At 34.9% G+C, this 67490-nt stretch overlaps 2 protein-coding genes across 11 annotated transcripts; one reads left to right on the forward strand and one right to left on the reverse strand.

Moving 5' to 3' along the window:
* Nucleotides 1–1894: 1894 nt before the first annotated feature.
* On the forward strand, nucleotides 1895–42821 carry DNM1L (dynamin 1 like). 9 transcript variants are annotated; one of them, XM_023532400.1, is made up of 21 exons: nucleotides 1961–2152; nucleotides 16183–16330; nucleotides 19362–19400; nucleotides 20812–20858; nucleotides 21554–21625; nucleotides 24185–24271; nucleotides 25947–26109; nucleotides 28105–28225; nucleotides 29672–29803; nucleotides 30732–30938; nucleotides 33922–34042; nucleotides 34238–34393; nucleotides 34629–34718; nucleotides 35782–35874; nucleotides 38277–38333; nucleotides 38999–39076; nucleotides 39385–39417; nucleotides 41122–41298; nucleotides 41461–41570; nucleotides 41696–41855; nucleotides 42124–42821. In XM_023532400.1, exons 1-21 carry the CDS (start codon nucleotides 2051–2053, stop codon nucleotides 42178–42180), a joined length of 2250 nt encoding a protein of 749 aa, XP_023388168.1. In that variant the 5' UTR covers nucleotides 1961–2050; the 3' UTR covers nucleotides 42181–42821. The 9 variants fall into 9 exon arrangements, with proteins under 9 accessions (XP_011361449.1, XP_011361447.1, XP_011361448.1 ...); XM_011363145.2 differs by lacking the exon at nucleotides 19362–19400 and having other exon boundaries at nucleotides 1902–2152; nucleotides 42124–42408; XM_023532401.1 differs by lacking the exon at nucleotides 39385–39417.
* Nucleotides 41915–56223, reverse strand: YARS2 (tyrosyl-tRNA synthetase 2). Of its 2 annotated transcripts, XR_896041.2 has the most exons (6): nucleotides 55401–56200; nucleotides 54529–54696; nucleotides 48938–49093; nucleotides 48458–48628; nucleotides 45372–45664; nucleotides 41915–42785 (listed from the first exon to the last, which is right to left on the reverse strand). XR_896041.2 is itself a non-coding variant. In XM_011363149.2 (5 exons), the coding sequence occupies exons 1-5, from the start codon at nucleotides 56180–56182 to the stop codon at nucleotides 45505–45507; spliced, it is 1437 nt and encodes a 478-aa protein (XP_011361451.1). In that variant the 5' UTR covers nucleotides 56183–56223; the 3' UTR covers nucleotides 43210–45504. The 2 variants fall into 2 exon arrangements, 1 of the variants encoding a protein (XP_011361451.1); XM_011363149.2 differs by lacking the exon at nucleotides 41915–42785 and having other exon boundaries at nucleotides 43210–45664; nucleotides 55401–56223.
* Nucleotides 56224–67490: the final 11267 nt, after the last annotated feature.

The raw sequence follows: 67490 nt of genomic DNA on the forward strand, positions 1-67490 counted from the left end.
TCCCTTTGCTCACCTCTTGTTGTGTGGCCCGCTTCCTAACAGGCCACGGTCCAGTACTGGTCCATGGCCTGGGGTTTAGGGACCTCTGCTCTAGTGTCTAAACAGGTACTGGACAAACCTGCTTAAATCTAATTGGCAGTGGTTGTGATAGGAAACTTTTGAGCACTGGCCATGTGATCATTCTTCCTTCTAGAAAAGCAGTCATTATTGTTCCTAAAGCATGTTAAAACTGTGATGTTCCATCACAAGAAATATTTTATAATTTAAATGGAAGTATATAATGCCACGTAAAATTCATGACAGTTGTCTTTCTGGAATGTATGCTTGCTCTTTTGATGTTGGCATTAGCAAAGAGGAAAAAACTATGTCTGCGCCACAAATAAGGGTAAAACGGTTGTAGTTGCATTATTTTTGCCCCAGGGCACATCTCCCATGAAACAGTTACTGGTTATACCCATGGAGCTTCACTATGAGCCAACTTCCTCTCTTTTGTCTGCTCTGTTTTTTGGAGTTTTGAAATTTTCTCTGAATGGCTCTGAAATTTTTGTTTTTAAAAAGAATCAAAGAGAAGGGAATGTTTATAAAACTTGATAAGATGCCTAACACCACTAGTAGACCTTCAGGTCTCAGCTTGTTCAAAAATATCTATTGAGTACCTATCATGTGTCCTGCTGAACAAATCAAGCATATCCCCCAGGGTTAGCGTGTATGGCTGTACTCTTGAATGGTACCTACTCAAGTGGTGCAGTGCATAACTTCCACTATGACTGGTGGGCCTTGCCCTTATGGAGATTAAATCTAGTGACTTCTGGGAAGTCTTGCTTGAACTTTCTCTCTTCCCCATTAGACTAGAAAAAGTGCTCTTATTATGTGGTCCATAATACACCCAATCGTAAGACTTTACCCATTTATTTATAATGGTTCTCAGTTGGATTGTAAACTCAGAGAGTATTATTATTCATCATTTTCTATGCGCTATGGATGCATCACTGAATTAAATAGTCAAAACTCCCTGGCCTCTAGGATCTGATAATCTAGGTTATTCTAGCAAAAGAAGAGAGAGCAAATAAGTTAAATGTGTAGCATGTTAGATGGAGATAAATTCTATGGAGAAAAAATAAAGTATGGAGGAGGGTTTTCTCCTTACCTACTTTAGATCTTTGCTCAAATGTCCCCGCCCCCCCCTTTTTTTTTAACTTTAAGATAGGAAACTATGGAAGTTCGGTGTAGAAGGAAGATACTGTCTAAAAAGAAAAACATTTAAGAATAGAACAGTAGGCACACTTAGCAAAAAGCTACCAAGGCGGTTATCAGATCTCCACTTTGCAAGGAATCAGGTCACAACGAATAACATTTTACACGGAATATAGAGAACAAGGGCCAAGCCCTTTCCCTCTAAAACTGACACTCTGAGTCTTGATGAACACGTTTTTACAAAAATCCTGGAGAATCCGCCTGTTCTAACATGGCTGATTTTGTATTATTGCAAAATAGCACCCCACACCTTCTAGTATCAGCCTACAGACCTTCTGCACCTAGCTGAAGTATCTGAGGTTGTCATTTAAGCCTTTCCAACCTGCTCTTATAAAGCGTCCTCATGAGGAAATGGCATCTTGGATTAATCAAGAGACTCTATAGTACTTAACACATATTTGGCATAACACGTCTTGAGGACAAGATAAGCATATCGCTTCCCTCCTGCTTTCCGGGCCTCGCTCCCCAGTGTTTTGACAACAACCCGGGTAGGATTCCAGCCCAAAGCACCCCTCCCACTCCCGCCTGGGGCTCCGCTCGCCCGGCGTAGCCTTCTGGAAGCAGTAGGCCGTGGCTTTCTTCCGCTCCAGAACTACAACTCCCGGCAGGCTTTGTTCCTCGCCACCTCCCTCTTAGCGCACGGCCTGCCGGGAGGGGGCAGGTAGCGGCCGGCAGGGTCCAATGGGTGCTGGCTCCCGAGGAGAGGGCGGAGGAGAGGGGGCAGGAGGCGGACTCTGGGCCGCGGCTCCATTCATTGCCGCGGCCGGCCGGGAGGGGGTCCCGTGTTTTTGGGGTCATGGAGGCGCTAATTCCTGTTATCAACAAGCTCCAGGACGTCTTCAACACGGTGGGCGCCGACATCATCCAGCTGCCTCAGATTGTCGTCGTGGGAACGCAGGTGAGACAAGGGCAACGTCTGCCCAGGCCAGAGCCCGGGGCGCAGGCCTGGTCGGGGCTGCGGCGGCGCAAGCTCCCGGGCCAGCCTTGCGGCCTATGGGAGGAGGTCGCTGCTTGGGGCCCCGGGGCTACCCCGGCTCTGCCGTGCCTGCTCGCCCTGGGCTGAGTTGCACTGGGGCTGGGAATCCGGGCCTGGCCGGGAGGCGAGGGGCGGAGCCGGCGCGGCGGGCCTAGCGGGTCCCATGGGCGGGGTGGGGGAGGGATGGGTCGGCCGGCGGAACTGGAGTCCGCCGGGACCGGGCGCGGCTTTCCCCACAGGCCGCTGCTTCCAAGGGCACCTGGGGGACGCGCGAGGCACGCGGGACTCACTGGCTTGTGGTGGGCCGTCTAGCCCCTTCTCGGTTGGTTTCAGGTTGGCAGGGTGTTTTATTTCCCTTCTTGTCTTGCTTAGGGGCTGCGGAGTCAGTTTTGGGACTGCACGCTCTGGGCTGAGATGGATGCGACTGTGTAGCACCTGAGTATTTTTCTGCAGTATTTGTAATCCGTCCAGTGTTTGGAGAACGCTAAAGCAGTAGAAAACCAAAATACCCCCAAATCCCTTAGACCCGGGTGTTAGGAAGGAATATTCCCATTTTTTCTGCGTAGGCTGTGTTTATTGTCTTCCATCTAAATTGGGCATCAGGGTTCTCTGGTCTTTTCATGTTGGGTCTCATAGATAACGCATAATTTTTTATATGCAGAAATGTGGAAGAAATGTTATTTCTAGAGTGACAGAAGTATGTTTCATTTTTCTCTGCCTGCTGTTTTTCTTGGTTGAAGAGGAATCATAGGACTTTATCAGAGTTTAGAGATGCGCATGTTGGAGGTTACTTAGTATATTGATTTTAAGTGCTTTCATTTCTTAATGATCTTTTCTGTTGAGAAGGGGACGATCTCCCATTCTTTTTTTTCACGAGGCGCATCACTACATCTTGCTACAAATTAAAATGTAGAGTATAAATATTATGACAAGAAACTTAATGTTTAAAATGCTACATGTCTATATATCCAAACTGGAAACTTTGGAGACTATAGAGTATATCCAAACTGGAAACTTTGGAGACTATAGACATCTCGTACTGTGTGTGTGTGTGCGCGTGCTTTTAAAGAAATAGAAATTATTTCAGAAACAAATTTCCTTGGTCTCTTAAAAGATACTGTTTAGTCCCGCCTGCACATATTGAAGTGTTTGTAACTCAATATTTGTAATGATTGGCGACGCTGAATCATCACCATATAACAAATTATGAGCAGTATGTTTATTGAGCATGTTTTGTTCACTGCTGTGTTCCTATTGCTAGCTCCAGGAACAGTCTGGGGTATGTAGTAGGTGCTCCATAAATATTTTGAAATATTGTTCACTGTAACTAGAGAATACTTTAAAACACTGGAACTTTTATCATCAAAATTTGTTTTTGTAAATAGAATTAGAGGTGATGATATAAATTAAATCTTCTTTGGTAGTATTTTCAAGGTGTTTCCTATGGTAGACTGGAAACTTTCCATAACATTCTCAGTGCTTTTTAGGCTTGAAGAAATAAAAGAATCTATACTGTGTGTATGGACTAGAGTATGTCAGTATAAATAGTTTAAAAACTAGAAGCATTTTTCTTACACAAAATAGTTTATTTCAGTGAGTAAACTTGGCAAAATTGGGAGGGGTAGGGAAGAATAGATCTCACCATTATGAAAGCCATTAACATGTGCTGGCAAAAACCATAGTGACAATTAATGTTTGAAATTACTCAGAAGGAAAATTACTCATATTTTAGATTTGCTTTAATGAAGGTTATCTTCATTTAGATCTTTATTAACTGAATTCAATTCTTTATAATTCAGATGTGGAAGAAATAAATAAGAACAAACTTTTTTCCATATTTTCCTCAATATGTTGATAAAACTTCTTCACTTGATTTGAATACAAGTACACCACTATTTTGTCATCTATACCATTTAATGTTGTGTAACATACATAGAGTACACACCTTCACATTCATATTTAATGGAGTAGTGTACAGTGAGTTCTAGACACGAAAAGTGTTTTTGTATTCTGTACTTAGTTCTGACATGTAAACTCAGTGGCATGTCATCTTAATCCAGATGTAGTCTCTTATACATTACCTATACCTTAAATGGCTGAAGGTCCCATTTTGTTGAACTTTTTTAGAACAATGATTCTCAAACATAGTATATATAAGAATCACTTTGAAAATAAGTTTCCTGGACTCCATCCCCAGAGATTTTGAGTTTCTAAATCTGGGGTGTACCAGGCACAAACAGGTGATGTAGATGGTTCATAGATCCTAATTTGAAAAGTATATTAGTGAGTCTTTGATTTTAAAATGCATGAAACTGGAAAAATCAAGGAAAAGAAGCTGAGTCTAAGGGCATACCACCAGTGGCATGTTGATCTTGATGGCTTTCTTGCTCCAAATTATCAACTCCCAGGCAATCTTTATTGACACCTAAATGTTTTAAACTTTGATTTCTTAAATTGCTGAATACTTATTTGGAGCCTAGAGAGCTAGAGGAGTTGAGAGAGAATAATGTTTACAGCTACCGATCATTCACAGATTTTATGATTTAGTTAGATAAATTGCTTTCCTTTTTTTCTAGCTGAGATCCTCCGTGGAAAGAACAGAAGATGGGGAGAAAGAAAGTTGATACTTTTGAGCGTGGTGTACTTTGCAGATGTAAGAGGAGATAAGACTTGAATAACTTTTGTGAGTCAACTTGAGAAACTGAATCACTGTTTCTTAGATTGAGAAAGGGAAGGATGAGCCCTCTAGGTTTGTAATCCAAAGCACCACCCAGGATAGGAATCCCTATGCAGATAACATGAATTTGAGACTCTAGCTAAGTGTTGCTAGTAATGTACTTTTCACTTTCCCTTTATTTCAGTGATTTCAGCACTGTACCTTTAGTAATTCAGACAAATGCAAAAAAGAAAAAGAATCTTGGGTTTTAAATGACCAATTTGTAAACCAATTTTTAAAAAATTCAACATTAAAAATATTGAAATATTCATATAAAATTCACCATTATAAAGTCTACAATTTAGTAGTTGTAGTATATTCACAAGGTTGTGCAACCATCATCACTAATTCCAGAACATTTTCATATTCCCAGAAACAAACTCAGTACCCATTATCAGTCACTTCCCATTTTGTCCTACCCTAGCCCCAGCAACCACTAATCTACTTTCTGTCTCTATGGATTTGCCTATTCTGGACATTTCGTATAAATGGAATGATACAATACATTGTCTTTTATGTTTGGCTTCTTTTGCTCACTGTGATGTTTTATAGGTTCATCTATGTTGTCACATATATTAGAATTTCATTACTTTTTATGGCTGAATAATACTTCATTGTATAGATATGCCAAAATTTATTCAGTGAGTCTGTTCTATTCATTAGTTGGTGAACATTTGGGTTATTTCCACTTTTTGGTTACGATGGTTTTATTATGCTGCTGTGAACATTTGTTTTCAGGATTTTGTGTAAACATGTTTTCAGTTCTCTGTTATATACTTAGAAGTAGAATTGCTGGGTCGTATGGTAATTCTATGTTTAACTTTTTGAGGAACCACAAAACTGTTTTCCACAGTAGCTGTACCATTTTACATTACCGCCAGCAATGTATAAGAGTTCTAATTTCTCTTTGTCAATACTTGTTAGTGTCTGTCGTTTTGTTGTAGCTATCCTAATGAAGATGTGAAGTGGCATCTGATTGTGGTTTTGATTGCATTTACCTAATAACTAATGCTGTTGAACATCTTTTATGTGCTTGTTGGAGTCATTTTTATAATCTGGATATTAGACCATTATCAAATATGATTTCCACATATTTTCTCCCATTCTGTAGGTTCTCTTTTCACTTTCTTGATAGTATCCTTTGATGCACATACCTAATTGCGATGAAGTTCACTTTACCTGTTTTTCTTTTGTTTGTGCTTTTGGTGTCATCTGAGACATTGCCAAATCCAAGGTTGTGAAGATTTATTATTATTATATGTTTCCTTCTAAGAGTTTTATAATTTCAGCTCTTACTTTTAGGATTTTGATTCATTTTGAATAATTTTTTGTTTTTGGTATGAGGTAGTGGTCCAACTTCATTCTTTACATGTGCCTTTGCAGTTGATCCAGCACCATTTGTTGAAGAGACTATTCTTTGCCCACTGAATGGTCTTGACACTATGGATGAAAATTAGTTGATCATAGATGTACAGGTTTATTTGTGGATTCATTTTTTTCCCACTGGTCCGTATATATGTTCTTAAGCTAATACCACATTGTTTTGATTGTTGTAGCTTTATAGTAGGTTTAGAATCAGGAAATGTGTCTTCCAACTTTGTTCTTTTTTTTTTTTTTTTTTTCCCAAGATTAGTTTTGCTATCCGGAATCCCTTGCCATTCTTTATGAATTTTAGAATTGGCATTTCCATTTCTGCAAACAAATCCATTGGGATTTTGATAGAGATTGTGTTGAGTCTGTAGATTGCTTTGGGGAGTATTGCCAACTTAATATTAAATCAGATTTAGAATTCTTGGTGGATAGGCTCCCTCCCCCCTCTCCATTCAGCACTTTAAATAAAGTCATGCTACTGCCTCTGGCTTCCATGTTGATGAGAAATCTGTTGTATTTGTACATGAGTTACTTCTCTAATCCCTTCTTGTTGCTTTTAGTATTTATCTTTATCTTTCAACAGTTTGATTATAATTAGTGTGGATCTCTTTGTCTTTATTCTACATGGAGTTAATTGAGCTTCTTCATTGTGTAGATTCATGTTACTTATCCTATGCTTTTCTGCTTTTATGGAAAAAGTGGGGGTTTTTATGGATATTAGTTTTGCTATTGAAGTTCATGGCCTTGTAGATATTTAGACAGCACTAGGTCGATACTTTTATTAATCAAGAAAAACATTCTTCCCTAAGGATTGTTAGGTCTGCAGCATTTTAGCCAATTTGGACTCTGGACAGTTGAAGCATTAATATTATTGAGTTATATGTGCAGTAATTATTCAGTACAAGAACCACAGTTTAACACCATAAATTACGAAGTGGTTTAAATTTTAGATTTAAATTTTGCCGATAGGTAGAGGAATTTTGACAGAGATTGTCTTGTATCTCTCTGTAGATCACTTCGGGTTGCATGGATATTTTAACAATATTAATTCTTCTAATCCATGAGTGCAGAATGCCTTTCCAATTATGTGTATCTTCTTCACTTACTTTCATTAATGTCTTACAGTTTTTAGTAAACAGGTCTTTCACCTGCTTAGTTAAACTTATTCCTAGGTTAGTCCTTTCTTTTTGATGTAATCGTAAATGCTATCTTTTCCTTAAGTTTTCTTCCTAGTAGTTTGTTATTAATGTATAGAAACACAACTAATTTTTGTTCATTGATTTTATATCCTCGAACTTTACTGAATTTGTTAATTAGTTCTAACAGTTGTTTGGTGGAGTGTTTAGGGTTATCTATAACTAGAATCCTATCATTTGCCAATAGTGACGGTTTTACTTTTTTCCTTTACAGTTATCTGGTTGCCTTTTATTTCTTGCTGAATTGCTCTAGTGAGAACATTCAGTGCTATGCTGAATAAGACTGGTGAGCGTGGGTATCCTTGTCTTGCTCTCGGTCTTAGAAGAAAAGCTTTCAGTTTTTCACTATTGCGTATGATGTTAGCTCTGAGCTTGTCATATGTGTCCTTCATTATGTTGATGTACGTTCTTCTTACTCTGTTGAGAGTTTCTATCATGAGTGGATGTTGAATTTTGTCAAGTGCTTTTTCTGCATCTGTTGAGATGGTCTTATGGTTTTTATCCTTCATTTTGTTAAAGTAGTGTATCACATTGATTAATTTGTGAATGTTGAAACATCTGTGCATGACTGAAATGTCTTGCTTGATCATGGTGTATGATCTTTTTAATGTATTGTTGAATTTAGTTTGTTAATATGTTGTTGAGGATTTTTATATCTCTGTTATCAGGAATATTGGCTTCTAGTTTTCTTCTCTGGTAGTATCCTTGTCTGCATTTGGTGTCATGGTAATTCCGGCTTTGTAAAATGAGTTTAGAAGTATCCACTCCTCTTGTATTTTTTGGAAGAGATTGAGAAGGATTAGCATTAATTCTTTAATATTTGGTAGAATTCATCAGTGAAAGTATCTGTGCCTGGGCTTTTGTTCATTTGGTGTTTTTTCATTACTGATTCAATCTTGTTAGTAGTTGGTCTGTTCAAATTTTGTTTCATCATAATTCAGTCTTGGCAGGTTGTATATTTCTGGGAATTTAAAAGTTTCCTCTGGGTTGTCCAATTTATGTGTAATTGTTTATAGTAGTCTCATGATTTCTTGTATTCCTGTCGTTATTAGTTGTAATGTTTCTTCTTTCATTTCTGATTTTATTCTTGAGTCCTCTTGTCTTCTTGGTGACTCTAGCCAAATGTTTGTCTATTTTATTAATCTTAAAAAAAAACTAGGTTTTAGTTTTAATGATTTTTTTTTTCTATTGGCATTTTAGCCTCTATTTCATTTATATCTGCTTTGATCTTTGATATTTTGTTCCTTTATCACTAACTTTGGGCTTAATTTGTTCCTTTTTTTTCTAGTTACTTGAGGTATAAAGTTTATTTGAGATCTTATTAACATAGGCATGTATTGTTATGAACTTCCTTGTTAGGATTCTTTTGCGGCACCCCAAAGGTGTTGGTATGTTGTATTTCTCTTTTCATTTATCTAAACATGTTTTTTGATTTCTTCATTCACCCATTGACTGTTCAGTAGCATGTAGTTTAATCTGCACATATTCGAGAATTTTCCAGTTTTATTGTAATTGATATCTACTTTTGTACCATTATGGTGTATGATCTTTACCATTATTAAAACTTGTTTTATGGCCTTTAATGATCTATGCTGAGGGATGGTACATGTGAGTTTGAAAGGAATGTATATTCTATTGCTTTTGAACAGAATGTTCTGTGTTTATCTGATAAGTCTATCTGGTCTAACTTGTTTAAGGCAAATGTTTATTAGTTTTCTGTTTGGATGATATATTCATAAAAATAGGGTATTAAAGTGTAATAGTATTGCTGTCTATTTTTCCCTTTAAGTCTCCTATGTTGGATACATAAATATTTACAAATGTATATCTTGTTGTTGGATTGACCCTTTATCATTACATAATGGTCTTCTTTGTCCCTATTACAGTCTTTGTTTTAAAGTCTATTTTGTCTGTTATTTGTATAGCTACTCCAGCTTTATTTTGGTTTCCATTTGCATGGGATATCTTTTTCCATCTCTTCACTTTCAGTCTGTGTGTGTTCTCACACCTGAAGCCTCTTGTAGGCAGCATATACATGGGTCTTATTTTTTAAATCCATTCAGCCACTCTGTGTCTTTCAATTGGAGATTTTTTTTTTTTATAATAGGCTTCTTTATAAATGTTTAAGAAGTCTTTTTTTTTTTATAATGATGACATTGGTTAATGAAATCCAGTAAGTTTCAAGTGCTACTTTATTTCCTATCCAAGATATTGTGAAATAATGTTGAAATATTACCTGAATTGCTTCTAGCTCTGTTGTAGTGAGTATAGTACTTTGGACTTTTCAGCAGAGTTGGACACGTAAGCTCTTGTGCAAAAGGGCAGGATGGACACAGGAATTGGTCTATAACCTATATCTAAGCTGTGCGGCTGTACCAAGTTTCCACTTAGGGTATGGGAGAGAAGGGGAAATGTTTTAACTTCTTACCTTTTCATTATGAGATCCTGTACCACATTTGAGGCATTATAAAATTATTTTGAAATATTTAAAATGTCAGCAGCATATAAGGAATGATGCTATGAACACCATTGTATCTACCTCCCATTTTTAAGAAATAAAACATTAACTGCCAAGTAAAATTTCCCTCCTTTCCATAGAGCGAGAACCCTTTTCCTGAATTTGGTGTTTATTGTACCTGTACACTTCTTTATATGTATTTTACACATGTAGGTAACTAAATAATATATATTGTTTTACATGGTTTAAACCTGAAGTAGTGTCAAACAGTATATATTCCTCTGCGATGTTTTTTTACAGTCATAGATGTGATTTTTACTCATACATACACATACATATTCTTAGTTTGCTCACTTACACTGCTATATAATATAATTGATTACATAACTATATCAAAATTTATCATCTTGTTGAGGAACATTTGAGTATTTCCCATTGTTTTCTATAGTAGTTTAGTAAACAAGGGTATTAGGAACATTCCTATAAATGCATCATTATGCACATTTGAGAATTTCTCTAGAGTATCAAATAGTATCAAATAGGAATTTACTAGACTGTGAGGGGTGTATTTATTTTCATTTTTACATGATATTGCTACTTTCTTCGCAGAATGATTGTAACTCATTATATTCCCGCCAACACAGGAAAGTCTGTTTGTTTATATCTGTACTTGGTATTACATTTTTTATTTATGCTATCTCATTGTGGCTTTTTTATTGCATCTTTCTGATTACTAAGGAGTTTGAGCATTTTATGTCTTGGCCCTTAGTGATTCTGTTTTGTGAGTTTCTCTTTGTATCTTTGCACACAATTTTTGTTATATTATGCATGTTTTTTATTGATTTGTAGGGGTTATTTATACATTTGTTTACTAATTCCTTGTCAGTTATGTGGATCACAAATATTTTTCCTCAATTTTTTAATATGAGTAAAAGAAAAAATTTTTTGTTCTCACTGATACAGCTGGCAGACATTTTACATTTCTGCCTTTTCAAAGATCACATTCATTTTCTTGAAATATGTGACAAGCACTCTTTCATTCCACAATAAGCCTAAACCAAATCCAGACCACGTGCCCATTTCTGTCACCTCTTGTAGCCCGTACCCTCAGAGACATTAATTGGGGGGCCTAAAGTGAGACAGGGCAGCCACACCATGATTTTCAAGTTGCAGAGGGATGACACACTAACCTGAGCTCTCTGCAGGATACAGAAAACCCCCTTTAGAGACCATTCAGTTTGATCCCTGATAAAGCCTAAACTACTTTTAAGAGCACAGAGCCAAAGAAACCTTTAAGCCTTAGAACAGATTGTTCTCCCTCAGTCGAGATTTTCAGACAGGGATAGCAAACCACAGGCTTGGAAATTTAAATTTTACTTTAGTTAAATTATCAGTCTTTTCTTCACTAGTTTGTACATTTGTGTATTAAGGAATCCTCTCCTATCTCAAAGTCATGAAAGCATTCTTATATTCTTCTAACTTACAAAGTTATGCTTTTTCACATTTGTTTGTAATTCATTTGGAATTTGTTTTTCTCCTTTGTTTTTTAACAGCTTTATTGACATGTTATTTATAGACCATAAGTTCACCCATTTGAAATATAATAATAATTCAGTGTCTTTTTAGCATGTCTATAGAGTTGTGCATCCATCACCATAATCTATTTTAGAGTATCTCATTATCCCCAAAAGAAACCTTGTATGCATTAGCAGTCATTCGCTACACCCGTATATCCCCACAGTGTTAGGCATCCACTTAATCTACTTTCTTGCTTACTCTGGACATTTCATACAAACAATCAAATAATATGTGGTCTTTTATGACTGACTTCTTTCACTGAGCATAATGGTTTTTAGGTTCATCTATGTTGTAGCATGTATCAGTACTTTATTTCTTATCATGACTTAATATAAAAATCTTATGTAAGACTAAACTTTTAGTTTCAGAACTTCTGAGTGGAGTTAAATTTCGATATTAGGGATTCTGGGAAGATGACAGCAGTGATAGAATAGTCTACTAATCTCCGTATGACTTTCCCATAAAAAACAAATAGGATAGGAAAAGCAAAAACTCATGAACAATATTTACAAGAAAATCAGTTGACCATGTTTCCCTACAAACCCTCACCAACAGCTCTAAGCCATGTGTTATTATCTATGTAGAAAGAAGAAGGAAGCAATGGAACATCAGATTAATCTGAGAATTGGAAAATAGCCAAAAGGTACTGGAAAGCTTGGTCCAGTTTAAGAATATCAGCTGAAAAAAAAAAAAAATTAAAATACTAGCTGAAACTTTTTTAGTTTTGGGGTTTTGCAAACACTGATAGTGAATGAAAGAGGTCTGTCATAAAATCTTAAGAGACCGAAGTGCCTTTGTGAAACTTTTACCAATCCTCACAGTGAGAAGGAACTAAGAATACAATTGAGTATTCCCTGAAAGATACAAAGGAAAGAGATGGTCCAGATAAAAGTGATGGAGAAGAACAGAGCCAAGATATTTCAGAAAACAAATATATTTTCAAAAACTTATGAAAACAAAAGGAGGGAGTTTTAGAATGTGAAGTTAGAATAGCTATTCTAGGCCAAGCCTCCTTTAAAAGTTCAGGAAAATGAATTTCATTTAAATATCAGCAATATGAAATTATTGTTTTCAAATCTCATACAAAGTTTCTAAGAAAAATGAGACTCAGGATAGCATCCCTATGGACAATGAAAGCACACCAGACAGACATGTCCACAAAAAAGATGAAAACCACTGGATATTAAAATAGAAGGCAAGACATCAGATATTTTAAACAGAACAAGACATTTCCAAGAGACCAAGTTTGCATAAGAGAAAAATTTTATATTAAGTGATAGAGCTTAATAAAGTATTAGAAGTAAAACACTATTTTGGAAAAGACATATTGGGAAGAACACAAGAGCAAGTAAGTGTAACAGTCATACTTTAGAGAAGGACACTGAAAAGAGAGAAGACGTTAAAAAGGATAAGAGGTATAAAAAATTTGATAGAAATTGACATACTGAAAACAGGCAAAGATCCAGCATATATATAATAGGAGTCCCCAGAGAAGAAAAAGCGATAGCAAGAAAACAGAACAGATACTAAATTTAATTAAAAACAGATTTAGAACCCCATTTTGAAGGAGCACAGCACATACCTGAGAACATTTGACACAGAAAGACCAACAGTGAGACATAGACTAGTAAAATTATTGGACTTTTAAAGGAAAAAAAATAACCTTTCAGACATGCAGGCAAAAGTTACAAAGTCTCTCATGAGGAAAGTAAAATCAGATTATTATACTTTTCTACAATAACAATTTATGAAAGAATACATGAGTGAATTTATGAGAACACTATTATGGCATTTCATCTTTAAGATAAGAAACATGAACCCAAGGTTTTATATATAACCAAACTGAATTTCAAGTATAAAAGTCTCAAACTGTTACTCGTATGCTAGAACTTCAAGGATATTGTTCTTATTAGCCATTCCTGAGGAATTTACTAGAGAACAAGTTTCAGAGAATCAAAATGACTAGAGAGACATTAACATAAAGACTGATGGTTAGCATCACATCTGTATTACAGAACCAAGACTAAACGAGTCTTAAAAAAAAGAAGAGAACATATGGTTTGTAAAGAGGTAGGTACGAGAATGGAGAGGTCATATACAAAACATTTTAAAAACTATTTTCAATAATCATATTGGTTATGTAGTATTGGTATTATTTGGAAACTAATTTGAGGAAAAAAGCAAGTGAATAAATGTGTGTTATTCTAGTTCTGTCATAGTATGTGTCCTTGAAAACCATGATTCTCAGCATAGAAGACAGAAGATAGAAATGACTCAGATTAGGGGATGTACGTGTGTACAAGGTTGACAGGGCAAGAGTTGGTATCCGAGATAGAGAAAATAAGCTAAACATTTAATTCTAGGAGTTTTAAAAAGGAGAATAAATAACTCCTCTTACTCAGGTATGGGGAGGACCAGGAAGAAGAAATTAACAGTATTTAAAAAAGTTATAAAGTGAAAACAAAATACAGATTTGATCAATAAAATCGGTTTTTAATGGTCAATTAGAAAATGTAGTCAGAAAAAGAAATACAAAATATTAGAAATAAGAAAAATGAATAATTTTTAAGAATATTATAAGCAGTTCCGCCTATAAATTTGAAAATCTAGGAGAATTAGATGATATTTTTATGGACAGGTTTTATCAAACACCTTAAGAACAGGAAATTTCTGTTTAAATTATTTCAGAGTACAGAAAAATGATGGAAAGCACCCCATTTTACTTAGTGAGAGGGATAAATGTTGATACCAAAGCCTAGCAACACCAGATAGCCACATAATCTTCAATATGACCTTCCATATCCTGTTCATATCGGCCCTTTTCTCTTCTGGCTTCTGATTTAATTTGGAAATTGGGAGACCTGGCAGGAATTGGAGAAAGGAAGGAGGCCAGAGTTTGGGTATTTATTCCCCTGGCTTACTCCCTATATATAGATGCCTTGGTCTGGCTCTCCCTCTTCTGAAAGTCCCAATACTTCCTTCCAGGACTATGGATGGATGATAAGAGCTCTGTTGTCACAAGGCTGGGTTATTGCATTATCGTTTGTGATTCTCCTAAGCCTCATCCACAGCTTTGTAAATAGTCCGCTTGTAAATAAACCCTTCTTAAATTAACCTCACTTGAGTGGGCTATCTGCTTCCTGTAGACCCTTTTTGATGCAGTAGATGAGTTTAGGATTTTGCATTTATAGAAAATATGAAATTAAAGATGTACTAGGTTTGACTGTTAAGAAAATATGTAGTATTGAAAAATTCTCTATGGATAAATATATTACAAAGTTAAGAAAAACAGCAAATTTATAAACATTAAAAGTGTTGAGACTAGGGGTTTATGTTATTTGATTAATAACTTTATTAGTACAGTAAGCCCTCACTTAACATTATTGATAGGTTCTGCCACTTTAAATGAAATGACATATAGTGAAACCAGTTTTACCATAGGCTAATTGATATAAACAAGAGTTCCAACGTCATCTCATCTAATGTTATAACATTGAACAAAATGATGTTGAAGGAAATGACATTATTCGAGAACCTGCTGTATTGTATCTATGTTAAATTTCCTGAATGTGATCATTGAATTGTGGTTATATAGAAGAATGCCCTCGTTAGAGATATGCTTCATTATTTAGGGATGAAGTGTCATGGTAACTAACTCTCAAATGGGCCAGCGAAAGAGAGAGAGAGAGAGAGAGAGAGAGAGAGAGAGAGAGAGAGAGAGAGAGAGTGAGTGTGTGTGTGTGTGTGTGTGTGTGTGTGTGTGTGTGTAAGAAGAGACACAAAGTAAATGTGTCAAAATAATAAAATATTAATAATTAGTGCATCTTCGTTAAGGTATATGGGTATTCATTTTCATATTCTTGCAACTTTTTGTGGCTTTGAAAATTTCAAAATAAAAAGTTCGGGGAATTCGAAAACAAAAAATGAAATTTATATGGATAAAGCATTTTATTGAACTAATAAAATACCAGCATTTGAACAAGCAAATCATTGAAGGAGAAATACAGAAAATCCTGGCAGCCTGGCAGTATCTGTGATTCCTTAATATCTGTATGATTTTTAATCACAGTATTTTTATTTAATGAACTAAATATAATGAGATAATAGAAATGAGTAAGGTTATATGTACAAAGCATGCACATTGCAACATTGTTAATACTAGCAAAAACTATTTAAATGTCATCAGTTGAGGTTTGCTTTTATACACAGTAGACTACTATTTAAACTGTTTAATACAGCAGTTAATATGTTGATGTAGAATGATATCCCTGATTGTTAAAATAAAAGCAGGTTAGAGAAAAATAATATAATACTGCCCCATTTAAAGTAAAATACTTATTGTAGGTGTAATTTTATAGATACCAGCATTATATAAGTTTTGAAAACCTAGTTGGGAGAGTGTCAGAAAGGTATGAAAATTATGGTGGAGTAGGACTTCTTTATTTTCTCTTTGGATTTTTTATTTTAAAGAAATAAAGAATATATAATAGAAAACAGAACTTTCATTTTAAAAGTCTCTGCAATCATTTTTTCTTTAAAATACTTTCACATATGCTGCTTTATTAGTTTAGTCTTAGCGAGTTGTAAAATAAAATCCGTTAACTCATTTTGCTCTTGTATATTCTGTTTTCAGAGCAGTGGAAAGAGCTCAGTGCTAGAAAGCCTAGTGGGAAGGGACCTGCTTCCCAGAGGCACTGGTATTGTCACCCGGAGACCTCTCATTCTACAGCTAGTCCATGTTTCACCTGAAGATAAACGAAAAACAACAGGAGAAGAAAATGGTAAATTCTAGAATTGGAATAAAAATGATTATTTTTGGTCTAATCTTAAAAAGGCATGAATTGATTAGTCAGAAATTAATGGCTGTAGCAAAATCAGAAGTCCTATGAAGAGAATTGGGATGCATCTTTTCTTATGTAAAAGAGTAAATTTTTTTTGTTTTGAGGACCATGGGTAAACTTGTTTGGAATAGCATCTTTTTGGCAATTCAGCTTATGAAACTGTTGTTAATGCTATTTTATGGAGGATTTAGTGAGATACTCTGCATACAGGAATCAGTTAATTTTAAAGAAAAAAATTTTGTTTTTGGAGTGTTTTAAACTTTTTCCCCTAGTGTTTAAAACAGTGTTTTTGCTTTACCACCTTGATTTAGAAATTAAATAATTTAGATTCTAGTGTAAAAACTTTAAGATTAAAATGACTTTGATTTTCAGCATAGCAATTTAATCTCACCTTCCCTTTTCTGGTCTTACCAATGTGTTTGCTAAGTTAGAATCGTTTTTCCCTGTACTCTAAGATGAATATTATTATTAGAATGAATTTTGATATATTTACTTTTTTTTAATTTAACTGTCCTTCTTTTGCTAAGGCTTACTTACATAGCACATATTATTTTGATTTTTAAGATCTCCCTCCCCCGAATAGTAAACATGAATTATTAAGGTAAAATATGCACCTTTATCTTATTTCTTTGATTAAACTGAACATATTTTAAGAAATGCTGTCTGTGTTCATCAGCTGATTTTAAATTGCTTAATGAATATGCATCCTATATTAATCTTTTATATTGGTGAAGTTTGAAATGTTGGATAGGCATAATATATTTAATCTTCCTTTTTTTAAGTTCAGTGTTTGGTTCAGACTTTCTTATTTATAAAAGTCTATGAAATAGCTCTAATTGTTAAATGACATTTACAGCAGAGTGCCCTGTTTACTTTTCATCTGCAGAGATCTGATTTCAGTGCAGTTTCATTCTGCTTATATTCTGATTTAAGGTGATAGTGTTGATGAAATTGAAATACTTTAATTTCTGTATCTGATTTTTTTTCTTCACTGATTATAAGAACATTGGTGGTGGTAGGTTTTTGTTAGGTTTTTTTTTTTTTTTTGGTGGCGAGGAGCAGGATGGAAGACTTGTCATGAGCATCTACAATGACTGTAGAAAGTTAATTGCTGAAGCAAGCTAATGAAGCTGTAGATGTTAACAAGTTAATTTTTGGGATAGACTTCCAGAAGATATGTAAGAACCTTTTAATCATATTGGGTAGCCTCTTGGTATATTATTGATTACTTTGCATTTCTATAATGTTTATGATTAAAATTCTAGACCTTGAATTTAATCATTTTGCACTAATTTATGACCCAGTTTCAAATATATAGAATAACACTTTAAAAATTTTATTCCCATGAAATAATTTCATCAAATTTGCCAAATACCTTAAAATTAGACTTTAAGAAACTGTATGACATTCATTAGCTATCTTTCTTTTAACTTCTTATTTTCTTCAGCCACCTTGAAATGGGCAGATGATACCCTGTCTCTCAGAAACTATTTGCAGATGTGGGTTGTTTTTAGAAAAGGATGTACATTTCAGCTATAGAAGTATCAGTTTCTCGCTCTTTGCTTATATGTCCACTATGTTCTGTTGATGTCTCCTCTTGGTGGTTGGTCATGAAATCTGCATACCTTTGCCTGTATATATACATATATATATATTTCAAGCTTAGTGCTTATTTTTTATATATTAAAAAAACCCGTCAGTTAAAATGACATCTTAGCTACCTAGAACATGAGATTTCATAAATTTTGAGTACTAAATTTCATGTGTCTTATTAATAACTAGGATAGTTCCTTAGTTTCTCTTCAGAGCCTCTTTATCCTCTAGATTAACAATTCTACTTAGTAATAAATCATTCAAACCCAGAGGAAATTAGAAACAATGAAGTGGAAAACATTTAATTAGCCAGAAGAGTATCAACTAACTACCTGACAGCCTGACAACCACTGTGGAGAATGGGAGGAAAACAATCAGAAGAACTTCAAAAAAAGAAAAGATTAGTCTCTAACCATTTTGTACAGGGATTATAGCCGAAGGCTTTGTTATGTAACAAAGGCCTAAGATACCAATAATAGGTTAATTTAAGAGGAATGTATTTTAAGATGTCATGGAGTAATTCAATCTATTTTAGATATAGGTCCGTCAAAACTGGCTTAAAAGATTTTAATTATATGTATAATTTAATTATCAGGAAAATTTACTTAACATGAGATCATCCTGTCAAATATATAGGATTATTGAAGTGTCAGTATATAGATTTATAGTATTTTTCATCTTGTCCTCCACTTATGCCAATGTAAAAGAATTTTCTGATAAAATCTTAATAAATTTAAACTATTTTAGAGTGGGATGGTGTTTTAGTGTGAATTTTGAACTCTATGATTATCTTTCATATATTTCTAAGATTTCTTTTTAGATAAAATCCAAAAGTACCATACTGATTAAAGACCAAATTGTTTCCGTGGTGTTCCATTAAATTCAATATATATTTCGAAGAACATAATCTCTTATAAAGCTCAATCTTAGCAAATAGGGTAAATACTTGTATATAGTTATTTACTTTTAAGGTTTTGAAAGATGTGTTTGGTATGTTTCTGTACATTCTTTCTGGCCAGGCAATTTATCTTTTTCCATAGTCAGTTATCAAATATCTCAGGCAAATTTTTGAATAGGAAATTAATTTTAATCCATTTTGTGTTAAAATTAGAAACCAGAGGTGACAAAATTAGTTGTAATGGAAAATAAAAATAAATGATGGCACACAACATGCTTCATTTATATCATTTACAATATTATATACATCCCTCTAATTAGAACTAATTAATTATAATGGAAATTATAATAGTTGTAAATTTTGAATAATTGAATGCTACATGCATTTGAAATGTATTTAGGTTTCTGCACATTTTTAAAAGGTTAATGCTAGGGATAAGCACTAAACTTATCATTTTGTGCTGTTTCTCTTTAACTACAGACCCTGCTACATGGAAAAACTCAAGACACCTTTCTAAAGGTTTCTTTTATCCATTTGTTTTTGGCCCTTTTTCTATTGTGCCTGCATGTGTGCTTATGTACTCTTACAGGCTGTGTGCATTTTTTTATTTGCGTAGCCACATTGATTGTTGCAGGTTTTAGTGGTTCTTGTTGGCATTTCATCAGAATGCAGGCTTCTTTTGGTGGTGAATGTAATTTATTTTTATTTTAAAAAACATGCTTGTGAAGCTAGACATTTTTTATATAAGGTGAATTCTAAACATCCCTTTGGTATGTAGTATATGCCTCTGTGAGTTCTGTTCACCTATATTACTCCAGTCCTCCAATGAAAATTCTTGGAAGAAGGTACTAAGCTTCAAATAGGTGAGCATTTTACTTGTAAAAAGAATCCAGTTTTATTTACCTTTATTCCTCCAAAGAAATGATCTACTTTTCCTTCAATAAATATTTGAATATCTTATGGTCATTTTTATTTTGATTTCAGTTGGCTGATATGCATTACTCATAAACTCAGTCATTAAGATATTTAAAACCCTGAATTTGGCAAAAGCAGAATAGCTGTGTCTTGGGGGAGGTAAAATTAGTGTACTTTTCTGCAATTAAACATTTTTAGCTTGCTTTCTAAGTTTTGTACCACTTGAAACAGTGCCTACAGTGAATATATTTTCCTTTTTCAGCAAATGCAGGAGGAACAGACCAATTATTGGAAACTAATGGAGAGTAGTGACTACATACAGTTCATATGCTAGGGTTCCCCCACTGCCGCCTATTTCATTCCTTTCCAACTATCATTCCTGAGGGAATACTTAGTCTTGCTCCTGGGGGAAAAAATCACCTTGAAAGTGCATATAAATGACAATAGCTTTACACTACTACAGAGCTCTTTAAAGGAAAAACAAATTGTGACTTTATAGGCATCCAAAAGGAAACCAAAATAAAAAAAAAAAAAAAAGGATTGAAAAGTTAGCTGTTTCATTCACATATTGCAAATTTGTACCTTGAGTTATGTGCGTAAATATATATGTTTTTTGCATTACTCAGTAAGATTCTTAATTTTTCTTCTTTTAAGCCATTAGGTTTAAGTGACTACTTTCATCAGATAAACTACTTTATGTGTAAGATATTTAAAAATAAAGAATATATTTTTTACTATAATATAACATATTAAAATATAATTTATTCACAAAAATCTAGATTTCACATGGTGGGGAGACCTGCGAGCAACTCTATCTGAAATTTGTCATGTTTTTGAAATATATGATACAATTTTTAAAACATGAAAGTAAAATTTAGCAGATCTTAAAATACTCATTAATTTGTAGTTATTGGCAAAATAGGAACAAATAATATTGTTTGCCTTTTTAAATCCCTAACTAAAGATAAAAAATAATTTCCATAGTTTGCAATAAATGGAGCTTTTCTTTTTCCAGGAGTTGAAGCAGAAGAATGGGGTAAATTTCTTCACACCAAAAATAAGGTAATGACATAAGAATATCTGAAGAAAATCTTTGAAAAAAAATTTTGTACAAGTAGTTGATAATTTAGCTTCTTATTGGCAATGTGGCATGCTATCTCTAAGCAACTGCTCCTTATAAAATAAACCTTATCTTAGTAACATTTCTGACCACTGTAGTTTATTTGGAAACACCCTAAGTTGAGCCCTAGTCTCTCCAATTTGGAGATTCTTCTTTTTTAAATTTTTTAAAATTTTATTTTAAAATTATAGTTGATGTACAGTATTGTGTTAGTTTCATATGTACAACATAGTGATTAGACATTTCTATACTTTACAAAGTGATAACTACAATCAGTTTAGTACCTATCTGGCACCATACCTAGTTTACAGTATTGACTGTATTCCCTATGCTGTATTTTACATCCCTGTGACTATTTTTATGTGGAGAATCTTAACTGCTGTGGGATCAGGCAACTTTGAAAAGCTAATATAAACTCTATGAGTCCTTGGCTCAGGGAAAAAAAAAAAAAAAAAAAAAAAAAAAAAAAAAAAATATATATATATATATATATATATATATATATATATATATATAAGAATTTGTTTACTAATTCTCTGAGCAAATCCATAGACATTCTTGACATTTATCAACTCCCCCACTTAAGAATTTTTTTCTTAATTTTGAATATTATGCTTTTTGTTTCAATAATTTTTAGCTTTACACGGATTTCGATGAAATTCGACAAGAAATTGAAAATGAAACAGAAAGGATTTCAGGAAATAATAAGGTAGGCATCTTTTTAGAGTTAGGAAGTGGGAACATCAGTAAATTTATCATTGAGAGTATTCTGAATATAGTGTGTGGTGAGCATTGTAAATTCATAATTATGATCTTTAATGGAGTATTTTCACAAATATATAAAAACTTTACTTAAAATCCTTTTGTTTCTTAGAGCTCTTATTATGTTATGAGATATTTCATTTAGATGTTTATTCTTGATCTAGTGATGTACATACCACTTGATTATATAATTTTTCTGTTTACTACTGCTACTGTGTTGTCTTTTTCTGATGGATTGATTGTACTCTCACTCAGGAAACATTATGTAACTTATGAGGTACATATATTTTGAGGAGCTCTTTTTCTCACCTGAGTAAGGCTAAGTTTACTTATGAATGTAAAAAGAGAAATTAAATATTTTTATTTCAGCAAATATGAAAAGTGCAGTTGACCCTTGAACAGCACAGCAGTTGTAGGGACACTGATTGAGTACCTACACAGTGGAAAATCTGCACATAACTTCTCTTGGTCCTCTGCATTCGTGAATTCCCAACTGAGGAGTTGACCTCTGAAAAACATGGGTTTGAACTGTGTAAGTGAATTGAACTGCGTAGGTCAATTGAAAAAAATCCACTTGTGAGTGAAACCAGGCAGTTCAAACCTGTGTTATTCAAGAGTCGACTTGTAATGTTAACAACTGAATTATTTTCTTCTTAGATTGTGAGAATTTAAGGTAAATTAGGTGTCTGAGATAACCATTAATCTCGACATCAGGCACTATCAAACTGCCTCCATTAAATGTTCGTTTTTTCTTTCTCCTTTATTCTTATTGCCCTTTTTGTTTTTACCTCCATTCTGGTATTATTCAGAGGCACATTTAATCCCATGAGTGGGCACTAGCTTAGTACTAATATTCAGCAAATATTTATTGAGCCCTTTCACCTGCCAGATACTGTGCTGGAGAGGTTATTTCCTTACAGAAAGGCATTTTTGGAGCCATGTTAATTCTTCCTGCCTATCCAAGATATTTGTCTCTTTTAATGACTGACTAAGCTTTGTTCATTATCGAACTCTAGGCTGCTACTGTTGTTATACTTACTTGAATTTCTAATAATTGTGTTGTATAGAAGAGATAGAAAAAGTAACAGGAAACTAGATTAGCTTGTCTTCATTCCTGTAATTATATCAGATAATTTTGACTTTTGGGATATTATTAATTATAATACCAGTCTGAATTATCTCTCCTGTGATCCCCATAGATTTACCAAACTCAGGAATTGGTGGTAATTTTATATAGTACTGGAATTTAGAGCGGATGTGATTGATGATTCAGAAAGGAAAGTTCTTAATTACACTAAAATGAGTGTCATGAAAGATCTGAGTACATATGCATACAAGGTGTTTCATTTATGGTGGGGATATGCTATACTTATATAGCAAATTTTCTCATCCACAGTGTCCAAAAGTCCCCTGCCCCCAAATCTATGAAAAATCTTTCCTAAGTCATGTTTGAAATGAAGTAAATGGTACTTTGATCTTAAAGAAGTAATTTTATATGTGTAAATATGTAAATGATTTCATATGCCTAACATAAAACCTTGAAGGATTTAACATATCTGTGAGATTGGAGTTGTAAAAGCTTTTGGACAAAACTTTGTATTGGTTATAAAGGAATGCCTGAGAAACATACAACCAAGGTAAATATACTGAATATCAACAATAATGACTTTAGAACATAGGAGTTTTTAGAAATAGAAAAGTAGTTCAGAGTAATTTAACATAGCAAATGAAATTGAATAGAGAACTCAGAGTAAAGGATGTTCCCAAAAACTCTCTGGTAAATTAGAATTTTCAGTGGAATAATGAAGGAAGATATAAGGTGGATAAATAGAGGAGAGGACATTTTAAAGGATAAAGAAGGACATGTAAAAAGACAAGTTATGAACATTTTGTAAGTGTCTTTTACATATAGCTGACTCAACTAAAATTTGTAGAGGGCCAGTGGTGAAGAGGAATGAGCCGAAGAGAGAGAAAATATGGGTATCTTTCACTATCCAAATTCTTTTTGTTTGAATTCAGGGATCTGGAGATCCAGATAAATTTTCTGAGTAATCTCTTAATATGCACTCTTGCCACTTGATAATCAACGATTAGGAACCAAATTGATTCAGATAACTTGCTACTTTACCTCACTCTCTGAACTCAAAAATCTCATAAGTTTGGATAGTGATACATTATTCTTTTGTTCAGCACTAAGTCTATTAAACAATTTAAGAAATACTGCTTAGAACCAAGAGAAAAGAATGCGAAATAATACAGGAGAAATAAATGGTGTATATTAATGGTATAGGGTTTGATAGGATTAACCTGCTATATGCCTGGCTGCCTTACATTCTCAAGTTTTGTGTTTTATCAAGTTTTGATTGATAAAATATTTTAGGGATCATGATTTAATTTATATTTAAAAGCACCTAATGTCTGTCTACTTGATATGAAGTTTACTTTAGCTTTTTGTATTTTGCTGAAATTTTAATGTGATTTTAATATTTTTAAAACTTATTTGTAGGGAGTAAGCCCTGAACCAATTCATCTTAAGATTTTTTCACCCAACGTTGTCAATCTGACACTTGTGGATTTGCCAGGAATGACCAAGGTAAAGAAGAGTTGTTACTCATTGTGGATTTGGTCATGTTTATTTTCACTTGAACAAATGTAGTTTTTCCTTAATCTCATTTGAGAATAATCAGCTTTTTTTCCTTTTTTTTTTTTTTTTGCAATCAACTTGATCTATTAGCAGCATTTGAAGTAGTTGAGCCTTCCCTTCTCTTTGAAGCACTTTCTTTACTTGGCTTCGAGGATGCCATACTCTATAGGTTTATCTCCTGTCTCACTGGCCGGCCACTCCTTAAAGTCTCTGTTGCTTTTTCTTATCTTCCCAGTGTCTAAACAGTGAGTGTCCCAAAGCTTGGTTTTTGGACCTCTTGTCAGGGAGGTACAGTTAGCTCCTTGATGATTTCATCCAATCTTAAGGCTTTAAATACATGAGTGACTGTATGCTGACAGTATTCAAATATGTCCAGACTTGTATATCCATTTCTAGAATGTAGATAGCCAACTATCTACTTGACATACACACTTTAAAGTCTAATAGATATTTCAAACTTAACATATGAAATACCACATTACTGACCTATCTATCCCTCGAGCTGACTTGATCCTTCTATAGTCATCCCTATCTCAATAATTTTAACTATCAAAAAAAGCTCTGTTCTACTTGTTTTTTAGCCAAAAAGTTCATAGTCATCCTTGATACTTATCCCACACCCTACTTCTTCTGTTAGCAAATCCTCTTGGCTCTCCCTACCTTTAAAATATCTAGAACTCTGTTATGTCTCATGCATTCATATCTACACACATTCATATCTACCATCCTGATCTAGCCACTATCATCTCAGTTGGATTACTGTGAGTCTCCTAACAAGTCTTCCTCATAATCTATTCTTAACTAAGCAGCCTGGGTGATGCTACTGAGGTGAAAATTACATTGTGTCATTCCTTGGCTCAAAATCTCTCCAATGGCTTCCCATTCCACTCAGAGTCAAAGCTTAAATTCTTAAAGAGATCTAAGTTATCTATTTCATCTATTCCTGTTACTCTTCTCCTAACTTCTCCTGCTCCAAGTCTTCTGTCCTTATCATTCATTCTACTGTAATGTTCTGCCCCAGATATCTACATGTATCTGTCCCTTATCTCCTTCAGTTTCTAGTCATTCTCTCAAATGTCATTATCTGGGTGAGGTTTTCCCTGATTATTTAAAAGCACAATGCAATTTCAAATAATAATTTAAAAGTATAACCTTCTCTAATCATTCAGTAGTATCCTGTTCTGCTTTATTTTTCCATAGCCCTACCACTACCTAGATACTATGTTTACTTGTTTATTATCTGCTTTTCATCACTAAAATATAAGCTCTATGAAGGCAGGAATTGTGTTTTTTTAAATTCACAACTGTGAATTTAATCCAGCATGTAGAACAGTGTCTGGAATACAGTAGGCTGCCAGTAAATATTTGCTAATTGAATGAAAGAATGAATTTGTCTCTAGATGCTTAACATTGACCAATCCTTAACATGGTAAACTTGGTGTTTGCAAGAGTTATACTTTGAGACTTTCGTATATTACCAGATTTATATATACTACTGTATTGTATAATTTCTACATTTTAACTATCTGTAAATGGAGTAATACTTATAATCTGTGTATTAAATGGGGGTAGGGGGAAGCTGAGTTGATTTTTATTGTTCCATGCTCATCTCTGTTTGGTTCAGGTGCCTGTAGGCGATCAACCTAAGGATATTGAGCTTCAAATTAGAGAGCTCATTCTGCGGTTCATCAGCAATCCAAATTCCATTATCCTTGCCGTCACTGCTGCTAACACAGATATGGCAACATCAGAGGCACTTAAAATTTCGAGAGAGGTAGATCCAGATGGTAAGGACAGGTGTTAATATTTAATGAGCTGCTTGGTTAATAATGGTAAATCTACCTTCAAGAAAGGAATTGTTATTTTTAAAAGAAATAGTTCTAGCTGCTAATACAGATTTAAAAAATAATGCTTTCTTATTTCGCTTATAGTTTCAAATAGAAGTTCTGATAGAAAATAAAATTTTAATAGACAAGTTGCTATATCGGCTAGGCAAAAATATTTCACCATAATGTCCATATTTGTAACGGTTACCTAATGATTTAAAAATAATAATGTGGCTTTGCAAAATGAGTTTTTTGTTTTGTATAAATAAAATGATTTAGATTTTTGAATAGCTGACTTGCAAGAATAATTAACTCACATAGTAGATAATTGTAGATCATTATGTTTTAGTAGATAATTATGGTATCTACATTTTGCAGAGGTAGAAAACATTTAGACATGCTTAAGGCAGAGGCAATTCTTAGAAATAAAGGTAAAATCCTTTTATGTAACATTGATAGCCCCAAGAATTTATACTGTGGGTCAGTGTATGATACTTGACTAATGCTGTAGTGTGCATCTCTTTATAATATATAAAATGCTAGCTTGTAAGAGAGTAGTTATTATTATTGCTAATAAATGTATACTTTGCTCCATACAGGAGCCAGTTATTTTCATCCGAGTATTTGGAGGGTCTCTGGGCTCTGTCATGTTTCTTTTTTCCTGCTTTGAGAATTTCAAATAAAAATTTGGTAGGAAATGTTAGTGCTAAAAAGACTGATAAATTGAAATTCCCATAAACAGAGTCATTAAATTTTTTTATTATTTCAAGTTTTTAAGAAACCTGTACTGTATGAATAACTAATGTTCATTTTTAGTTAGCTTAAAAGATAAACTATCAAAAGGTTTATTTAAATTTTATTTTTATTTAAACTTAAGCATTAATTCTATTTTATATGCATTAATTCTTTTTTAAAGAGATATTTGAGCCATAAATATGATCATACTTTTTATCTAGTAATCTTAATATAGTGATATACTGTAAGGAAATAATCCAATCCAGTATTATAGTATCAAAACATTAGAATCACCTAATACATGGCCCACCGTAGGAATGATTAAGTAAATTAAGATAATAGAATATGAAATCACTAAAAAAGGGTGATTTTGTAGATTTGGTGCACTATAGAAAAATACTTATAATTAATGCCAGATGTAAAATTGGACAAGATGCAGAGCAGCTGGAACTTTCATATATTGCTAGTAGGAATGTTTTAGCTACTTTTGAAGTTTGTCACTTAAAAAGTTAAATCAGGTCTTCTACTCCTAGGTTTTTACTCATGTTAAATGAAAACCTATATTCATATGAAAACATGTATGCAAATGTATATAGTAGCTTTATCCGTAGTCTTCTAAAACTGAAAGCAACCCAGATATTTTTCAAATGAGGAATGAATAGCCAAACCAAAATATATCCATATTATGGAACACTATTCAGCAATAAAAAGGAATGAACAATTGACATATGCAGCAATAAAAATGACTCTCAAATGCATTATGCCATGAGAAAGAACCCAGATTGAAAATGTTATATATATAATTCCATTTATATAACATTCTGGAAAAAGCAAAGTTAGGATGGAAAATGAGTTTGATTGGGTGGTACAAGAAAATTTGGGGAGGTATTGGAACTGTTTTAAGTCGAGGTGGTAGTAACATAACTCTTTACATTTGTCAAAACTCAGAACTGTGTACCAGGAACATTTTTAAATTTTTAAATTTAAATTTAAAAATGCTTATAAAAAAGTTATCCCTGAGAGCTAATAAAAAATTGTATGTGAAAAATTTTAAATGTACATGATGATTAAAATTAGTTTTTTAAAGTATTTGTAAACAAAGGTTAGAAAAGCATTACCAAAATGATGACAAGAGGTAATGTTAGGATTATACATGAGGATTTTCCTTTACTAATACTTAATAGCTTTACTTTATTTTCTTTTCTTTTTTGCATTTACCAGGTCGCAGAACCCTAGCTGTAATCACTAAACTTGATCTCATGGATGCAGGAACTGATGCCATGGATGTATTAATGGGAAGGGTTATACCAGTGAAACTTGGAATAATTGGAGTAGTTAACAGGTTAGCAATCAGGAATGGGATGAGAATTGCAGCATTCTCATTTCAAAGCAAATCCGAATTTTAAAATCAGTCTGACCGTGATAGTTTCCCTATTTTGTCCCCTTTTTATTATAATCTAGGTATTGCCAAAGAGTTCATTGCTCTAAAGGGAGAAAGATTTGTGAAAGCCTCTGGTAGACATTTTTAATGGAAAATGTTTACAAAGTAAGCAGTGCCATGAAGTGGAAGAAAATTTATTGCTAGGCTTGAAAAATTGCTGCCTATTTTATGTAGGAAGAGGACCCTGGATAAGGGAGAAAACTGTTATTTGCATCCAGTCAAGAAAGAGTATGTTAAAGTGGTACGATTCTTAATAGATTGGTTTAATCCCTAGAATTACTGATTCTATGTAATTGTCAGGATGTGACTTGGAGAAATTTTGTTAAAAGTATCCTAATTATAAATAGCTGATATTAAAATTTTCGGACAGGAAACTAATTACTATTGAGTGTCTAATTGTGTTTTAGACACTCTACTGTGAGCATTTGGCAAATGGTATCTCTTTGAAATCTTACAACAGCCCTGTGAGGTAGGTATAGATGTCAATTTTATAATCAGAAAACTAAAGTTACACATTTACCAAAGTCACATGGGTGGTGAAAGCAGAGCTGGATTCAGATGAAGATTCTTTTAGTTTAAAGCATTTATAAAGTCAAGAAGCACTAAAATTATCATGAGATCTGGCCTCTAGTCCTATTTTGTCTACAAACTAGATACAGCGTGGGTTTAAATGACACCTAACATCTTTGGGTCTTAGATCTTTTAAAAATGAAAATGTTTTTACTAAGTGCTATCTGAGATTCATTACAGTTGTCTGCTTTTATTCATATGTCCTCCTACCTCACCCGTACTCCAACTTTCTACATTCTATTGCTCTTTTCAGGCAAGCAGGTGGTATAAAATTGTTAGTTGTATTTGTAGATGACTGCTCTTCAAGTTAACTTAATTTTTTTTTTTTTTTGGTGGAAATTATTTGCATGTCCTTGCATAAAATACAGAGTTTATTAAGGCATACTTAAATTTTTTTCACCAGTCTATCCATGTTAAAGAGTACTGCTTTTGACTGTAGTTAATGATAATGATGAGGTCTAAACTATTTAGGTTTTACTTATAAGTCACATAGTTTGAATCTTGGCTGAACTACTTAATGTGCGATCTTTGGTAAATTGGTTAATCTCCCAGAGCTTCAGTTCCTTTGCTGTAAAATGGGATAATACCTATCATGTAGAATTATTGCGAGAATTAAATAAAACAGTCCATGCCACGCATTATGAACAGTGCTTGGTGCTGCTATCATCATCATCATCAGTTTTAGACTACTGTCATCATTATCACCATCATCATCAAAGGTACATAGAGATCCACAGTTGACTTCAGCTGAACAGATTTGTTATTTTTCAACTTTAGGAGCCAGCTAGATATTAACAATAAGAAGAGCGTAACTGATTCAATCCGTGATGAATATGCTTTCCTTCAAAAGAAATACCCATCTCTGGCTAATAGAAATGGAACAAAGTACCTTGCTAGGACTCTAAACAGGTAACATTTTTTACCTCTTGGAAAATGAGATGTTTTTGGTTTGCAAATAGGTGTCTGAGAACTTTCATTTTCAGTTGCTTATATTTTCATAATGTTCTTGCATGTACATACAACTTTTTGTTTCTTATATAGTAGCTTCTTGTAATGTAGATGACTTTTTATTGGCATGATTGGCATTAAACCATCGTGTCATTTGGGATGCTAAAGTGAATTTTAAAATGTCTTATAAAATTTTTGATAGTCAATTTACCTTTGATGATAGAACTAGATAGATTACTGAATTTCCATTTTGGTTTTTTAGGAACTGAATTAAAATTTATGATTTCTGTATAATCTATTCTTAATTTAGCATGTCTTGTATTCCTGTTCATAAAAATAAGCTGTATACCTCAAATTCTGAATACCCACAGGTAGTAGAGAGACTGATTGGAAGACCTTTATAGGTAATTTATAAATGACTGAAGTGAAAGCTGTTTTCTCTTACTTTTGTCTGATTCCTTAAATAAATAAAAAGCCTGGAGATTTGGATATTATTAAGATTTTCACTATGCTGAGTACCTTTTGTAAAAGATAAGTCAGGAACCAAAATTGTGTAGGTAAAATTGGATCAAGTAGCTTACTTTTTTGAGGCAACTGAAATAATTTAAAATAATTTTTTTTCAATTTGGTTTTCTAGCATTTGCTACAATTCGATGGGTTGAAAGCAAATATTAAAAGCATTGACCAAGACAGCTTCCTTCCTGTCATTTTTTTTAGACTTAAGTATTTAGTTTTAGTCTAAAATTGTATCATTTCCTGCCAAGACAAATTATTTGACAGGTTTTCCCAGTTACTTTTATTTAAAAAAAATTGACCTGTTAAGGTCTTCAGAATACACTTCAGAATACATATTTTTACTTTAAAACTCTTCCTTTCTAACTTTTGTTAGGTTACTGATGCATCACATCAGAGACTGCTTACCAGAGCTGAAAACAAGAATAAATGTTCTAGCTGCTCAATATCAGTCTCTTCTAAATAGCTATGGTGAACCTGTGGATGATAAAAGTGCTACTTTACTTCAGCTTATTACCAAATTTGCTACAGAATACTGTAACACTATTGAAGGAACTGCAAAATACATTGAAACTTCAGAGCTGTAAGTAAGAAATTTCTCTTATTTATTTGGCTGCTTGGATTGATAGGTTACTTTTATCTTTTGTTATAGTAAGAAAAGATACCTCAAGATTATCTGATTGTGATTTATGACCTGTAAAATAGGAATGTCATTTTGTAGAAGTGATAGAATGATATCTGATATGTGTTAAAATGCTTTTAAACTATATATGGTAAAAATTTCAGTTTTATTACAAGACTTTAATAAGCATTTAAAAATGTTTAATAATTTAACTTTTAAAATGCTTATCTCTTTAATACACACAGTGTAATTGTTTACAAAAAATAAGGTAATATAGATAAGAAAAAAGAATAAAGCATAAGGACAAAATTACTCTTAATTCCATCATCCAGAAATAATCCCTGCTGACATTAGCATTAACCTGTTTTTCTCTGCATCTATAAAACATAAATGCACCTGTATTACAATCTTTAAAAATCAGATGCTGTAAATGCTATTTTGGAATCATTTCTTTAAATCGACATGTCACAAATAACTAATATTAATTATACATTTGTATTATTAATCTTAAAATTTATGTGGTATTTTATTTTTTTAGATATACTATCATTTGTTGAACCATACTATTGATAGTTGGTTTTCAGTTATACACAAATAAAAACAATGTTGTGATGAACTGTCTTTGGAGCATGTATTCAAGTAAATTCCTAGGACAAATTCCTAGAAACGGATTACTAGATCACAGGATATAGCATCCTCAAATTCTCTTATTATTGCCACACGATTAATAGATTGTATTGTTTTACTGTTAGCAATATATAAGAATGTGTATTTCTCTAAAGTCTCACTTTAAAAATCTTTTCATTTTGAAATAATTATAGACTTTCAGGAAGTTGCAAATGAATGTACAGGGAAGTCCTGTTCACCCTTCACCTTGTCTCCCCCAGTGTTGCCATCCTGCATAACTGTAGTACAATGACAAAATGAGAAAGTGGACATTGGTACAACCCACAGAGCTTATTCAGATTTCACCAATTATATATGCACTTATGTTGTGTGTATAGTTCTATGTACTTTTGTGTGACCTAGGTGGCCTTTTATGTGATTTAACTCCATAAAGAGATAGAGTATTTAACAAACTAATTATTAAATGGTTATTATATGTATGGTATAATGAGAGAAATAAAGGTTACTAAAATGAACCTTTAAAGAGTTTAGTGGGTAAGGCAGGTCAAGGTAATATGAGGCAAGATTGGGTGGCAAAAAGGAGTATAATCAAGTATTTTTATTTCCATACTTGGTAAATATAATATACAGCCAGAAAAGTACATTGAACATATATGGAGCCTGATAAGTAGTTAATAAGATATTTGTGCAATTACTTAATCAAGCCTTTAGAACACTGAAGAGGGACCATTTACATTTTTTTCTTCCAAATATTCCCTTTTATTATTTATTTATTTAAATTAAGTTTATTGGGGTAACATTGGTTAATACAATTATGTAATTTTCAGGTATACATTATAATTTGACATCTGTATATTCTGCTGTGTGTTTACCAACCAAAGCCATTTACATTTCTTTCAGGGATTAGGAGAGCTCCTTAGTTAAGAATGCATTTGGATTGGGCTCTGGGTAGAATGGTGTTTTAGCTTTTGGAAGAGCAAAGAATATTCTCAGATGTATTTGGAGAATATTTGGCATGTATAGGGATGGGACCTAACAGTAAGTAAGGCAGGAAAGTTGTCAAAGAACAATATTGTGGAAAGTTGAGTATTTTCCAAATTTAGAGAACTTCCTACTATAAAAAATAAAACATTTTGTCAGAGTAGTATCTGTTTTAGAAGGATAATTCTGGAGAGGGAAAGGGTGGAGGCAGAGACCAATTACTGGTAATTTTAATCATTTTTAAGTGTGTAATTCAGTGGCATTAATTGCATTCACAATATTATATAACTATCAAATAGTATCTATTTCCAAAATTTTTCATCACCCCAACAGAAACTCTGTATCCATTTAAGTAATACCTCCTTGTTCCTCCCTCCCCCAGCTCTTGGTAACCTCTCATTTACTTCCTCTATGAATATGCCTATTCTAGATATTTCATATAAAGGGAATCATACAATATTTGTCCTTTTGTGTCTGGCTTATTTCCTTTAGCATAATATTAGGCTAGCACCTTTTGCCTAGACTACAGTAACAAAGTAGTGAATAGTGATGTTGTGAAAATAGAAAGGGCTGATTTGGGGAGATCTAAAGGCATTTGTAAAATTCACTGGACTTGAATCAAAAAATAAAGGATAACACCAAGGTTTCTAGTCATTAAAATGAGAAACACAGGGTGCCCAGAGATTTAATTTGTTTAAAGCAGGAGTTCATAAACTATAGCCCATTGGTTAAGAATGATTTTTAATTTTTGCATTTTTAAATGGTTGAAAAAAATTTTCAACAAAGAAAATTAAAATTTTAGGATACATAAGTTTTATTGGAACACAGCTATGTCTGTTTACATATTGTCTGTAGCTGCTTTTGTGCTCAGTGGCAGAGTTGAGTAGTTGTGACAGATTTTTGTGGCCTGAAAAGCCTAAAATATTTAGTATCTGGCCCTTTATAGAAAAAGTTTGCCAATCTCTCTACTCTAGATTGTGAATAAACAAATAAATGCTGTTTCTTGTCCTTAGGGAGCTCATAGTATAGTTGAAGAAAACTAAGGCAGAGAAAAAATGTTTAGTAGTTTTTAGAACTGTTGTTTCCTGACAGAATTGTGAGCGTGTGTGTGTAAGAGAGAAAATGCCTTTCATGGAATGAGTGCTTTCTCCATTTAAAAAAATATAGAAACTGGTTCATAATGGAGTTGAGGACATATGGGAATGGTCTAAATGTAATAGTTATTCTGAGACTTTCTCAGAAGATGAAAGAAGCTTAAAGCGTATAGAAAGACTTATAACTTGTAGCTTCTTTCCTTTTAGTAATATTAGAAACCATATACTTCATTGCCTTTCAGATGCGGTGGTGCTAGAATCTGTTATATTTTCCATGAGACTTTTGGGCGAACCTTAGAATCGGTTGACCCACTAGGTGGCCTTAACACTATTGACATTTTGACTGCCATTAGAAATGCTACTGTGAGTATGCTTAATTCAGAATTTTTTGAAATGAGGCTAAACCTCTTTTTTTAACCTATTTTGTACAGTTTGTGATTTCTCTCTCGTATTGAAAATTAGGAAGCACTTTTCATGAAAAATACCAAAATGTGATTTATTTTAACCTTTGGGAAGAACTAAAATTATATGTAGCTATAAGTTCTCAAAATTTTTTAGGGTCCTCGTCCAGCTTTGTTTGTGCCTGAAGTTTCATTTGAGTTACTGGTCAAGCGGCAGATCAAACGTCTGGAAGAGCCTAGCCTCCGTTGTGTGGAACTGGTTCATGAGGAAATGCAAAGGATCATTCAGCACTGTAGCAATTACAGTACACAGGTAACTGAAAAGTGTAACAGGTTTCAGAGTAAGTAGTAAAAGACATGAGGTGGCAGTCTCATGTTAGGTTTCTTAACTTTTAAGATGAGCTAAAAGTTGAAATCTGCAGTTCCATAATCTAAAAGTGATTTTAAAAGTGTACTTAAATGTAGCTTTCAAATCTAATTTAGTATTTCAGTGATTATTTATTTTTCCTTTAAACCAAGTTGTTTTGTTTTCCTTTTATCATATATAGGAGTTGTTGCGGTTTCCTAAACTCCATGATGCCATAGTTGAAGTGGTGACTTGTCTTCTTCGTAAAAGGTTGCCAGTTACAAATGAAATGGTGAGCTGTTATTTCATAAATCATCATTGTAATCACTATTAATAGAAATTTTTTGTACAGCATTATGATTACTTTAGAGATTAGGCATAATGTTTCCTAGTGTTTTGGGAAGAAAAATGAGTTTGTCTTATTTTAAAGGGTACTTCAATAATTTTTCTTCATATTTAATCAGTTTGCCTGTAGCCACAGGTTTTCATGAGAATGGAATTATTGTTGAGGAGTGTGAATAGCTTTGCTCTGTTATGTACCACCACCAATCTAATAGAAAATTAGTTTTATCTTTAGCCCCAGGGACTATTCAAATGAAATTCCAATGCCTCGGTTTCCATAGCAAGCATAACCTCCAGACTGAGATGAGTAAGAACATAGTCTGATCTCAGATTCCACCCACTGATATCACAGAAGCACTGGAATTTCATTTGAATAGATCCTTTACACCTGGTTCTAGACCTTTTAATGCCATTGTGATACCTGAGTTTGTCAGGACAGTGCAAACAAAATTATTTTAATCTCTTGGAGAAATTAATTTCAACTTTCCTTTTCGATTACTGTCCCATTAGGATTTTGAACCACATGTAATATTTAAATTAGGTGCTTCATAATTAAGGTTAATCAGTCATTACTTTGGTCTTTCAGTGATATATCCTTTACCTAAATAAAGTTAACATCTTTATATCTGATTATGAAATGTTATTGTTGAAACTGACCTAAAACTTCGACATGGAATAGTGGATGATCTGAGGTTTTAATACCAAAGTTGCATAAAGCCTTGGAACTTCAGGGAAAAAAGTTACATACCTTATACAAATCTAACAATATTTTTAGCTACCTTAATGTCACCTCCCCCCACCCTAGAAGTGCATTCTTAGATGCTGAATCAGAAGTAATTCAGAAGATAGAGCAAATTATTATTTGGCATAAAGTTTATCAGTTAGGGTATAATTATCAAATATTTTTAGGCATCAGTTTCCTGTGTTGTCTTATTTTAGAATTATCTATATAATAAGTTGTAATGTTAGGTTGACATATTTTTGTATATAGCCTAATTTTATTTTTTTTCCAGGTCCATAACTTAGTGGCAATTGAATTGGCTTATATCAACACAAAACATCCAGACTTTGCTGATGCTTGTGGGCTAATGAACAATAATATAGAGGTAAATACAATTCAAATTATCTTTTTTGAGAAAAAAATCTGTTAACTCAGTCATATCAAATATATTGAGCATGGGGTAACTATATAACATATATGTACTGTATTGTCTATTATATTCTAGGAAGTATGCCAAGGGCATTATATTGTTTTCTTAAATTCTCAAAACCATCTGGAGGCATTATTCTCATTTTCTGTTTATGAAACTAAGAGAATCTGAGATTCACTGATTTAGTGTTGAAGGACTGTCTGGCTCTATTTCAGTAACTATTACAGTTTATTCAGGTTGAAGTGTGTAAAGCAAAATGTTAAAATTGTTTTCCTTTGGCTTTGAAAGTTGTGAAGGAAGGATTCTAAGAATGACCTAAATTATAGTAAATTTGGAAAGGCAGAGTAATCCTTCCACTGCTACTGGGGTGGCTGCATTTGAAGGATTTTTCTACTTGAGGTTAATGTTGCAAGTTGCCTAAGATCACAGAGCGAGCCAAAGCTGATGGATAGAGCAATTTATCTCGACACTATTTTTTTCTTTGCCACTTTTATTCAAGAACAGTAAATTTGTCTGCTGCTTTTTAATTTGGTAAGACCTCAGAGCCCTGTATCAGATTTTCTCTTAATGCGTATGGATGGAAAGAATATTGTAAACATGGAATTTGGGAGCTGGAAGGGACCCTGGGTTATTGACTTTCAGCCCTTTGGTTAAACTAACAGATGAAGAACCTGAGGCCCACAGACGATTACAGCTCTTACTTTAGTGCTTGTTTTGCTGGGCACTGTTGGAGGAAACAAGCACCTTTAACAGGTACAGGGAACTATTTGTTAGCTATATAGCTGAGGTGACTCCTATTGTCCGAAAAAATTCTAAAATGCACATGAGTAAAACACTCAAAAAGTAAACTGGATTATAGGTGTGTTAAAAATTAGCATGTAGACAGTCTTCAGATTAGGATTTAGTTCTTGTGACACTGAAACCAACTTCTTGGAAAATTTGTGCCTGGAACTGTTATTTTAATTACTTACAAGGTCATTTATATTTCAGATCAATATTTTTCTAGAAATGAGTACGTCTGGTTTTAATGACTATGTTTTTGGCATCGTCATTAAAACCAGACATATTTATTTAATACAACAACCCCATGAGGGTAGACAGTGTTAACAGACTGGGAAACCGAGGCTTGGAAAGAGTTGGTGACCTGTGCCTAACAGGTTAATACCAGTTAATAAAGCAAGGAAGCCAGGACTGCCAGGCTCCAGGGCCAGCTAAGGTCCTAACTGGTTGGTAACAGATGAGGGTGAGAATTTCTGGTCTTTGAATTCATTCCCCTTTTATTTTGTGTCCGTCTTCAAAATGTACATTTTAACATGTTAACTTTTTATTCTCTAGTTAAAATCTATGTTTTTATCATCTGCTATATTTTTTTTATCTCTGGGTTACCGCCCATGAACAAATGAAAATGAGTCAAATTTTGGTAAGAAAATTTTATTAACCATAAAACATCATTGTGAAGCTTTGTTAACTTAAAGCTTTTTGCAAGTTTGAGAGTGCTCATGAAATGCATTCTGCTTAGGAACAGTTTTAATATTTAATCTAAATGCCTTTTTTACTGCATTTGATGCTGCCTTTGAGAGAGCTGTTATTAACCACCTACATTCTCTTGTATTTTCATAGTCATTCACTTGTTGTGGTGCTTGACATATAGTAGGTGTTCAGTACCTCATTGATTTGAATTTAAAAGAGTTTCTTTAGCCTTGGACCAGAATTACTTTGATAATATTAGCAAAATAGAAGAGCGGACAGTTGCTCCGTCTGTTAAATTAGCCAGGTTACAGAAAGGACTGTTGGTTTTCAACATTACATTTATTCCCTGGAGGTAGTTTAGAATAAAGAACATGGAACATTGTTATAGAATAACCTCCACCACAGATATTTCTAAAAGCTATGGTTTTATTTGTGGGTTGTGTGAATTTAAAACAAAGATGTGCAGGCTGGAGTAATTTTTAAAGGTTTTTAGTTTTCTGTGCACTTCAAATTCTACATAGTATGCTGAAGACTTAAACATACATTTATATGGGGACAGTTTAAATCAGTGGTTTTTAACTTAATGAGAAGGGCAGAGATATCAGTCCATTGCCCCACATTTGAGGATCCCTAGTATAGGGGAGCCACTGTTACTGACCTTATATTGTATCCCTCAGGTATGCTGGGGCAGAAAAAAAGATTGAGAAGCATTGGGTTAAATGATTTCTTGTTTGTTTTTAAAATGTAATTATGGCATGAGTCTCAACAGTGAAAAGATATATACTGTAAGTTATTCCTCACTTTTCAATTAATCTGAACATTTTTCAGTAGGCTTATACCGCAATGCTCTGATAATCATTTTTGTTTTACTTGGTTGTGTTTTATAGGAACAAAGGCGAAACAGGCTAGCAAGAGAATTACCTTCAGCTGTATCACGAGATAAGGTAAAAAATGTTTTAAAGCATATTCCCATTATGCGAAGATGGATCGGTAAGCGTCAGACTATTACTCAGCCCTAGGAATAATTTTTTCTTCTTCTCTCTTTAATATTCCATTGAAACTATTTCATTGTTTGAATAAAAGTTTAAAAACACGCTTTGAGTAATTTAAAGATATTTTTAATATATTGGAATAAATGCTTAAAGGTAGATTTTAAAAATTCATTGACTATCAGCTTTGTAAAATTAGTTGAAATGACTAATGACTTTATTATAACAAGGTTTTTTGAAGAGGGAAGACAATATGCACATACTAGGTAAAATATATATTATAACATTAATACCTATAATAGTTGCATATATTAAGATGTTTGTGTGTATAAAACTCTTTTATCTTGAATTCTTTACCAGAAAAGATCTCACCAAATTCCAAAACTGAAAATGAAGGTTTTGGATTTTTCTCAGGTATTCATCTGAAGAAAGCCTTTTACAAAAGTGACAGGAGTACAGGAAATAAGGCAGAATAAACATTAATTTTATGTCCCACAATTATTCTTGTTTTTCATGTTATTTTACTATTTTGATACAGAGGGGAAATTTTCACATTTATAGAACGTTTTTGAATGCTTTCTTGGCATCCTTGATTTTTTCCCTGCATTTTTTGCCTTTAGTCCTCTAAAGTTCCAAGTGCTTTGGCACCTGCCTCCCAGGAGCCCCCCCCTGCTGCTTCTGCTGAGGCTGATGGCAAGGTCTGTTCTGATTCTTAATCTAAGCCTGCATGCCTAGTTGTTTGGTGCAACAATCATCTGGAAACAGTACACTAAATAGCAGAATATTAATACAAGCTGTTATATTAAGGTCAGATCATTTTAGCCTCATATAAATTATATAACAATGTATATATTTCATAAAGTATTGTTGACATGCTTTTGCTTGCAATATAGAAGATGCACAGAGAAAAAGTAAAGAGGAAATTACCCTGTACTTTTTGAATTTCAAGCCATTGATATTGAAATTTTGCTTGTTAAACTGCATGTTTTAACGTATCTTTTAACAGTTAATTCAGGACAGCAGAAGAGATACTAAAAATGTGAGTCCTTGCTTCAGAATGGCAATGTTGGTACCTTTGGTTCTAACTGAAACACTTTCAAAACCATTGAAGAACCTGTCTGTACAGTGGCATCTATCTCGTTGTCTGTGTTGTTTTTAATGTTTCTCTTGTCTAACTAACCCTCTTAAGATGGCATTAATTCTAGTTTTAACATTGTTTTAAATAACAGTAGCCTTTTCCACTGTTTTGTTATCTTCCAGAATAGTTTCAAATTTAATATTTTGGTAGGGAATTAAGATTCCAGAGCCAGAAATTGTACTTTTGGACATTTCCTCTTTAAAAGTTCTGAGATCTGTCTAGTACTAATGGACAATCCTCTCGGGCTTCTTTCTTATGCCTCCATTCAGCTTGTATTTGTCACCCCATATATGTAGCTCATCATGTGCCTCAACAGCTTAAGCACATTTAAAACAAATGGGTACTGTGAGAGTTTGAGACTGTTGTCAATTCTTGATAACCTTTTTAGGGGAACAATAATCTGTAATTAAGACCCGTTCTTATTTCTGTTTTTTTCTCCCATTTAACTCCTTTCCTTATTGTCCAGACTTAAGGTTCTGAACCTCAAAACCCAAATGTCTTATATTCTCTCAGTCCACTGTGCTTAGACCTTAAGAGAGCCATCTGAATCATTGCTTAAGTGTTTTTTTCCATGGCATCACCCTGAATTGCTTACTTCCCTTAAGATTTTATTTGTTACCTAAATATATTACTGCCTCTATTTAGATAAAATTCATCTTAACATGTTAGAGACAAATTTAAATTTAGATAAGTGTTCTGATCCGATGATGATACCACAAACGGACATTTTTAAACAGTTGCCGTAATACTTTACTGTTTAATTTATATAAGCCATTTATTTCTATCTATGAATTTTGGATGTCATCTATAATTTTACATTATAAGATCTTAAAGAGCATCTGAAAACATCTCAAATGTTTATGAATTACCATTTTTCCCATTATCCTAAAACATGCATTTTTCTTTTAGACATTAAGACTAACAGCCTAGAAAATGAGGTGCAAAAGCAGTTGTGATCAATGGTAGCATTAGATTTCTTTCAGCAGATCCTTACTCAAGAGTGTAGACATTGAGGAAACTTCTGTTTATGTCATGTTCCACATTTTGGGCAGTTTAAAGTCACTACCAGCTTAAGACTCATGGTTATATTCTGTTTTTTTATAGAGTCTCTACTTTTATCCCATGATATTATATTGACTAAATGTAAAATGACATGAGAAACCTATCAACTCTTGAGTTCACAGAACTTTCGGAGAGATCATAGTTCAGCACCATTTAGGTTACTTTGAAGAAATTAAGCCGAGTGGCAGTTCTGTTTTTCCTTGTGCTTTTTATGAGCAGTCTTAGTTATAAGGGCAGCTTATACTTTTCCCACAATCTAGTGTTAGAGGGGTTGGGAAAAGTTAAAAAGCTGGCAAATGCTAAAGAAATAATATTGGCGGAGGCCTTGCAAACCTTTTACAACAGAACCTCTTTAGATAACTCAGTTCCAGTTAAACATGCTGCCCCATCTCTTTCTGACCCTGTTATCTGAATAGATTGAATTCCAGCTGAGTACTGACTGGATGTGTGTCCTTGACTAGCATCAAAGAAAACGAACTTTGTTTAGTTAATGTCGTTTTTGATATGGTTGGCATAGATTTTGGGACATCTGTGTCTTTCCAGGTAGCATCTGGAGCGGGTGGGGTTGGAGATGCTGTTCAAGAACCAACAACAGGCAACTGGAGAGGAATGCTGAAAACTTCAAAAGCTGAAGAGTTATTAGCTGAGGAGAAATCAAAACCAATTCCAATTATGCCAGCCAGTCCACAAAAAGGCCATGCTGTGAATCTGCTGGATGTGGTAAGTCATGAGAATTTAGTTCAATGCTAATATAACTAAATTAGGAAAATACTTCAAAAGACAAAGAAACTGAAGTCTCAAAAACTTACTGACCTTTGAATGCTAGATGTTGCCATTTGCAAATGGCACAAAATATTTTTTCCTCTCCCTCACCCTATTTAGCCAGTTCCTGTTGCACGAAAATTATCTGCCCGTGAACAGCGAGATTGTGAGGTTATTGAACGACTCATCAAATCATATTTTCTTATTGTCAGAAAGAATATTCAAGACAGGTTAGTACTACATAATAAATCAGACTAATACTGTGGGATGATTCTGTAAATTTTGAAAATACATGTATTTTAAAAATTTTAGGCTTTTATTCTAAATTAAATGGATCATCTGTTTTGTTTTGTAGTGTGCCAAAGGCAGTAATGCATTTTTTGGTTAATCATGTGAAAGATACTCTTCAGAGTGAGTTAGTAGGACAGCTGTATAAAGCATCTTTACTGGATGATCTTCTGACTGAATCTGAGGACATGGCACAGCGTAGAAAAGAAGCAGCTGATATGTTAAAGGTATTGGTGTGACTTTTTTTTTTTGAATTTTCACATTTTGTAGATATAAACATGTATTGTTTAAAATGCATTCTGATCTTTGGATACATATATAGTCTTCATATGATAGCTAATTTCTCTTGGTACTTGATAAAATTGAAATTCCAGAGAAAATACTGTTTATTATAAATTGACTATATATAAAGTGGAGCGATTACCCCCACATAATTCAGATTCTTTGCTATATTAACTTAATAAGCACTTATAATAATTTTTATCTTTAATGCAGGCATTACAAGGAGCAGGTCAAATTATTGCTGAAATCCGAGAGACTCATCTTTGGTGAAGAGAACTATATAATACTGAGACTTTGTTGACTCGAAACTTGCTAGTTACTGCCTACTTGAGTAGATTTTTATTTATGAACTGCTGGGTATTACAATGGTATGAATCTGCTCATGTGAAGACTGGCTTTAAACTGAAAATTGTACGCTACTACAGAACAATTCACACATTTAATCCAAATAATAAATGGATGTTTCTAAAGTTTCCCAGTATATATAAAATTCATCAAGTCTGTCCTGTGACTTTCATTTGAACTTTTTAAAAAGACATGTTAATGTTCTAGTTGTACAAGCAGTTTGCCTGTGGGTAAGATGACCTATGTACTCTGTTAGTAGTTGTAAAGCTGCTGCCATAGTCCTTCAGGAAGAAAGAATGCAAGACATTTCATATGACTATACTGCATGCACTATTTTTGAAAGATGTGGGTTGACAAGTTACTCACATAGTCACTGTATTCCACCTGTCCTTCGATTTAGTTTTATCAAGCTTCTCTGCAATCTTTGATGTGTTAGTAAGGAAGTTGGATGCACAAGAGGATCTGTGACAATGATGCGGTGTACATAATGTGTGGCTACGCAGCCCTTCCACTTCTGGGTCCACATGGCCCTAGTGCATTAAAAATTAAAATATTTTTGATTCTTACCTGAGAGCATGAATTAAATTTTCTTGTATTATCTAGTAAGACCTGGAAATGATCATTCCTTTTAATTTTTAGAGTTTCTAATTCCACCTGGTTTCCAAATACAATAGTAATTCATATACATATTTAAATTTAAATTGGGCCACTTACACCATGTACCAGGATTCACTTGGAGGGGGGACTTAAAACCAAATACTGTGCTGATTATAGAAGTATATCCTTTCTCTATAAGCATTAATTGGTAATAGTTACTTTATTTCACACCAGCAAAATACACTGGAATAGAGGTGTAAAAATACTGGTGGGGCCTTATTATTTAAAGAAAAACATATGTATACACATACTCCTAATTGCTTATAGACGAATAAACTGCATTCAGGGGCTTGGGTGTGAGATTTAGAACATATATACATTTTATTAAAACTCCCCAATTCTTGATACAAGTTACATTACAAATTTAAGATAGGGTCAAAATCCTTAAGGCATCTGGCTCCATCTCTAACATAACATGTTAAGTAAATTATACATTACAGATATAAAAATTTCTTTTTAAGTGATGACATTTATGAAGGGGGCTACTGGCCAATATGAATATATCTCTTAACTTTAGCTTATGGTACTCTAAGAAACAGGCTCAGCAACTGATCCCAAACATAAAAAAAACAGATTCAGTCTCATATGATACTATTTCAAATCGATTAGAATCTTGATAGAATACATGCTACCAAGATGTTTGTTAGCACTTTAAAATCACTCTGCCATCATTAAACATCAGTTTTGAAATTATAGCCATCTATGATTTACTTGTTTTAGACAGATTAGATGACTACCATTCTAGCCTTTTGAATTGGTAAGGGAAAAAACCCTTTATAATGGACCTTCCTCCAGCATATCAAACAGGTTTCCAATTAAAAATGTTATCTTTAAAGACAGGCTGTGATGATGCACTTTCTGGCACTACACATTGTACAAAAAAAAAAAAAAAAAGCAAGAAAGGTATGGAAAGAAAACCTTCCTTTGTTGGCCCTCAAACTGAGTGAAGCTCTGAAATGTGGAGATGGTGACAGCAGTCCCCAACCCTTTTGGCACCAGGAACCGGTGCTTCTATGAGAATCTAATGCCTGATGATCTGAAGTTGAGCCGAGGTGGTGACACTAGTGCTGGGGAGCGGCTGCTAATACAGATGAAGTTTCGCTCGCTTGCCCGCTGATGCTTGCCTCCTATTGTGTGGCTTGGTTCCTAACAGGCCATGGACCAGTACTGGTCTGTGGCCCGGGGGTTGAGGACCCCTGATCTATGACATTTATAATGGATACCTGTATGTTCTTGATATGTAAATAAAATTGCTGGTATGAAATGACATTAAAGTTTATCAATAAATGAATTCTTCCTAATTTTACTCTCAGAAAAAGGTTTAAAATAGTTTTTTAACATAGAAATCTACTTTGGACATCATAGTACAGCTAATTCTGCAAGAAAGTTTTATGACTTTTTTTTTCCTATTCTCACATTTCACTGAGATATTACTGCATCTCCATTTTCCTATATGAAGATAGTGACTTGCTCCAAGTAATGCAGGTAGCAAATGTCTAGAATTTGAATATTAAAGCCATGCTTTGCTGCTTGTAAGGTTTTCTAGAAGATGTTTGTGAACCATTTTGTATGTTTGTGTTTTTCACTTGATCCTTAGGGAAATAGGGGAGCTATTACCTTGATTTTTCAGATGTGGAAATGGTTCTAGAGATTTAACTTGTCTAACGCATGAAGAACTTAACTAAGTCTTAACACCAAATCCTTTAAATTTGATCTGAAAGCTTTCCTTATCTGAATAACTTGATATTCTCATATAATTGGATGTTTGCTATAATATTTGCCTCTATTTTATCTCTGGTTACTTTTCAGTTTATCTCAAGTTGCAGTTAGCTTGGGGACAGGATTTGAAACTTAAAACTAAAAGTTTCTAAATTTATAAAATATTGCTACCTTAGTAACCCAACAAAATAAGGCTGTAAGTAAACAGTTATACTGAAACAGAGGCAAGGGACAGGAAAACTGAATTAGAAGCTTTCTGAAAAGTCAAATACTGATTTTTATTCTTTTCTTTGAAAAGGAACTACTCCTGTTGTAATTTCTAATTTTCTCCCAGCTGAAGTATTTTGGCTAACTTTTCTCCTTTTTAAGGAGAAGTATATTTGCTTCAACTAAACAAATTAATTTCCAATACTAGATTTTGCATTTCTAATATGGATACTGCTGGATTTGAGCAGTATAAACACTAGCAAGATCAGTGAGATAATATACTGATATAAAAGTATCCACAATTCATTACATTACCTCTTTTTCATTGTTCCTCCTCACATCCAAAAAGGAGAGCAAGGACAATAGTAAAGATAGCAATTAGTTTTTTCATAAAGTATAATTTTTAAGAGATTAACCCTGGAAATCACAGTTTTCTATGGTAGTCCTTAATGTTTAAGGATCAGGAAATAAAACATCCCATCATTACACAAACAACTTATTAACCAGCCTATGTAAATAATGAAATTACTCACACTGGGAGGCCCAGAGTATACTCCATTCTCTTGTTTGATTTGTATAAATGAAGGTAAAAGTTCTGGAGCCAAACTTTCGAATGTCTTGAGAATGAAATGATGGATAAGACTGAACCACCTGAAGGATTTTTCATCATAGCTGAAGCCATTTTATAATGTAGAAATTCCTTTTTCCTATTTTAAGTAATGAAAGTCCATTCTTAAGAATATGTTGTCCAACAACTAAAACACTCTCGGGATTCGTTACTTGTCTGTGATTTATACTGACTCCGCCTTCTGTTATCATCCGATACCTAAAAATATAAATGTTTAGTAATTAGATAAATCCTATCACTGTTGACATCTCCCAATAATATAGATGCATCATTACTGTATTTCTCTTAAATTTCAGAGGTTCTCCCAAGTGCAACCTTTTAGCACTGAATTGTTATCTTCACGTTTTCTAGATTCTGCTTCTCTTTAATGCTCGTTAAGGGAACAGGTTTAAGGCAAAACAGATTTCTTGTTTTGTGGAGAAAAAGTACTGGGATATCTCAGCTCTTGATAGAACTGTCTGGTTGGTTGTGGTTTAAAAATGAAGTGAATTGGAATAAAGGATCACTTTCTGGAGGGCTCCCCGTACCTTGGGGGATAAAAAAGAAAGTCACGGAAACTTCCAAAAATAAGAAATTTGTGCTGCTTTTCATGAGATATAAGTCACAACTACAGTAAGTCCTCACAAAGTCGCTGAGAGGTTCTTTGAAACCGCAACTTTAAGTGAAACGACAAATAATGAGACCAGTTTAACCACAAGCTGGCTGATAATGAGTAAAGTTCCTATGGCATACTCCTAGTAACAAAAATATCACCAAACTTCTAAACACTTACAGTGACAAACACTGAAATAAATGTGAGCTATGTATACATTTAAGAAAGGTTAATGAAAACAAGTATGATGACTTTTCCAACCCACTGATTCTAGTTAAGGGTCATGTGTGGCTGGAGCCTATCCCTGGCAGCTCGGGCACCAGGCGGGAACCCATGCCGGACAGGGCACTCCCATTGCCAGGGTGCACCCACACCCTCTCAGACTGGGACAGTGTAGACACGCCAATTCACCTCATGTGCACATATTTAGGATGGAGGAGGAAACCAGGAGTACCTGGAGAAAATCCACACAGACACTAGAGAACGTGCAAACTTCACACAGACTGTGGCCCTGGCCAGGAATTGATTTTTTTTTTTTTTTTTGACATAATGAAACATTATTTGAGGACCTGCTATTATATAGTGTTATCTATAGCCATCTTGAGGAAACTTGCACATGAAACGAAAAATCCTTGCAAATTACATTCTGAGACTGCAAATAATAAATTTTGTTAAAATTTTTCTTTTAAAAAGCCGATTTCAGAAATGAAAAATCAGTAGCTGATTTAATTCTAGATTACAAGAGTTTTTGATGGTCTATATAAACAGGTTTTGTTCATTATCATCTAATTCATTCAATAGGTTTATAGAGCCACTACTATGCACTAAATATAAAGTATTGCAAACTCATGTAGAGAGCCAGACAGACGAACAATTACAACACACTGTGATTAAGTGTTGTACCAGGAACACACTGGGTGGTGGGGGTTTGAAATTTTCCTAAGTCACCTAAACTAGGAGAGTGAGTAGGAGTTATTTTCAAACAGGATGAGGAAACATGGGAGTAGCTAGAAAAAGGTGAGATTTAAGAAAAGAGGACTAGAGCATGAAAGGCCTTGGAAGTCCTGCAAGGCAAATGTTGGTTTTCTCTTATCTATGTTACCAAATTAAATTAATAAAGGACTATGCATGGTTTTATAAAAGCTCAACAGTAAAAGATTTTCTATTATGGATGGATTTCTTTCTTTTAGGAAGTATTATTTTAGGTTTGCTATAGTTTCCGGATCATGTTCTACATTTTGTTTAAATGTACGAACCCACCTTATTTAAGCTTACACAATCTAAAAAATGTCAGTATTACTTAGAACTCTGGTTAAATCAGATATGGTGTCATCTTAAGTAGTAGTAAAACTTCCAGTATTAGTAAATAAACCATTAGAATAGATCAGAAGAAAATGAAAAATGTTTCCAGTGAGGAAAATTCTTAGAACCAGTGACTCACTGTGGGGAGGTATATGACACCATCTTCAATTCAGTGAATATTAAATAGACTAGCATATTAAAAAATCAGGGAGAGTGGCAGGTGATAAAAGAGACAATGGATATTTTCTCTGTTAAGTGTACTCTAAGGCTCTTTGGGATAGAGGCAAATACTCTAAAACAATTGGGGGAAAAAACCCCAACAACCCAGCAACTATAATATAACAAAGGTCTTTCATAACCACGAGCATGGACTAATAACTATTTGACTTATGCTAGAACTACTGCAGAGGAGGCACCCAGGGTCTTCTGGCTAACTAATGCTTCTTCTACATTACACTGTTTCATTTATAAATGAACAAGCATCAGGTATATGTCAAATAACTTTTCTGTGGAATGCCTTATTCCCTAATAATACTGCATGACTGAGGAATTTAAATATTCTACCTACTTCCCAAGTAAGAAAATGCAATTCTCAACAATAGTATGTAGTTTATAATAAATCTTATGAAGTTACATCATATGCTTATTTCATTTTCAGAAATTCAACTAATAAATAGGCTGGAAAACCCTTCTACTCCTCCAAATAAAAAGGATACATACAGGCTGTAGATGAGAAAGGTCATGTCAATCTGTCACTTTAGGGCCTCTCTTGTGATCTAGAATTGTAACCATCCCTGAGCTGAATGATCCCTGAGTATTTATTGAACATAGTGGTCCCTTAAATTCAAGCCTTTTCCAACGTGGGAGGAAAAACTGGGTTAGATTCTGTAAGAAAGTACAGAATCTACTCGACTTCACAGAAAATTTAAGGTATTTTCTATATTCTGTTTTCACTTTATTCTCAGACTAACCTAACTTCGGGAAGGAATGAGACAGCATTAGAGCATTATCAAGAAAACACCCTCTGGAAACACATGCTGCGAATTATAACATTTAATGTTGAATTAAATGTGAATCTTAAAGTTAAATAATCTTACCCCCGGGGACCATCTGGAATGGCATTTGCTTTGCGGCATGTATCTAGGACGCTTGTTGCAGGGTCAAGAACTAATTCAGAAAATGAAGCTTCTTTGAACAACTCTTTTAACTCTTGATCAGACATGACCTCCAGTGCATCTATGCTACTATGATAAAGGGCTTGTGTACACCTGAAAAACATGTTGAGAGCAACATCATGTGAGTGCTTATTCAGATACATGTTCTAATACCCAGTAACCAATTATGAAGTGCCCATTAAGTTCCGGATGTAACGTTTTTGAAACAGCAACATTTATTTTGTATAATTTATAAACTTAATTTGTGATAATCTTCCTAATAAAAAGAGGCTATTTTAAAGCAGTTAAGTCACGCACCAACAATCCTTGTTAGTGGTAGAAGACAACTCTAAAAGAGTACAGCTCTAAATTTTCTCATCTATTAACTAACTTTATCAAGTGTTAATTATTCTAAAAGGCCACCTTTTAGCGGAATCCAGCCCTTCTTGTCCATGAACAAGCTTCGTGACTTCTGCAGCAAGTCGTTTCTGAGGACCGCGCTTTTCCGGTTCTCTGACATGCAGCTGCATTATGTGGTCAATCTCCGGAAGGGGCAGAAACGTGAAGAGCTTCAGGTACCTTCAGGACAAAAAATAAAGTGTTATATACCTAATTTTTTAAATCTCCAGTTCCCCTTACTTTGTAATACTTTTATTTTTAATTGTGAAATACAACATGCAGAAATGTACCAAACATAAGACAATCATACACATACCACCTGAACTGAAGATGTTACTATTTTGACATCTTTGTTTTAGATCTTCCTTTTTTTAACAGCTGTAATAATATAAGTATAGATGAAGCTCTCAGCCCCATCACAGTCTCCTTGCCCCCAGAGAAACCACCAATCTAAATTTGTGTGCATCCTTCCCAGGCATGTTTTTACTTCTGTTTTCTATGTGCCCATAAATAAAAAATACTGTGTAATTTAAAAACTAACAATATTTTATATATATCCTTTAAAGAAATATTTTCTTTGGTGAAAAGCACAGAAAAGTCCACAAATCATAAACATATAGTTTAATGTAAATGTAAAACAGCTATATATGTAACTGTCACCTGTGTAGATGACAACATTGCCTCTACCCAAGGAAGCACAATTGTTCCACAACCCCTCACCTCCCTCCAAACTAACCACTCTTCTGCCTTTCATGGTAATCACTTCCTTCATTTTCTTTATACTTTTACCATCTCAGTATGCTTCTCTAAGCAGCATCACTTAGTTTTGCCTGGTTTTAGATTTTATATAAATGGAACCATACAGAATATCTTCGTGTTTGGCATATCATTATGTTTGAGAGATTCACCCGTGTTGCTGTGTATACAGCTGTTGTATACAGCATTGCATGTTACAAATATTCTATAACCTATGTATTTATTCTATTGTGGATGTTTGTGTTGTTTCTACTCGTGGACAACTGCTAATAATGCTGCTATGAATACTCTCAAGTATTTCTCTTGGTGCACATGTGCAGTAATTTCTGTTAGGGATATATCCAGGAGAGGAACTGCTGGATCATAGGTTATGTGCGTATTCAGCTTTAGTAGACATAGTCACATATTTTTCCAAAGTGGTTCTATTAGTATAGTATAAGTTCCTGTCATTCAGCTTGCCAAGATATCTATGCAAGGACATCCATCTTGAATAAACATAATGCCAGCTGTATGACACAGCTAGTAGCAGACTAACTAGATAAGGGAGCAGGCCATCCCCACTCATGAAGTTCTCCTATTAGAAAGTCCTAGGTAACCTAGAACACTGCCTGAGTGACCTTGCTCTTCCCTTCCCACTCCTTCATTCCCACTTTTATGTTTTAAATTTGCCAGTAGAGAGTGAACCCATGAAACCCTAGGCACCCCACCCCTTGACCCTAATAAAGGCAGAGCCCCAGGTCCACACTCCCTCCTCTCTTCCGGTGACCTCAGAGTGCCATATACCCTCCAGACCTTGGGAGTTATAAATCTTGTTTCTTCAAAGTCCCTGATGGTTGTTGCTGAGGTGAATCCCACAATTGTAATACGAAACACAAGGGCTAGTCCAGCCACAACACTGGCTCCCATCACCACAAGGAGTATGGGCCCAGGTGCACTTCCAGGCATTTCTAGCCAATAGCATCACTACTAACAGGCTGAGACCAACACAATTGGCATAGTTGGCAGGACTGCATGACTGACTTGCAATTAACTGAGGGGAATGCCCTTTAGCCTAGAAGGGCTTACTAACTGGATAATCCAAGTGGGTAACACCATTTGGGAAGGCAGCCTCACTTGCTCGAACTCCATTATGCTGTCATGTGTTTTTGCATATTGCCTCTGCCATGTGTTGCCTGTGGTATCTATTCCTAAATGTCACTGCTGCCATAAGAATTCAGTGATCTCCACAGAGCAGTGGGATCAAGGCCATATGGTCTAACAAGATGATTAGACCACTAATTATTCAGGCCTTAATGGACTGCTAATGTACATACTGTCCTCATGCTCAGGAAAAGGGGCCCTAAGCAACGCTATCGCTCCCACCCCTGCCCCACCTTGCTTCAGCCCCATGTGCCTTCGTGCTGAAGACCTTCAGGAGAAGGTATCACTGGAGGTAAGGAAGTGGGAGACCTCCCACTGAAACCACTGAGCAGTGGGTAACATGAGGACTATGTGAATACAGCAGCTTTGCAACAGGCAGCTAATGGCACCATGAAAGGAGAAATGCAGCCAAGGTTTGCTATACCTATGTACCACTGCATTCGCTGCTGTCCCCCTTTTCCCTACAACCCAATGGGATATCATGGGTCTGACTCCTGGTGCAATGTTGCTGCATAATTAATGGACAAATATAAATGTCCTGAATATCCTGTGCTAGTGCCTCCTATGACCTCTGAAGAGGTATGCCAGCTCTTGATAAATGCAAAACCCCATAGAAGCTTCCTAGGCATTGCTGCTGTATAATAACATGACAAGGCTCTGGCATTAGGCTCCAGAGAGACCTAGGGATTTCCTAAAGACCCTGGGGTATCACTAACAGAGGCAGACCCAATCCAGGGTAGACCGACAGGGACACCCTGGAAAGGTAGCCACCTATGAAGAGGGCTCATAGGGACATCTTCCACAAACTCTGGTAACAACACTTAAGATCAAGGTAACGAAGAAAATGAGGAAGTAAAAGTTGAGATTAGAAATTATCCCTTAACTGAAATTCTAACTTCCCTTAAAGATTCTCTGCAGCGGGAAGGAAAGAAGGGAATTGATTGCCACTGCAGATTCTGGAACCTAAATTTTTACTCATGGCTGCCAAAATGTGCCAACTGGCTGGTATCTCTACAGACCCTAAAAATCTATAAACATCTCAGAGATCCATTAAGGCTATATGTCCATTTCCTCTGATATACCACATGAACCTTCTTGGCTTTCCCCTGCATGAGGCGCCCTTGCCACCAACAGAAAAACTGACAGTATTACTGAAGCCTCTAGTAACAGTGAGGGCCGTAGAGCCACTGGTATTTGTACCGGGGTCCTCCCTCTCCTCACCTGCATATTTATTGCCTGGCACTGTGCCCATACCCCCAACATAGTGATCACTGCTAAGGCTCACAGTGAATGGAAAACATTAGAGGCCTGTGTCCTACCATACAAAATTTGCATGGCCCAGGGGATTTATCCTCTCCATAACCATACTGACCCAAATGACTCCCTGTTCATTTCCAACCCTGAAAAGGCCTCATTTGACTCTGAGTCCAGAGAATTCTTTTTATAAGGTGCTCCCCCTAATTATGGACCAGTGCTCCATTTTATTGGGACTTAAAAACTATTCAAAAGGCCCTGGAGGGTGTTGAGACGGTTGCCAGACAGGAGATTCTCACCCAGATATTTCAGACTTATGCCCCTCCACCCCCGCTGCCCCTAGGGGTCTCCTTCTAGCACATTATCCTAAATGAAAAGGGCTCTCTAATCCTTGCACACCACTTATATCAATGTGGCTGGGCAATCACTCCTTGTCAATTTTCTGTGCATCATCTGGTCCTCTGAGGGCTGAGAAATCCCCCCAAGAGCGAAACATCAATTACTATAAACCACCCACTACCCTCAGATAGGTACAACACATACTAGGCCTTTTCATGTTCTGAAGTCAACATAGCCCTCATCTCACTTATTCTTTGCCTGATATACACAATCTCATGCAATCACATGGAAATCTGCCATCTTCTGTTGGGATAAAGCCCAACAAGCCTTACCTTTAGTCCTGCCTGGCTCCACATTCTGATTCAGTCCTTGACTATACCTGACTATGCCTCCTGGAGTCTCTGAACCAAACATGAGTCTACCTAATTTCTTAATGGATTAAGCACATACCCCCATGGACAGCCCTTGAGCACCAACTTTTGGCATTTTACTGTTCCTTTATCCTACATTTCTCTTATTATTAAGGCTGAGCAACTTTTTCACGTTTTGGGTCTTCTGAATAGAATCCCTATGAAGTGTCTGTTCAAGTCTCTTCTCATTTTTCTACTGGGCTGTCAGTCTTTTTCTCATTGGCTTATAGAAATTCTTTATATTAATGTGAATATAAATTCTATCAGTTACATGTACTGAAACTATATTCTCTCATTCTTAAAGGTGAACTGATGAACAGTTGATATTACTTTAATTTAGCCAAATTTATCAATCTTTTTCTTTGGGTCCCATTTAAAAAACTTTTCCTATCCCAGTCATGAAGAAATTTTCCTATTTATCTTCTAAAACTTTTGTTTAGATTGTCTTGTCTCTTGTAATAAATTTAGGTTGATAATCTACCTGGAACTGATTTCTCTGTACAGTGTGAGGTTAATTTTTACTATTTTCCTCACATAAGACATCTAATTATCCAAGTAATATTTATTGAAAAGATTGTCTTACTCTATGGCTCTGCAGTGCCACTGAGATCAGGTGACTATATATGCTGGAGTCTGTCTGGATTCTCTAATCTGTTCCATTTGTCTCTTTATTTAACCTTACATTGAAGCTTCAAAAATCTAAAGGTTATTAGAATTAATAAGAGTTTAGCAAGGTTGCTGAATACATGGATAATATATAGAAATTAATTCTATTTCTACATATCAGAGCCAGTCAGAAAATGAAGTTTTCAAAAAGATATCAAGTTCTTGATATATCAAACTAGAGGACTGTATCATCAAATATGTTAGGAATAAATCTAAAGGAAAATAATGAACCCCTTAATTACTATAGTTTTACAATAAGGCATAGCTTCCGCTCTGTTCTTAAACAATGTCTTGGACAATCTCAGCCTTTTTTATTTCCAGGTAAATCTTAAACCAACTTGTCAAGTACCACACACACACAAAAAGCCCGTTTAGATATGGTTGGGATTGCACTGAATATGTGTATCAAATCTTATAGAACCAATATCAGTTCTATTGCAATATAACTCTCCATTTATGTAGGTCTTTATTTTTACTCAATAGTTTTTTAATGTCCTGCAGGAAAGTCATACACTTAAAAATTTTTAAAACAATTATTCCTAGATTACTTTGATAGTGCAGTTGTATCAGAAATATTTTTTGAAAAATTCATTTTCTTTGTTGCAGATATATTTGTTTTCTCATTAATTTATATTCTTCCAAGAGTTTAAGATAATGTGAATGAGAAAATCATTTTAAGGCTTTCAAAAGGTGTTTTACATTACATTAAAGAAAAAAAGACCTGGGACAAAGTAAAATAAGGCTTAGTGAAGTTTAAGATGAAAGGAGTGAAAAAACTAGAATATGCAAGCAATAATGTCCTAAGTACATGTTAGATGTAGATTACAACCTTGACTGTTTTCTAGCAACCACGGTGATTTTCTGCTTTAACCAAAAGTATTTAACTTTATAACAGTTAAAATTACATGTTCTGTTATATAATGGTCTGTCTTAAATAGTATCTAAGTAAAAAACACACAAAAAACTATAAAGGGTACATAGAGATCGAATGGAAAATAGTATCGCGAGCTTATGAACTTAATTTTTCTCAGCACACTATTAAGAACTCACCTTTCTACAGAATCATCTTGCTGCCTGAGAAAGAATTGATACAATTCAAATGGAGATGTCTTCTCTCTGTTTAGCCAAACAGCATTGCCAGCAGACTTTCCTAGTTTTGCTCCAGTTGTACTTGTAATTAGAGGAACAGTGATTCCAAATACGTCTTCTCCAGTTAACCTATGCATAAAGAAGAACGTCATTATGTGTTTCAAGCACAGGTGGTGGTAGGTTTAGCTAATCACTCTTTCTGTTTCAGTAAGGTCTCTTGCTCTAAGAAAACTTCCATGACCTCCTAAATCTGGATTCGTGTCCCTCTTACTACTTTCACAGTATTCACTCTATTTTGGCATTTGTCATTCTGAACCGCAATTGAACCAACAATGACTCTGGGGAAGCCAAGAGGAGGTGTTGCTTAACCAGGGCCTAGAAAATTTTAAAGGCTGGGTGGGAAGAAGAGACTTGAATAAAGGGCGAGTCAAGTAGAGACGCTAAAGACGATTTAGAGATTTAAAAAAATGAGTAGCACATGGGCTAGCTCTGGTTCACCTCCCTCAATCTATTATCAAGATTAATAATTAAAATGTACGTTATTTCCCAAAAAAGGGAAAACATACAATCCGAATCCTGACTAGCCTACTTCCTGCAGAGCTCTAGAATACATCCCATACTTAATACTTTAATTCAGCCCTTTAGTTCTCATTAGCCACTGATATTAACACCGTTACATATTATATGGTGATAATATTAACACTCTTAATGCGGATAAAATCAACAAAGGCTTGAGGAAAGACGTCAGTCATTTCACAATCCTAATAATGCATCACAAGCTATTCGTGTATGTTATTTGTCGCAGGATTTTTCCTGGGTCTAAAGGCGCTTACTTGTGGATAAACTCGTATCCAGACATGATATTGCCCAGCTGATCAGATCCACCCAGCTGGACCCGGCATCCATAACGCTGGAACAGGTAGTAGAAATCATAGGCCTGAAGCACCTGGTATAAGAACTCCGCCATACTCATCCCCTCGGGGCTCTTGAGCCTTGTCTGTACGCTCAGCCGGCTCAGCAGCGTGCCCATGCGGAAGTGGCTGCCCACTGCCGCCAGGAAGTCCACCAGGCGCTGCTCCTGATACCAGGCAAAGTTGTCCAGCACCGTGAAGCTGCCCCAGGTCCTCCCATTAGTAAAGAGCTGTCGGTGATTAGCCGCCAAGGCCTCGAGCCCCTGGCGCAAGACTTGCGCGTTGCTTCCCACCCGCTCTGCATCTAGCACCTCGCGCTCCTTGGTGCGGCCGCTTGGATCTCCCAGGCGCGCCGTAGCGCCTCCCACCAGCGCGATCACATTGTGGCCCGCTCGCTGGAAGTGAAACAGGCCCAGCAGTGCCAGCAGGTGTCCCACATGAAGCGAGTCGGCCGTGGGGTCGAAGCCGCAGTAGATGGTCTGGGGAAAGTTGCCCGCCGTGCGGCGGTCAAAGAGCTCTGGGAGCTCTATCTTCGTACCCTTCTCAGGAAAGAACTCTTTGAAAAGACCTCTAGCCTTCTGCACCGCCAGCACCCCTTGAGCACCCGAGTGGGCCTCACGGAGCCCCAGGGGCAAGACTCCTAACGGGCCAGGGGTAAAATAGCACCGGCCCCGGCAAATGAACCGTAACATGGGGGCCGCCATCTTGGTGGCGGCACGAAGGGAATGCTGGGACTTTAGAGCCCCCGCCCCTCAATGCCAGCCTTGTACATGATTTGCTTCAGTGTTTTTGTGCGCATGTCCGTGTGGGGCGAGGCGGTTACTTAGTTACGGAGCTAGCGCGCTCGCCAGTCATTGTTCTGACTACCCAAGGTGGGGTTTCCCTTAACGTCCAGTAACCTTAAATTCCCTAAAACTTAGTTTCTTCATCCGAAACTATTTATGATAATAGTTCCTGTCTCATAAGGGCTGTTGTGAGGATTAAGAATTAAAGCACTTGGCCCATAGTGAAAGCTCTACAAATATTAGCTTTTAAATTTTCACCTTAAAAAACTGATGCGAAAGCTCTTCGAAGTCTTGGTTCTAATCAAAAACTTGTTCACAGGGGTTGTGAGGGGCTAGGAATTGGTTTAACTTCATAAGAGATACGATGTTGGGTTAAGATGCAACTTCAAAATACTTTTTCCCCAAGCAGATGAGAATGCCTCAGTCTCCAGTATTCATTAGCTTCTCCAGAAGGTGGCAGACTTGTCCAAGCTATACTGAGAAATTTCAACACACCAAATTAAATGCAGAAAACCCCGTGTCTTATTTAAATTACGGGTATGCAAGTGGGACACAACTTTCGCATTCGTGGATTCAAATCAGTAATCACATTACCACAGCATTGCCAGGTGCTATTAGTACTCCATTCACCAGGCACAGGGTTCTGGATGGCAGCCGGCTGGCAAGGATTCAACTCCAAAACCCCATTTTAGAATCTCATTTCTATGACCATTTTCAATACCAACTGTCTTGGGTTGAGTTCCTTGGGAAACAGACTCCAGTTGGAGATTTGTGTGTAGGGGGGTTACTGGGGCATATTTTTGGCATCAACATCTGTAATGGAGTGATGGAAGCAGGGTTGAGCAGAGAAATTGAGCTGTGAACAATTTGCAACAGAGGCCTCAGACAATCCTATAGGGGACTCTGGAGCTGGAATTCAGAGTCATTCTGAATTGAGGCAAGGGGGTAGGTCTTTGTACCCTATTATTGATCAGTCGTTAAATGTGGGATGTCCCTGGGAAAGGAGGCAAAATTTTGGGCAAGGCTTTGTCAGAAGGAGAGATGCAGAAGAGGACTCAGCTGTGAGCCATCAGCAACCAATTCTCAGCAGCTGGGGAATTGAATACTTTGGTTCTAAAGCAAGAATCTGGGCCATGCTCCAAACCATTCCCTGTGGGACCTTTCCACTTCTTAACACGTTAAGTCATTTAACAAAATGAAATATTTAAAAAATTAGTTTCTTTGCATATATAATTACCAGTGAAGTGAGTTTCTCATTGCCAACTAGAAACTTCTCTACGAATACTAGATACATATTCAGCAGGTTATGTAACATAATCCTAATTGCTGAAGAAAATAAGCAGAGTCTATTCTCTCATATTAATATTCAAAATATCTTAAATTTGTGATCATAACCTGCTTACCTGCAGTCTTATTTCTCACCACTTTGGTCAGGGACATATTTCAGTATGTGTAGCAGGAAATTCTCCTGAGCATACAGCAGATAGTTCTTTCTTTTTAGCACTTAATGCAGGAAGATTTGCACATTTTAAAAGGGGTATCTTTCATTCATGAGGTTCCTGGTTAATATGACATAATTATTTGTGGCTTTTACTGGCATATTAGTAATTTTATACCACAAAGTATGATTTCATATTGTGGTTTAATTACTTACTCACTTTAGGAAAACCTACTTCTTCTCATAGAAACATGTACCTGTTTCAACATTACTGATGGACCTGTGCTTAATGGAGAACTGCAGCTGCTGAAAAACAGAATTCAGAGTAGTGTTTATTATAAGGTCTTTAAAAGTAGACTTGAGTTTCTGCTTGGTTTCTTCTTTAGCTGTATTTCATGAATAGGTAGCAAAGTCTGGTACAGAAGGTATCAGAACAGATGCTACGTGAGACTTGATAGTGGCTTAGTGACAGCAACAATTATTTTTCTTTCATGACTTGTCTTGGTATAATAGGAAAAATGAGGCTTTGTCCAAAAGACAGGAACAATAGAAGAAGGTGGGACTTTTAAACCTTTGGAATTATATACATGGCTAAAATTTAATGGAACTGGACCCATGACTTGAACTTGGGGTAAGGAAAAGTGCACAAATTAATTCTTGCTGTTTTTATTGTCTTAAAAAGTGAATGGCTAATGTTTAAAAGTATTTTAGAAAATACTCTTTCTCTTAATTGTGATCACTTGAGGTTACCTGACCTTGAATCAGGGGCACATCTATTTTGCAAGTACCCTATGTATAATAAAATGTCACATAAAAATTCGCTTTGATGAATGATCCCTGTTTTATATAGTTCCGTTTTCAAAATGTAAACAATTGTAAATATACAGGCATACCTCGGAGATATTGTGGGTTCAGTTCCAGATCACTGCAATAAAGCCAATGTTGCAATAAAGCGAGTTACTCAAATTTTTTGGTTTCCCAGTGCATATTAAAGTTAAATTTACACTATACTGTAGCCTATTATGTGTGCAATAGCATTATATCTAAAAAAAAAAATGTACATTGAAATATATTTTATTGCTAAAAAATGCTAACCATCATTTGAGACTTCAACGAGTAGTAATGTTTTTGCTGGTGGAGGGTCTTCCCTTCAATTTCTAAAAAAACGCAATATCTGTGAAGCACAATAAAGTGAATCATAATAAGATGATATATATTCCTGTAATAGCATTCATAAAGCACACAAATTAAATATTAATAATGTTTTAACTGGTCTCTCACAGGTCATGCCCAACATTTTAAAGTTAGGCGGTCTCATTTAATTCTGAAGCACTTCCCTATTGCATAGTTTACATGCAAATTACAGCAGAGATGAGGCTGTAATTCAGGCTGGGTCTGAAATATGAGCTGTCTAAAGGTCACAGCAGAATGACATCAAAAGGAGTCTGAGGAATTCCGATCATCATAATCACTAAAATGTTATTCCTACTTGTGTTTTCTCTTCTCTTAGAGATTGGAAGTATAGGCTTTTTCTGGAAGATAGTGACACATAGGATGCAAAGGAACGGGATAGAAACAAGAAATAGAAATTATAGTTCACTTCAGGGATTTAGTGATGGCCTTCCTTCCAATTGAACTATTTCCGTGATATTCTTATTTCCTACTATTTGAGAAAAAGAATAATTTCTAAAGACTGCTTTCAAGCCTTTGTTGTTTTTCTGTAATAATTAATAAATCAATCTACCTCATAATTTCATCCTCTTTCATGGCTTCCCTGGGGTCATTATTCTTGAAACTCACATCCTAAATCCTAAAGAATCCTTCTACCCTACCCATCCTTACCTGCAACCCAATTGCTTCCCTTTCATTCCAAATGAATTTCTTCTAAGAAGTTTTCTCTGCATTAGGTAGGACAAGAGAAAAATGCTCTTATTATCCAGGTTCATCACGCCCCTGAAATGTGTTAAAATATACAATCGATAATACTTACTGTCCTTACAATAAAGGAAGGCCATTAAATTTGGTTTAAAAGTATAAATTTATCTAAGTGCCTGAAACCTAGTCTACATCCTTTTATTGAAGTTGCTCTAATGCTTTTTGAGCTGGTCATCATTTTAATACCCAAAAATTTTTTAGAAGAAATTAGTTTCTTTTATGCTGTTGGTTATAGGAGAATATTGCCAAAAAAAAAAAAAAAAGTTACTAAATGTGCATTTCCTTTCTGTATTGCAGTTTAGAGAAGGATAAACATAACTGTTCTTACTTTCTTTTAAGCTGATTTTGTGGCCAGTGTAATAACCTGTAGGGCTTATATGCACCTGGTCACATACTCAGCTGAATAATATTTTGAGATATTTATGACTTTGTTTTTCCATTCTTCATCTTCCCCTTTCCATTTTATCCATTGGAGCAGGTAGTGAGTTCTGTGTGTTAGTGCCTGGGGGAAGTCAGGGAGGAATGAAGAGTAAGCTTGGAACTTTTTATAGCTCTTATTTCTCAAGTAAAAAACATAGAGACAAGGTAAAGTTGAGGAAATAAGCTTGGAGAAGCAGAAGAGAAAGAGACAGGATCTCCTTTATTAAAGAGGACCCCTACCTGGGCAAGAGAGCCTGAGCCGTTAGTCCCATCTGCAAGAGGAGCTGTGCATTTCTCCCTGGCATCAAAGAGATAGTCTCCTGATACACTTAAGGCCTGGGGTTCCTGGCCTCACCCAAAGTTTCTCTGTTCTATTTGAGTCAGAGTAGTGATTGAGTGCCAAGTGGAGGCCACTGCAGGCTTGGCCAACCAGCATAGCTAGAGTAACCAGAATAGATTGGAGATTTGAGATATTATTTCCTGGGCATCGTGTAAGATGATCAAATTTTACTTAAAATTTTGGAAGGAGAAAGGAGCCCAGAACAATGGAGAAGCAATCTCCTACCATTATAGTGGATTAAAGACTCAGAAGTTTGCTCGTTTATTTAACAAATATTTATTGTAAATATTCAATGACTCAGACACTGCCCTAATGGCTTAGGACACATTTGTAAACCAAAGAAAGATATTTGCCTTCATGGAAATGAAATTGTTTCATGAAGTTATATTTCTCTGAGCAGTCCTGTTCTTCACCAACTTCCTTTCTGACCCAGGGTCCTTTTCCACCCCAAGCCTTGGAGCAGAGAGAAGAAATGACTCCAACGTAATTGCTGAAGAATCTGCAGGTTAGGATGGGGTTGTGGGAAAGAAACATTGTGGAGGATATGACGAGGGAAGGACACCCTTTGCTGAATAGCGGTGATCGAGGCGTAGAGTTAAAGGGATCTTGAGACACAGAATTCAAACAATTCTTCCCCTTTCAATCTACAAATGTTTCTTTCTTTACAATTCCTGTACTGATTTTTTTTTTTTTCTCAAGTAACCCTCCTTTTGCTCTGAGTTTGATAAGAGGTGGTATAGTCCACACCAACATTTTGTTTCACAGACTCTTTGCCAGGGTCATGCTTCAGGAGGATATTGACCAAAAAAAAAAAAAAAAGTTACTAAATGTGCTGAGGGTTGCTTGTCTGTTTGCTAATGTGATGAGAAAAGTGGTCTTGTCTGCTAGAAACAGAATCTTGTAGATGCCAGTTGTGATTGTATTTTGAAAAGCTTAGTTCAAAAGGATAATATCTTCAGACAAGATAATTTTGGAATATTTCTATTCCTCAAATTACCTTAGTAATTTTCTAGTCTCTCTGACATAATGTCCAACTGAATCAATCAACTCATCATTGTCCTTCCATCAAGGCCAATTGAATTACAACTTTGTTGAAGAAAAAGTAAAACAACAAACCATCAGTCTACGTTTTGTAGAGCATTTCCATTTGATTCCATCTATTTTTGCCTTTTTCATTTCAGTGTCTTCAATGTAATGTCTTTATGTGCTTCCGTTGTAAGTCCTATATAGTCAATTATCTAATGAGAAGCAAGTCTGGAAACACCTCTTTAGCGATTCTTCTATAACATTATAATGGGAATAAATACCTTGCATTTACTTGTGTCAAACAGAAAAGTCAAACATTACCTCCTTCATCCTCACAACAATGACAAGTTGTGATTTAGAGCTGTGGCACAAAGAGCTCTGGACTAGGAGTCACAGACCTGGGTGGTTGTCTCAGCTCGACTTCCACCAGCTGTCCTACTTAGGTAAGTCACTTGACACTCTAGGCCTTGGTGTCTTCGTTTTACAGACAAAGGGCATAGATTAGTATAGCTCTAAAATCTCATCCAGCTTTAAATTCCTGAAATGCTTGTTTGCTGTTACATTAGTCAAAGGTCACATTTATTGTTTAACATTAGCCTCATTATTTAAGCTGCCGCACTAGAGAAGAGGTTAAAAGTGCTCATCTATATCTTCCTCTATTGGTTTTCTTAAGCAGTATAAGCCAGTTTACATCGTTGTCTACGTGGCTGTAATTTGAGTCAAATTGTTTTATGACGAGGTTTGAAAAACGAAGATTTAGAAAGTGACAATTAAGCAATGAAACATGGATCATATTTGCAGAAATGTGCAATCAAGATCCAATCAGTTTTGGTCCCCAGTGATCTCATTTGCAGTTACCAATGGGTGGGAGACCAAACTGGAATGGTCTCACTAACAGAAATAGCGAATGAGAAGGACTCCTCTGTATACACATAGCTATTTTCCCTAAAACCAGAAGAAATTGTGGATACCTGGGTCCCTCTTCCCATTATGTATCTCATGTAACTCTTCTCCAAGAATAGAGTTTAAGGAAAGTTTAGGAGAGTTATGCATCAAGGACACTTTTGCTGGTGTTACATTGTGACCAAATACATAGCACATATCACCAATTGAGACACCTTCCCTATGGACTGCTAATGTTATTTCACACTATACATTTGAGAATGATCTGTGAAAGTAGGTGACCGTGAGCCCTGGTTTAGGTTCCTCTTTCTCAGCCTAATTTTAGTTTAGGTTCCTCTGTCTCAGCCTAATTCTTTATATGGCCTGTTTGCTCTCATAAGTATTCTGCTACAAAATTGATAGCTCAGAAATTAAACCCACATATATAGGCAAATTATTTTTGATGAAGGAGTCAAAAATTTACAATGGGGAAAAGAAAGCCTCTTCAATAAATGGTGCTGAGAAAATTGGAAAGCTACATGCAAAAGAATGAAACTAGACTGCTACCTGTCACCATATACCAAAATTAACTCAAAATGGATCAAACCCCTAAATATAAGACCTGAGACAATAAATTGCATATCAGAAAACATAAGTACTAAACTCATGGAACTTGGTCTTAGAGAAGATTTTATGAATTTGATCTCAAAGGCAAGGAAGGAAAAAGCAAAAATAAATAAATGGGACTATATCAAACTAAAAGGCTTCTATACAGCAAAAGGAACCATCAATAAAACAAAGAGGCAGCTAATTGAATGGGAAACAAAATTTGAAAACAATGCCTCCAATAAGGGGCTAATATCCAAAATATATAAAGAGCCGGTACAACTCAACAGCAAACAAACGAACAATCCAATTAAAAATGGACAGAGGATCTGAACAGAAACTTCCCCCAAGAAGACATACAAAAGACCAACAGATATATGAAAAGATGCTCACCTTCACTAGTTATGAAATGAAAATAAAAACCACAATGAGATACCATCTCATACCTGTTAGAATGGCTATGAAAATCAAAACCACAATGAGATACCATCTCATACCTGTTAGAATGGCTGTTATCAACAAGACAAATAAAAAGTGTTGGAGAGGTTGTGAGGAAAAAGAAGCCCTTATACACTGAGAGTGGGAATGTAAATTGGTACAGCTACTATGAAAAACAGTATGGAGGTTCCTCAAAAAATTAAGAATAAAATTACTCTATGGTTCAGCAATCCCTCTTCTGGGTATCTACCCCCAAAATTTGAAGACATTTACTCATAAATATGTATGTTTCCCTATGTTCATTGCAGCATTATTCATGGTGGCCAAGACATGGAAACAAGGTGTCTTTCAATAGATAATCAGAAAAGAAGCTGTGGTACATATATACAATAGAATATTGCTTAGCCATAAGAAAAGATGAAATTCTGCCATTTGCAACAATGTGGATGGATCTTGAGATTATCATGCTAAGCAAAATAACTCAGACAAAAAAAGTTGAGAACCATACGATTTTACTCACATGTGGGATATAAAACTGAAAGCAACAAATGAACAAGACAGACAAACAAACAAAAACTCATAGACAGTTTAGTGGTTTCCAGAGGGTAAGGGGTAGAGGGTGGAGGTAGAAAAAGGGTAAATGGGGACAAATACATGGTGATAGAAGGAGATTTGACTTTGGGTGGTGAATGCACAATGCAATATACAGATGATATATTATAGAATTATACACTTGAAACATATATAATTTTATTAACCAATGTCACCCCAATAAATTTAATGAAAAAAAGTGTCCATATTTGATAATAAGTTATACAGTCATTTTATCTAAAGTTTCTATACTGGAAACCATTTATAAAGAACAATGAAATCTTTATATATTTTGGTCTTGATCTTATGAAATATGGGAAAAGACAGGCATAGGGATGTGTATCAGGTTATTCTTTTAAATAGTAAACTTGAGAAAAAAACCTAAGTATCCAAAGATAGAGGACTGATAATATATATTATGATATAACCCTTACTGATATATTTTATAGTCATTAAAATTGTGATTATAAAATAAGTAAAATCAGAACCAAAGTATACATATTTCACTTTGAGGAAGTAAAGAATTCTCTAAAAAGTCAAAATGTGGGGCCATGCATGAAGAGATTAAGAATATCTGTTTAAGATAAAAAGTGCTGGTGTGTATGTGAAGAAAAGAAAACCCTTGTGCACAGTTGGTGGGATTATAAATTGGTACAGCCACTACAGAAAACAGTATAGAGGTTCCTCAAAAATTAAAAATTGAACTACCATATGATCCAGCTATTCTACTTCTGGGAATATATTTAAAGGAAACAAAAACACTAACTGAAAAGGATATCTGCACCCCTATGTTCATAGCGGCATTATTTATAATAGCCAAGATATTGTAAACAACCTAACTGTCCATCAATGGATGAATGAATAAAGAAGACATATATATATGATGGAATATTAATGACAAAAAAATGACAAAATCTTACCATTTGTGACGATATGGATGGAACATAAAGGATTATACTAAGACAGAGAAAGATATTGTATGAACTCATTTATCTGTGGAATCTAAACAAATAAACAAAAAAAAAAACCCACACCAAACTCATAGGAAAAGATCATATTGTGGTTATCAGAGGCAGGGAGTGGGGAGAAGATGAATTGGAAGAAGGTACAAGGGAAGGTCAAAGGTATGAGCTTCCAGTTATAAGACAAATAAGCACTAGGGATGTGAAGTACAGCATGGTGCCTATAGTTACCACTGCTGTATGATGTACAGTTAGGAGAGTAGATTCTCATTACAAATGAGTTCTCATCACAAGGAGAAAAATTTTTCTTTTCTTTATGATCATTTCTATGTATCTATATGTATCTATATGATCATTTCACAATATATTATTGTATCTATATGATCATTTCACAATATATTAAATAAAACCATAATGCTATATACCTTAAACAGTGATGCATGGCAATTATTTCTCAATAAAACTGGAAAAAAAAATTTCTATTTGTAAAAAATAGAATGATAAAATAAAAGCATTTGTAATGTATACACAACTAAATTATTAAACATATCTCAAATATATAAAGGGTGCTTAGTAATTAATGAGAAGAAACTAGATGCTCCAATAGGTAAACCAATAATCAAATCACACACACACATATGCACAAAGCCCAATAGCCAATAAAACATTTTAGAAAATGTTCAAGTTCACCAGTAATTAAAGTACTATAGTTTAAAGTAATATTTTCCTCATATAAAATGTTTAGGTGTTTGAAGTGAGTGGATTCCAATACAGCAGGAACTGATAAAACTGAAGATGTTAGAAGATCTAAAGCATATCTCTATACAAATAGGTCAATGATACTCAGACAAGGAGGCGGTAGCCTTGCAAGCAGAGAATAAAAGATCCACAAGGAGAACCTTGGTAAGGTCACCCCAGCCGCTGTCCAGGGAAGAGAAGGAAATGTAGCCTTCTGACTTGGAATACATTCGTGACAATAACTGGCAAGTTGATCCCTAATGTGGAGTTAGATACAAGGGATAGGAATAATAGTGATAATCCCAATAAAAACAACAAACATTATTGAATGATATGTGCAAGGCATTGTGGTAAGTGCTTTACATGTATTATTTAATTCTCACCAAAAACTCTTGAGAGAAATTTCATTATTTTTATCTAGTTCACAGATGAGGAGACATCAGTACTTGAATCCAGATCTTTCTGACAAAAAAGAACATCTTAGCCACTCTGTACAAGATCTTTAAATAGTTTTTCATTCAAGAGATATGTACTGGATCTGTATTAGGTTCTGAGAATTTAACTGATAGGAAGACAGATGATTCTTGCTCTTAATGTTTAGCACAAGCTTACAGTCTGATGGTGCTGCTGATAAGCTCAGGCTTGCTATGAGATGAACACATTAGGCTCTTATAGTATGATGCTAGTTATGTTGAATTCACATGTATTCCTAGCTCCTTCTATAAGCGTTTGTATGCTGCAGGGGCTGGAAAGCTAAAATCTATATTGTCCAGAATCTCTTGCAGCTAGGGTTCTAACCATCAATTGGGTTCCTTCCATCAGATATACTCATGAGAGATGTGGAGGCAGATGAGAAATGGAGGTTCCCTTCCTTCCTTCCTTCCTTCCTTCCTTCCTTCCTTTCTTCCTTCCTTCCTTCTTTTCTTTTATTGAGAAAATTCTTCTACTCTCTTAGCAAATTTCAATTATACAACACAGTATTATCAACTATAGTCCCCACGTTATACATTAGAGCCTCAGACCTTATTCATTTTAAGTCATGCGTCACTTAACGATAGGAATATTTTCTAAGTGTGTCTTAAGGTGATTTCATCATTGTGTGAACATCGTAGAGTGAACTTACACAAACCTAGGACAGTCTAGCCTAATACACACCTAGCCTCTATGGTAGAGCCTATTGCTCCTAGGCTACAAACCTGTACAGCATGTTGCTGTACTTAATACTGTAGGCAATTATAACATAATGGTTAAGTATTTGTGAGTATAACCATATCTAAACATAGAAAAGCTAAAGTAAAAATATGATTTAAAAGATAAAAAATGGTCCACCTTGACATTTACCATGGATGGAGCTTGCAGGACTGGAAGTTGCTCTGTGAGTCAGTGAGTGAGTGGTCAATGAATATGAAGGTCTAGGACATGACTGTACACTGCCGTAGACTTTATAAACATTATATACTTAGGCCACATTACATTTATTATTTTTGCAATAATAAATTAACCTAAGCTTACTGTAACTTTTTACTTTATAAACTTTTTAATTTTTTAAAACTTTTCGATTCTTATAATAACACAGCTTAAAACACAAACGCATTGCATAGCTGTAGAAAAATATTTTCTCTTTATATCCTTATTCTATAGGCTTTTTCCTCTTTTTAAAATTTTTAGTTTTTTGCTTTTTAAACCTTTTGTTAAAAACTAAGACACACACACATTCACCTAGGCCTACACATTGTCAGGATCATCAATATCACTGTCTTCCATCTCCACATCTTGTCCCACTGGAAGGTCTTCAGGGACAATAAGATTCATTAAGCTGTTATCTTCTAACAACAATGCCTTCTTCTGGAA

The sequence above is a fragment of the Pteropus vampyrus genome, unplaced genomic scaffold (assembly GCF_000151845.1).
Source record: "Pteropus vampyrus isolate Shadow unplaced genomic scaffold, Pvam_2.0 Scaffold82, whole genome shotgun sequence".
NCBI classification, from domain to species: domain Eukaryota; kingdom Metazoa; phylum Chordata; class Mammalia; order Chiroptera; family Pteropodidae; genus Pteropus; species Pteropus vampyrus.

Coding starts and splice junctions, on each gene's coding strand:
- YARS2 (XM_011363149.2), bottom strand. CDS start 56,182: ATGGCGGCCCCCATGTTACGGTTCATTTGCCGGGGCCGGTGCTATTTT. Junction 54,697..55,400: donor GGATACGAGTTTATCCACAA/GTAAGCGCCTTT, acceptor CTTTATGCATAG/GTTAACTGGAGAAGACGTAT. Junction 48,629..48,937: donor GGGCTGGATTCCGCTAAAAG/GTGGCCTTTTAG, acceptor CATGTTTTTCAG/GTGTACACAAGCCCTTTATC.
- DNM1L (XM_023532400.1), top strand. CDS start 2,051: ATGGAGGCGCTAATTCCTGTTATCAACAAGCTCCAGGACGTCTTCAAC. Junction 21,626..24,184: donor GGATTTCAGGAAATAATAAG/GTAGGCATCTTT, acceptor ACTTATTTGTAG/GGAGTAAGCCCTGAACCAAT. Junction 39,418..41,121: donor GCAGAAGAGATACTAAAAAT/GTGAGTCCTTGC, acceptor GTGTCTTTCCAG/GTAGCATCTGGAGCGGGTGG.